This window comes from Diplotaxodon limnothrissa, linkage group LG15, assembly GCF_057381915.1.
Source record: "Diplotaxodon limnothrissa isolate DT_005_m linkage group LG15, D_limnothrissa_male_GT1.1, whole genome shotgun sequence".
Taxonomy (NCBI): domain Eukaryota; kingdom Metazoa; phylum Chordata; class Actinopteri; order Cichliformes; family Cichlidae; genus Diplotaxodon; species Diplotaxodon limnothrissa.
Window position 1 is genome coordinate 14,364,575 of NC_140610.1, and position 55,437 is coordinate 14,420,011.

Here is a 55,437-nt window from a genome sequence, read left to right on the forward strand (position 1 = left end):
GCCAAGTTATGTTCATTATGGGATGCCAATAGTAGCACATGCAAAATTCAATGTATAATTTGTTCAATAATAAATTAGCGCATTATACTAAAAGTTATGGTTTGTTCTAATATTCACTCAGCTTGCTACAGCCCCACCCGACCTATTATCTTGGCATGTTATGCTTTTATTTTTTAAAGTTCGCTGGATGTCTTCCGCTCGCGCAGTGCAGCCAGGCGCAGATCATAAATCTCCAAGGCATGTGATGATTTGTGAAACGGTAGGGTCATAGTCGTACCCCTGGGTTGGGTTGGAGGAGAACAACAACTGGTTAAAGTGGCAGTTAATCAAATCATCCATTTTTCCATCAACAGCGGATGAAATCTTAACCCATCATCCATTTTGAATTCATTATCACGCAGCGCAACAGCTCAGCAAACAGCTAATTATCAATTACTTAATATGAGGAGTAATCGAGGCTTTTTAAGGAAAAGCAACTGAAAAAAACGTAACTGGCTCCTATAACTGGCTGGAAATTACAATCAGTGGCAGCTTTACTGTAATGCGTTTTTCTTACACTTTTGGCCTATACACATTTTTAATATATTTTCCAGAATATTTATTTTCTGTGTGTTTATTTTATGTATTTCTTGTCTTTTTATAAGTTGAACACCGAGTTCACCTGATCAGACCTCCAGCTCACTGAAGTAACAGCTTGAATGGCTTTCAGCAGCCATTCTGCATGTCTTGTTCTTTGTCTCCACCTACAGACAATATCTTTGAACGACTGCATCTTAAGCTATCTTCGAAACACTTCCCATGTTTGCACTTATCAGTCATTCACACCTATGGTCAATCTAGAATGACCATGCGTAATTTGTGGACTGTGGGAGGAAGAAAAGCCACATAGGAACGAGGAGAACTCAGTTTTGACCACATTTCCTCTAAATTCTAAAAAAAAAAAAAAAAAAAAAAATCAAAGAAAGAAAGAAAAAAGAAAAGATGACAAAATATATTGCATTTAAATTTTGACTGCTATAGTTAGGATGTAAATGTCATTTACGTGCAGTCATTACTTCATTTTTTTAACTCATGGAAATTTATTGTGATATGAAATGTAGAAATTAAAAATCTTCACATAGGAGTTAAAACTCAGTCTTTAAGGCTGATTAATAGGTCTCAAACACAGACCAGCCACTTCATTAGGTGCATCTTGCAAGTGCCAGGTTGGACTCCTTTTATTCTTCATGGCATGGATTCAACAAGGTGCTGCAAATATTCCTCTGAGATGTTGGACCATATTGATATGATAGCATCGCACAGCTGCTCTAGTTTTATCAGCCGAGTTTCCATTGGATATCCAATTCCACCACATCCCAAACGCGCTCTTTTAAATTGAGATCTGGTGACTGTGGAGGCCATGTGAGTGCAGTGAACTCATTGTCCTGTTCAAGAAACCAGTTTTAGATTATCTGAGTTTTGTGACATGGTGTGTTATCCTGCTGATCAGAAGATGAATACATAGTAGTTTTAATGGACTGGACAGGGTTAACAACAATACTGAGGTATGATGTGATGTGTAAGAGGCTCACTTAGTAGTAAGGGGGTCAAACTGTAAAAAGTATGCACTCCACCTACAGCCTGAACCATTGACACAAAGCAGGATGGATCCATGCTCTCATGTTATTTATGCCAAATTCTGACTCTGCCATCTGAATGTTGCAGCAGAAATCGAAGCTCATCAGGCTCATTTTTCTAATCTTCTGTTGTCCAATTCTGGTGAGCCTGTGCAAACCATAGGCTCAGTTTCCTGTTCTTAGCTGGCAAGAATGGCACCTAGTGCAGCCTTCTGCTGCTATAATACATCTGCTTAATGGTTTAGTGTGAGTTTACAGAGTGGTTGTTTGAGTTACAGTTGCCTTCCTTTCAACTCAAAGTAGTCTGGTCATTCTCATCTGACCTTAACAAGGCATTTTGGCCTAGAGTACTGCTGTTCAGTGGATATTTTCTCCTTTTTGATCAATTCTAAAAATGGGAGGATTGCATTAGGAAGTGCATTTGGTGTAAAATCCATGCCAAATGAAAGCACGTGAATTCATTCCATGTGGGAACCTCTTAGGAAGTAAGGGAGCAGCCAAAGGTACTTTTTTTCATCCTAGAGATGATTGAGCAGGAAAATGCCAATAGACCAGCAATATTGAAATACTCAGACCAGCCTGTCTGGTACCAACAATCATGCCACATTCAAAGTTATTTAAATCACCTTTCTTACAATTTCTGATGCTCAGTTTGAAGGTTATCTCATGTACATGCCTAAATTCATTGAGTTGTTATCATGTAATTGAACGAGGTGTACTTAATGAAGTTGTCAGGGAGTGTATGGATCCGTTTTATGTCTCTTTACACTTTATGATGAGGAAAAGTTACAAAAAAATGTAGTTTAGATTGTTGGCGTTTCACATTAATGCAAAGCATAATAATTACAATTCAATAAACAATGATAGTAATATAGTAACAAATAGATACCATTTATTTTTATTTTAGTATTATTTTATCTGTGTAACTGTCTAAAACTTATTGAGAAGTAAAGTTTATGTATTATTTACACTGAAAAGCATTACTTAGCTTTTAAGTTTGGCTTATCTTTGCATGCCTTTGCATAAGCAAAATCTGTACGATACTGTGTTTAATATGTACAGTCGCATTCCATCTGTTTGTAATGAGTCAGCCTTCTCACGGATCACATCCTCTTGCTGCTGTTACATGTGTTGCTTCCTTTCTCCTCCGGCCGCTCTCTCCCGTCTTCAGTGTACCGGTTCCATTAAAACTACACGGCGCGCGCTGATTGGCTGAGCTCAAGCGTCGGCATCAGCGGACCAATCAGGGTGGGCCACGGTGAGATTTTTCTGTGTACTTTTGTGAGCGACGCAGCGGCAGCGGACTGTGTTGTTCTAAGTGAGGAGACGAGCATAGAGAGGCTGAAATCATGAAGCCACTTTTACTCGGTGAGTGACAACAGTAGAAGCTTTTCTGCTTATACTAAAGTTAAGGTTTGTGGGTTTGTTAACTAAATGTGAATTTGGCGGCGTTTTAGTTTTTTTTTTTTGCTCATCTTGTTAGCTTAAATAGCTAAGTTAAGATTCAGAGAACAGAGCCAGGCCTTCGTTATCGGTCTACTGAATTAAATAATCAAAGTCATTTCCTTTATTTGTTAAATAAATGTAGATTATAAACTGCACACAAGTAGATGTAAAACATTTTTTCGCTGTTTTCTTAAACCAAGTGGCTGTTTCGGTGAATGAGCATGCATTGCTAGGCGTCATCCTTTTCCTCTTGTCCTCATGTTTTGTTTCAGGAGTACTGGGCTGCTCTCTGGTTCTGGCTGTCCAAGCTTTGTACTCGGCTAGTGATGATGTGATCGAGCTCACCCAATCCAACTTTAACAGAGAGGTGATCCAGAGTGACAGTCTGTGGCTGGTCGAGTTTTATGCTCCCTGGTGAGTTTGTATAACTGTGATGGACTCTTCTTGTCTTGTAGTGGTAACAAGTGTTCTAAGAACAGCCAGTGACTAGTTTAAATACCAGTTTCTCATCTTTGTATTTTATTATCCAGTCATCTGTTTTACATCTGTACTTGTGATAGGAATAGACTTGTCTGGTAAGCTGGTAGCTCCTCCTTAGGTTGAGCACCATCTCGTGCAAAAGTGCTCAACAGAGACACAAAGTGCGTAGATGCACACAGTCTACATGCTTGCGTGCACACAGGGTTGGTATAGCAAAACTCAATTCTGCAACAAGAGGCAGTCGGCGGAGATGTGACTGCACAAAATCTATGCAAATCAAGTGTTAAATATTCACTCCCTATTAATACCAGAGCATTTGGTTCAGTGACTAATAAGGGTGCCACATAGCTGTTTGTGCGTTGTATTTAGCAGGTCATTACTGAAGGACTGTAGAATAAATCTCACACTGGCAAAATGATGTTGTTTTTTTTAACATTAAAATGAGTTTGTGTATAAAAACATGGATTTAGATTTCACTTTCTCTGTTGCTTTCTGCCAGGTGTGGCCACTGTCGAAATCTAGCTCCTGATTGGAAGAAGGCAGCTACTGCCCTCAAGGTAAATACAAATTGCCGTGATCATCTATCTGATGCCCTGTAGACTTTCTGATTGACAGCCTGTTTTCTCAGCTGAATGCCTCCTCTGCATTAAAAACGCCTACATCTGTTGTGGAGAAATATTCAGCGGTGGGCTTTGACTTTAAATTTCACAGTAATTTCAGTGACAGCGCATTCAGTGGATGGTTATGTGTGTGTGCCTTTTATTTGATATTTAACAATAAAAAATGGTTACTTAATAAGGGATATTTTCCTGTAAGAAAGAGGTGCTATCTACCTAACTTTTCTGTTGTTGAAAACTAGGAAGAAATGAGACGTTATCCAACCTGGGATGACAGGATCCAGATTAAAAATGACTTGTTTATTTCGTGAAATGTCTTCTCCTTTTTCCACACAGTATTGTTGATATGGGCAACTCCTGTAATGAAATCCCAGTTTAACGGCAATTGCTCATTGGCATGCAAACTAAAGTTTTGTTTTAAGCCAAATAAAAATAAGTTGACCTGAATATAAACTCAGAAGCTGCATAATCCAAATTGTGTGTTGTGACTTTTCCTCAGGGTATTGTCAAAGTTGGTGCCGTGGATGCTGACCAGCACAAGTCACTGGGTGGCCAGTATGGTGTCAGAGGGTTCCCCACCATCAAGATCTTTGGTGCTAATAAGAACAAACCAGAGGAGTACCAAGGTACAGAACTCTGCTGCTACAACTTTCCTATGTGTAAATTGAAAGTATTTTTCATAGTAAAATCTTCCAAGTCCTACTGAATAAGTTGAGTAAACTGATAAGCTGAACATAATAATTAATAGAAAAGGGGATGCTGGTTTGTTTCTTAATAATCTAACATCTTATCTTGATAAAGAAAGTTCAGGCGACCCCCCCCCCCCCCCCCCCCCCCCCCCCCAACAATTTAAGCAGAAGCATCTATTAGATGAGAATAGAGATGAGCAATAGCAAGAAAAGTCATCCTGTGTAATAGCATCCAATTTGAATTTCACTTTCCTGCTATGTGTACTTATATCTACACAAGGTCACCTTCCCGAAGTCTATGGCAGAAATGTTTTATCTCTCCAGCAGGCTCAGTCCATCATATCATTATGACTTTGTTTGCTGATCCTTGCTACGTCTGTGAACAGGGTCATCTTGAGTCTTATCAAGCATAGTTGTGACTTCACAGAGTATTTTATTGCTTTCAGGGCTTATAAGAGACCTGTACAAAACACTGTATTTAATAAGGTATTATTTTCATAGCTTTCAAGGCCTTTCTTCCTGTGATTGTGTTTGAGGCTGCGTTAACTGAAATCTGCATTTCTGACAACCACGCAGGTGGACGCAGCAGCCAGGCCATCGTGGATGGAGCCATGAACGCTCTGCGTAACCTGGTGAAAGAGAGGCTGAGCGGCAGATCTGGTGGCTCTGACTACAAACAGGTAATGAACCTTTTTTTTTTTTTTTTTTTTTGCACTTGCATGAAATCACAAAGCTTTAAGAAAACACACATGAGCTGATTTATGTAACTGATAACTGGCTTGTAGCAGAGCGGTGGTGGTGGCAGCAGCAGTGGTGGGAACAAGAAAGATGTGGTCGAGCTCACTGATGACAACTTTGACAAGTTGGTGTTGGACAGTGATGATGTGTGGCTGGTGGAGTTTTTCGCCCCCTGGTGTGGACACTGCAAGAAGTGAGTTTGGTACTCGAAACGGTTAATTCCAAGCAGTAGGAAACTGAAATCCTCTCACTGTAACAATCTAGTGCAGTTGAAAAAGTGAAATAATAGCCCAGTAGGCCTGGATAAGTCTCACTGAAAATCCTCCACTAGAATTTAATCCCACTCAAAACTGTTCAGTGAGGTCTTAGGGATTTTATTCCAATACCTTTAATACCATTTGGTATTTCTGAAGAAAATAAAGTTTCTTGCTTGATTTAAATGTCAGTATCTCAGAAGCTAAATGATAAAGTTTTTCTAAGCACCTCTCCTCCTTTGTCAACAGCCTGGAGCCTGAATGGGCAGCTGCAGCCACAGCTGTCAAGGAGCAGACCAAGGGCAAAGTTCGCCTCGGAGCTGTTGATGCTACTGTACACCAGGGCGTGTCCAGTCGCTATGGGGTGAGTAACAGCTGACTTTCAAGTCTTGAAAAGGTGCACTCTTTAGATGTGAAAAAAAACATTTGCATGTTTTCTTGGCTAATTTTAAATGCACAACTTGATTATTGTGCACAATAATCCAGTGGCCACTTTGCCTTGGATACTTCCTTACTCTCGAGTCATTTGTAATGGTCTGTGTTACACTTACATGTTTTTACTGGCGTTTGATACTGAATAATAGCCTCTGCTGCTTTTTAGCAGAATGTTAAGTTTCAAAGCTCTAAAAATGCATTTGTAGTGTGGATTTAGTCGTGTCACACTAATTAAATCAGAATGTTTTTGCCTGAGTAAAACCCAGCTTCATAGTCAAAACTGCAGACCTTGATTTCTTGTTTGATAATCATTCCTCTGTAGATCCGTGGGTTTCCCACCATCAAGATTTTCCGCAAAGGTGAGGAGCCAGAAGACTACCAAGGAGGTCGCACCCGCGGTGACATTATTGAGAAGGCTTTGGATCTGTTTTCTGACAATGCTCCTCCTCCAGAACTGCTGGAGGTCAGTATTCTCATATTTGTATGATAAAGTCATATATAATTGTTTTTAATTACAGTTTAAAATGCAAATTGAAGATAATGTTGTCATAGTCTACAAGAAAATTGCCTGATTTAATGTGTATTTTAATGTATAGTTTGTAAAAAATATATATTAATTCTAACTAGAAAGTTAGAATAAAAACCTTTTTATTGTCATGATATGAAATACGAAAATTGAAGAGTAGGCACATAGAAGCGAAGAACAAACATTCAGCCTGTTATAGAGTAAATATAAATTACTATTCATTAAACTACTAATACTACTGATATATAGGGTGTATACACGGTATGGTGATGAAAGCACTTTGCAATAAAAAGTAATGCAAATTCATGTCAGAATATTAAATTTGTGTTTACTTTAAATTCTTTGTCTCTCAGATTCTCAGTGAAGACGTCTTAAAGAAGACCTGTGAGGACAGTCAGCTGTGTATAATTGCTGTCCTGCCGCACATCCTAGACACAGGTGGGATCACACACATGAACTCAGATCTGTCTTTCTCTTCTTAGATTCTTTGACATTTTTGCCCTTAATGAAAATAAATCATTTTAACTTTTATCTACTTATTTTATGTCAATAATCATGACTCGAGCATGGCTTTAGTGGGCTCCCAATATTTATTAAAAACATATTTTTAATGCATGAAAAAAGGTTCCGCCTTGAGCTGTAAGGCTATACCTCACAACAGGTTGCAGGAGAGTTACCAGAAGCAGTAACAGTTCATTCCTGAATAGCTGATCATCACTGGTCATTATGTCTTAACAGGCGCGGCAGGTAGGAACAGCTACCTGGATGTGATGATGAAAATGGCTGAGAAGTACAAGAAGAAGATGTGGGGGTAAGCACCCAAGGCCAGACATACAGTAGTTTACAAATCACTAAATTCGAGTAGGAAGAGTTTCATATTCATTCCTTGTTTAGTGGTGACTTGAACAAAAGGACAAATTCTGGTGAACATTGAGTTTCGTACGGGTTATGTAAGGAAGAGCGTAACATCGAGTTCGCAGTGGGATGATGAATATACAAATCATAAGAATTGGGATGTATAATGACTCTTTCTTTAAAAACATATAGAAGTTAATAATTGCAATATGTGTGACGATGTTCATGCAAAGTTTTGTTCAGATTGCCACACCCTTTAAAGAAAGAGGAGATTAGGTACATACGCTACAATCACCGATATAGTAAGGGAAATGATGACGGTGATTAACGGCCGACTCTTTCTTCTCAGCTGGCTGTGGACCGAGGCAGGGGCTCAGATGGAGCTGGAATCCTCTCTTGGTATTGGTGGTTTCGGCTACCCTGCCATGGCTGCCATCAACACACGCAAGATGAAATTTGCTCTGCTCAGGGGTTCCTTCAGTGAGACTGGTATTCATGAGTTCCTCAGGTAAGGAGGTGTAATTAACAAATACATTACACAACTTGGAGTAGGCTGAGCAGCGTCACTCACATGTGCTGATCTTTTCAGGGAGCTTTCTGTGGGCCGTGGCTCAACTGCCACATTGGGAGGTGGCGTCATGCCCAAGCTTCACACTGTTGAACCATGGGACGGCAAAGATGGACAGGTGAGTGGGAATCACATTGACATAATGGTTGGAATGTGTAGCACTGCATGTAGACTAGCATAGGGTAGTCAAACAACCTTAACTGGTAGGTGAATCAGAAAACGGGTACTGAAGCTGAACACAGACAAGGGCCAGAATGACAGGATTGGATTATCCCCTGAACCCAAGGTTTATGGGCTGTCCCAGTGGGACAAACTATTAGTCCAGGGCAAGCAATTTGTAGTTAAACTGAATCTGTACGTCTGCTTAGTGTAACAGAATAAATGCCTACCAGCTTTGTACCGCCTCTGCACTGAAACTTTGTACTCCATCTGCATTATTATGCAATATTGCAGTGCTCTTAAATCCAGATAACCTTCTTGTCTCTTTAAATAATCTTTGAAGAGGTTCAGTCCATCTCAGTCTTTGCTGACAGCTCGTCTTTATTTTACGCTCTGTCATCCTCAAGCTTCCCGTGGAGGAGGACTACGACCTCAGTGATGTAGAACTCGATGACTTCAAGGACGAGTTATGAGTCCAAATGGGGCAGGACTGATCCAGACTATCTGCGTTTGGTCTGGTCTGGTCTGGTCCTGTGCGCTCCACCTCCCCTCTCCTGTGGACGAATGGGAGGCCCGGTCGCCCAGTTACTGAAATACTCCTGAAAAGACACATGAGAGACACCTGCGGTTTCTCACATCATCTTGTTAGTCACAAGGAGGACAGGAAGGAGGGGAGAGTGTGTCGTGTCCTCTGAGTGAACTCTTTCTCACATACCTGCTGAACGCTAGATGCCGCATATTTAAAACAGCTGCCGCCCACTGAGGAGAGGAGGGTGGAGCTTCCGAATGTCACATTTTTGTCATTGTTTCACTTTTTAAAACATTGCCTTTCCTGCCCTCGTCAAGCACCTACTTTGAGATGTGGACTTGTCAAATTAACACTTAAACGTCCCACCTGATGTGACTAAATTTGTCTCTTTTTAAACCAGTGACTGAGGATGTTGGTGAGTTTGCATCATGTGTGTCCAGGACAAATGGGGATACCAAGGGGGGACTTCTTGTGTAGATTTTTCTTACACAACTTTATTTCAATTGTGTGAAAACAAAAGGACATTTTTGTTACAAAAATAAAAAGAAATTAAAAATAATCACTGCCTCATTATTAACATGAACTGTAAACTCATTTCACTGAGCACATGCAATACCAAAGGCATAGAGAGAGCTTGTTAAATACAGCAGCTTGTGCCAGTTCAAGCTACTGTTATCTTGAATCAGAATACTTTATTAATCCCAAAGGAAATTAATAAAGAACAACAATAAGCCACATTTTAACAATTAAATTGAATAGAATTAAGTGATTTAATTAGTTTCCTCTTAGTATAACATGAGAGTATAACATGAAAGTCATAATACTTGAAAGCATATAATCCTGTAAGCATAAATAAAAGATATGGCACTTACAGCAAACGGGTATTCAAAACGAGACGTTTTGAAATGCACAAAAAAAAAATGCCCTGACTGAAAATCCACTTCATTGTCCACAGAGGGGAAAAAAGCCACATTGACCAGAGAAGTGTACATTAATGTAAACATTAAGACATGGAGTGTTAAATTGAAAGGAGGAGGGGCTGTGATGAAGATTGATCCTCTGTCAGAACAAGCGGCACAAAGCTGGAGGGATGTAGGTGTGCATGAGCTGCAGGGTGTGATCACTTTCACTGTGTCCTCAGAACTGACGAGAGGCTCCCTGATCCGACTGCAGCAGTCTGACAATGGACGGGTCGCTCTTGGCACCTTTAATGAACTCCTCCAAAGACAATCTGCCTGTGGGGGGGAAAAGAAAATGTCAGTTATGAGCAGTAAAACATGAAAATGTTTTACATGCAGCAACTACCCACAAAAATCAGCTACTGATGTTTCTTTTGAGATGGTGACAAATAACACTGCATTAAGTAGTTTAAAATAACCTAAAGGACCTGAGCCAGAATCATGGTATTCATAGCCGTCATGTTTCTTGTCCAGCAGGTGACGCTGCTGTATGTATATAACTCTATGCGAGTGCAGTTCTGCATGAGAGATGTGAAACCTTAACCATGTTTTACCCGAACATTCATCACTCTCATAGTATACATATGACAGAAATTAGGTAAAAACATATCAGGTGTACTTTAATTTTGTTTAAAAGATTTTTTATTATTCTAAGATGAAACAGCAGAAAATTACACTTTTTTGAGTCTAACACCTACTTTTTCTTACATAATAGCATTAGATAAGAGGTTCACTCGCTCTGTAACTTACTGGGTCTGGTTTGACCAATCACACCAGTGCTACTACTGCCAGTATTCTGACTAACAGGAAGGCAGTGGGTGCCCCAACCTAAGCAAAGATCAGGTAAGGTTTCCCCAAGCTCCTTAGTGGTCTTGATTTCTGATTAGCCGGTTAGCTTAATAGGGCTTAAAGATTCATTTTAAATGTGTTAGGTTACCTTCAGGTGGCACTGACACCACCCAAAAAAAATGTAAAATTTGGACTTTACAAGTGGCCTGTGTTTGAGAGATTGTGTGATGCCGGGAACATCCGTTCTTTTTAGAGCTCCAGATGTGTTATGCTTTCAGCAGAATTTTATTACGTTGTTTTGGTCCTTGGAAAACTGAGTAAAGTAGTTCAATACAGTTTCCAGCTTTCATGGGTATGTGGAAAAAACATCCTTGAGCATCGCGGATGCAGCCTACAATTTACCCTCTACCCTCCTCTGCAGCTGTGGTTTCAGGCGTGGCATATGGCATCACATGATGTCTTAAAACGTCTGTCTGAGACACAGCTTGACCTTCACAATGTCAAAACAAAACACTCCTGCCCAGCACCATAGCTCCAGATATCTTGAGCTGTGACGTGTCAGATTCAGTAAGGAAAGTGCATTTTTTGATGTATCATTCAAGTCACTCTAAGTGTCAATCCATTTATGGTAAGCCTGTGGATCACCAGGCTGGGAGCCAATCATAGCTACTTCGTGTGATATGACATGAATCAAAGTGCCAAAAGTGTTCTGCAAGTCATGGTTTTCATGTAAACAGCTGTTACATAAGTAATCTTTCACAACAGACAACTGTACAGAAGTCTTGCGTCACATGCGGCCTAATTTCTTTATATTTTGCTAGGAAAATACTACACTAATACTGAAGCATGCAAACATAAAGGTAAATATATACATATGGTGCGTGCAATATATATAAATATTAATATCAATATAAAGAGCAAAAACCCTTTATATTATACCCTAAAAAAAGTTTGAAGAGTCAGAAAGTCAGTATTTGGTTTGACCACCCACACTGAACTCTATTCAAACCACATTTCTTTTTATTTATTCCTAAAATAGGAAAATGGTACAGGGATTTATTGAAACATATTTGGTATGGTCGCCTTTGTGCTTCAACACTCTTTGAACTCTCCTAGGGAAGCTTTCTTTTCATTTCTTTAAGTAGACTTCAGGAAAAGTTCTGCATCCTCCAAAAGGTCATTCAAAACTCTTCTTTGGATGCTCACTCCATTTTGTTCCATTTTCTATCAAGATAATCCGATACTGCTTCAATAATGTTGAGGTCTGGGGAATGCCGGTCCCAAGCCCAGATAAATGGGGGAGGGTTGTGTTAGGATGGGGAGGTGTAAAGTTTTTCAAATCAAACATGCTTGTGGAAATATCGAAAAATTGACATATTGTATGGAAATCTCATTCTCATCAAGAATGAGATTTTCATATCAGATTGGTTGGTGCTCAGGTTAACTACTACAGATGCTGTTAGCCAAAAGGGTGACGGTGGAAACTATGTTACTGTTGGCCAAAGACAAAAGAAGAGAGGAGGCCAATACTACGCTAGGTTAGTAGTGTGGAGGTAAGAGTAGACTTTCAATGTAATGAATACGCATGCTGGCTTAGATGATTTGTCCTATTTCCTCACATTTTTTTAAGTACACACTGCACACCATGTAGAGATATGCCTGGATTTCTCTTTAGGAGCTCTTTAGGAGTAAATGTTATTTGTTCAAAAATACTACTGCATGCCTGTCAAACTTTGTTATGTTTGTCATTTTAACTGGATTCTAAGAAATCAAATGATATTGTATGTTTTTGCACCAGGCTGTTAAGTGCCTAAAAATCCAGTTCAAAATAGACCCTTGGCTAAGTTGTATTTTATGTGTAAACACAAGACTAGTCCATCGTCTTAGGTGGGTGCCCTTTTTAATACTTGATTCATATGTCAGTGCTTAGTGGCTTAACAAGATAACAAAACCCCCGAAAAGGTGTCGGGTTCAAGGACAGGACTGAAAACGAGTGAAAAAGCAGTTACTGTCCAAATAAAAAGTCTAGAAAACTTTAAAGTGCTTAAGACTACTAATAATTACAAAACAAAAAGTCTGACTCCTTGGAGACAAAACATAAAGAAATGAGGGGTGGCTCAAGACTTTTGCACAGTACTATATGTTTTTCTTTTTCTTTGTGGCCATATCCAACCAAGCCGATAGTGAAAACAAAAGTAAAGCACGAGTTAAAACAGAACTAATGACTAAAACTAAAACCAGAAGTCCACAATCGTGGTTTCACTAAAGCCACCTAACCTGCTTACGCATGCACTCTTGAAAAGTTAATATAAACATCAGATTTAGTTTTATAGTAGCTATCAGTGTAATGTTTATCGATACTCTTCACAGCATCTCTTCGCCATTAATAAAGTTTCAACAACACTTGTCACAACTTTACAATAACTATCCAAACAGTATTTATCAGGTGGTTTACGCACCAAATATACAATCACTGGCCACTTTGTTAGCTACAACTCTTCAGCTGCTTGTTAATGCAAATATCTAATCAGCGAGTCACATGGCAGCAATTCAAGATGATCTGCTGAAGTAGAAGATGAGAATCAGAAGGGGAAAGAAAGGTGATTTAACTGACTTTGAATGTGGCATGGCATGTTGGTGCCAGACAGGCTGGTCTGAGTATTTCAGAAACTGCTGATCTACTGGGATTTTCCCACAGAACCATCTCTAGGGTTTGCAGAGAATGGTCCAAAAAAGAAAATATCCAGTGAGCGGCAGTTCTCTGGGCCAAAATGCCTTGTTGATTTTAGAGTTCAGAGGAGACTGGCCAGAGTGCTTTACACTGATATGAAGGCAACAGTAACTTGGTTTATAATAATAGTTATAATAAATCCAGGTATGCAGAAGAGTATCTGAATGCACAACATGTCGAATTAGATGCAGATGCACTAGAGCAGCAGAGGATCGCTGCTGTCAGCTAAAAACAGCAAAGCGAGGCTTCAATTTGCACACAGCCTCATCAATATTAGACTAAAGAAAAATGTTGCCTGGTCTGATTAGTTGATTTTGATTTCGAAATTCAGGTTTTTACCGTCAGCATTTGGCATGCACAACATTAAAGCATTGATCCATCCTGCCTTGTATCAACAGTTCAGGCTGCTGGTGGTGTAATGGTGTGGGGGTTATTTCCTTTTGGGTCTCGTAATACCAACATTTAAATGCCACAGCCTACCAGAGTATTATTACTGACTATGTCTGTCCCTTAATGAGCACAGTGTGCACCATTCCTCAAAGCTCAAATCATCTTAAACTGGTTTCATGAGCATGACAATGAGTTCACTGTACTCAAATAGCCTCCAGAGATGCGGTGGAACAGGAGACTCGGATCATGGATGTGCAGCCAATACATCTGCAGCATCTGTGTGATGCTGTCACGTCGATATGGAGCAATATTCCTCTCTGAGGAATGTTTCGGCACCTTGTTGAATCTGCACAACAAAGAATTAGGGGTAGCTCTGAAAGCAAAAGCGGGCCAAACTCAGTGGCTGTGAATTTTACTAACAAGCAATTTAAAGTGTTGACTTTATTCTTCCCAATGTCAAACTGTCCATCTATAACAGGACCAGTTTTAGTTGGACCAGATGCATGACTAGCATACTGATTAAGCATTAATAAAAAGTCGATTTATTTATTTACTGTGAAAAGAACAATTTGGTTCACAATGATGTATGCAGCACATGGAAATAAGACACCAGCCTTACCATCATTGTCAATATCCATCTGTCGAAAGATCTTATCTGTCCTTTTCTCTGGTGTTGATTCATCCTCGGGCATCTTCATCACTGATGACACCATCTTGTAAATTGCCTATAAAAAAAGACAATAATGACTCCTGTGATGTGTGTATTGATTTTGCTGGCTACGTGCGTGAAGCTTTTAGGGCGCACTGATGAAAAATAACCGTTGCCACTGACATCATTTTGCTTATATTGTCTGAAAGCTCTGACCTGTTTTCTGTTAGCTAGCAGATAATGATGTTGGTCTGACAACAAAAGATCCTGCCGTTTCACCCGCAGTAGGTCTTTCTGAACTCACTTATCTGCTTGTATAATATTAAAATTTGATTAAGTAAAGGAGAGAAATATGTCATTCTGGAAAACAGAATGCTTTCTGCCAGCTGCAACAGCATGGCTTCTGTTATTTTTCCACATCATTCTTTTTTCATTTGTATTTATTACTCCCTGTATGCGATACCTTTATTTAGTGTACAAACAGTATTTCTTAAATTTAAATAATTATTTTAATGGGTGTGGTCCTAGCGCTCATTAGTACCCAGTGCATGGTCTCTATTTTATTTATTTTTTTCACATTTATTTGTTTCCACAAGCACGAAGGACTAAGCCAATATCCAGACTGCTCAGCCCACCTTATTGGAAGAGTAAATATAACCACAGTGATAAGGAAAACAGAAAGGGCAGCCTGCAGATGACTGTTGAACCTAAAAACAGCCATTACCAGGAGGCTAAAGTGCATATAACAGCAAAAATTAGAGCTAAACTTATTTATTAACAGTCATAAAAAGAATGATTGAATAATATAAATATTTTTAGTTATTACTGATATAAGAAAAAACAGCATGTTCCAGATGCTTTTATTTGGCTTATACAATGTATTTTATATCTTTTTTTAAATTGTTTGACAGAAGGAAATGATATCGTTTCATTGTCTTATATATAGTAAAAGTGTTAAAAATGTAAAAAGTGATCGTTTATTGTAAACTAATTTACTCTCTTGACTTATTTTCCAATTCTCGTTGTTATTTGTCTAGATTTTGTTTATTAAAATGTGATAAGCTCACACACACACACATATAAAACCTCTGCTCTGTAGTATCAATCACACAGCACATAGTATGTCCTCACCTGAACTATCTCCAGCATCTCTGCCCGGCTGATATAGCCATTCCCATCCAGGTCATACATGCTAAAGGCCCAGCGTAGCTTCTGCTCCAGCCCGCCACGAGACGTCACACTCAGTGCTATGATGAACTCCCTGAAGTCGATTGTGGCATCGCCGTTGGTGTCAAAAGTGCGGAAGACGTGCTCGGCAAACTTTGAGGCGTCTCCGTAGGGAAAGAAGTTGGCGTAGATCTTCTTGAACTCGTCCACAGTCAGGTGGCCGGTGGGACAGTCCTTCAGGAAGCCGCGATACCACTCCTGCAGCTCATGGTCGGTGAATTCTGTGTTTTCTCTCAGGTCGTTCAGGACCTCAGGCCGCAGCTTGCTGTTCTGTTTCCCCATGACAAAGCACCTTTGCAGGCAGGGCGATAGCAGGGCTGGTGTTTCCTATCCTCCACTCCCTGTGCTTTTACTTTCCAGCTTCCTCTGCTCCTACAGGGGACCAATAACCCTCATTAATATCCCTGTGTGAATATCATAAATGATTCATGGGGTCAATAATTCCACTCAGTTTGCAGCAGCGTTTCATCAGAAAACATGTTCTGAGGATGTTTTTCAGGCAAACAAGCTGAGGGGGAAAAAGTCTGGATAATTCAAACAGGGTCCATACACAAGAAAAAAAAAGAGATAAGATTACAACGCAGATGTTAACAAAACACTATGTGTGTGCACACATGTGTATGGAGCAAGGGGGTGGTCTGGTCTCCGTGGATACAGTATTAATTGTCAGGCATGGTGATAATTTATCGACCTTTCACTGCATGGTAGAGGGACAAGTGTCCTGGGGCATTGTAATTCTCAATAAAGCCACTTTCTAAAAGGTCAGGCTGATACTGACTGTTGTCACTGAGAAGGCCAAACATTCATTTTGACAATAATCCTCACCTTCATGGGAAAATTAATCTCCTAACTGATTTTAAGAAGGTGGAATTGACACAATGATTAAAGAGCAAATTCAGAGAGCAAGTAAATGAGCATCCAAGTCAGTCCATAGACAAGTCCACTGGTTTTAAACTACAACAGCAAAGATGCCACTGCAGAACGAGCGATCATTGAAACCACATTAAGACACACCCTGTTTCAAGGCATTAATCATCCAGTGTTAAGGTAAAAAAACTTTAAAGTTAAACTTTTCTCTTTGTCTTTTCTTGACTTTGCTGTTCTTAACTGTTGTCTATGTTCTTGCAGTGATTTTATTTTAATGTCCTGTATTTACTGCTTTCATTTTCCTTAAATCTGTCAGTGTTTAAATGCAGCGTACCTGTTAACCTAACACATAAACACGAGCGCTTGCTATAAATACGTACAGAAAAGACAAAGCCAGCGAAGCATTTGACCACCTGGTTCTATTCACGTTTGCTTTCTGTGGTTTGCTTCTGTTTCCATGGTTCTACTCTGCAAAATCTGTTTATTCATGTATACAGGGATATTCATGATTGGTGATATGAGGATGCATAAACACATCACATCCAAAATAAAACCTCCTGCATAAAACTCATTATGAAGCAGACGCTGACACGTGTTTGCCGGTGAGCAAAAAGGTTTTGACATTTTCAGAGAAAATGTGTAATGTAGGTGTCATCATGTATATGTCTGCATCTTTATTTTAGGTGAGGAAGGTGTTAAGAATGTGCCACACTTTTCCCCCAAAAAATAACAAGAGGAAACAGCTGTTTTGTTTTGGGGGTTTTTTTGTAGAAGGAAAATGTTCTTACTTACAAATTGTCTGTTTGATTCTATGAAATTACCTCAAGTTTTCTTTTAGCATGGTTGGTTTGTGGCTCCGTGGGATAGAACGAGAAAGCAACTTTCACATTTGTTATAACGTTTTCTGGAAAACTGAGGAAAAACTGGCCAAAACCTGAGCTAATCTTTCACATGCATCTGGTAAAGTGTGAGTGGGAGGGACAGAAAGAGAGATGTGCGGGGGTAGGGAGGAAGAAAGAATGGAAAAAGTATGACACATAGAAGAGAAACTATTTCCAGCTATACTATATGAGTTGCTTTGCTAATACCCACAGTGCAATTATATAATAATCTTTCTGAATAACACCTCCACTCCTCTGTGCTGATATAATGAATTTATGGGAGAGAAGCTTTGTACCCATGTTCTCTCTCTTTCAATTACTGGGACCCCAGCGCTCCTGTCTTTCTGGCAACAGAACGATCCATCTGGCGAAGAACAAATGAGAGCGGCTTGAATTTGGATGAGATCCTTTTGAAACAGACGCCATATTTGTTATAATTGCCAGACAGGTGTAATTTCCTGTAGGTTTATGAATCAAAGTCACAGAATGACACAGAGGTCTGTAAGTCAAACAAGGAACTATGTCACTCAGGTTTCTGGACAGATAAAAATAAATCAAAGTACAACACAATAATACATTTAATTTCTCAATCCAGCTTTCTTTTCTCATGCAAACTGCATTCCAAAATTAGGAATTTGGAAAACTTTGAATTGTCTAACGGTGAGTTCACGAGTGCATATCTGTTGACTGAAGGATACTACTGCTACTGCTACAGTTAATTTAGAACTGCAAACTTGTCTTTGGCAAAAGCCAGAGTATCTGGTGAGAACCCACTCAGCCACAGGTAGAAAGTGCAAATCCCACACAGAAAGTCCCCGGCTGGCTGGTGGACCTTCTCTCTGTGAGGCAACGGTGCTAACCACCCTGCCGCAGTGTCGGCCTGAATCAGGCAATCGTTAAAGTCACAAAGATTCATCCTTTGTGAAGGATGTCGATAAAAAATTGAATGGAAACACATCCATCCATCAGTGACCAGGCTGATCGACTAACTGTCCTGAAAGCCAAGGTGTTATTATTGCTTATACGGATTAAAGAGAGTGAAAGGCTTCTACGTCCTGTTGCAAAGAAAAATACTAACACATGACCACAAAGTAGCATTTTGTGGTGTCTCAGACACTTCAACATTTCACAGCAGCACTGAGCAACTAGAGAAAAGGTGATTATTATTTTGAGAATATATTATCATGTCTGCTGCCTCTGTTTTAACTGGACCACAGCATGAATCACACACTGCCCTACAGGCCTGACTATAGTCCTTCCGTTTTAACATACAACAGGATGCACCTCCTCAGATCTGTGTCACATGGACTTTTCCAGGACAGTTCAGTGCGCAGGCTGAGCCCGAGTAGACATAAATATGGGCGTTGCTATTTATTCCCTCAAACAAACACAAAGCCACATGAAACACAACAGCTTGTCAGATGGAAAAAGTGCTACCCTCATGCTTCAAGATCCTCTGAGGCTAAGAGAAAATACTCATAATATGCAACAGCATGTGCTCTAGCCTAGTTATTTTAGTAAGTAATAGCAACATACTTACATAAGGCTGCGGGTTGCAAAACAGTCTTACAGAGTGCAGTGACCTCTGAAATATGTTCATTAAAAACCTAAACAAACCCTTTCCACTGTAATTAGGCATTTTTAAAACATTCTTTATCAGATAACATATTTTTCTTTTCATTAAAACTGTTAACTGAATTAAAAGTATTCCTGCAAAAAGCTTCTTTTTTTTTTTACCTGCTGCAAGTTCTGGTAATTTCCTTTAATAAAGTGATTAAATAGATTTGCAGTACTGCTTATAACATTTAAAACATTCCTACTTATGCATGCAAGCTTTGGTCTGGGATTTCAAAGGCTGTTTTAATAAAGTTTTTTTCTTTGTTGTGACATAGAATTACTCAGGAAATGATGTGGTTCAGGGAAAATAAAGTCCTCTCTGCCTTGACTGGTGGGGTTGCAGAGCTGGTGAGCTGAACACAGTCTTGTGACCGTTGCTTGATACACTACAGCCCCTCGAGATTGCCAGTTCACATTCAGTGTTTGCGGTTCCCTTAGATTACACAGCAACAGATCCTGTCCCTGTCCCCAACCCCCATAGCCTTCCTTGTTCCGTATGATCCACTTTTTTCCAGTGGGTTCTCCGCCTAATGAGACTGTTTCACACAAGCTCCAGTGCAGCATGCATCCCCCCTCCCCAAGGCTACAGCGGGGGTTCCTGTAAACCCGTTTCACTGCTGTTTGCCATTCTTAGACCCACTTTATTTCCTGAGTAGGGCTATGTCACAACAAAGAAAAAAAAACATTCTTTCCAACATGCTCATTATTTCACGAAGAACAGGAAGGAAACTACAATGACAGTCAGATACAGAGATGCAGCATGCATATGTTTAAATATATCTGTCCTTAGGTGTTTACAGAGAGCGTGGGAATCAAAAGACAACTTCTGCTTAAAGTCATATCTAAATGTACATAAGTAATTACTTTTTCTTAAAAAGGATACAATCGAGTATTTGTTTTAATTTATTTTCAGACAAAGCCTCTAAACTGTGAACATCCACTAGTATTCTTAGTGGATATTGTTAGGTTTTCCATTTGTCAATTAGTACAAATACAACAGACATCCCCACTCCTCCTGTTTTTATATTGCAAGCGGGCTCACACTGAACCTTTTCCCTTCATTAACTCTTGATAAACACGACTGACAGAATGTTTTTAATGCTCTCTGCATCGTGCCTCTTTTAAAGGGAATGTAATCCAAACAACCTGATATGGCTCAGTGCACAGAGAGAAAGCGTGCCCGTTTTAGCCTGCTCTGCAGTGGATGAGCAGAGCAGCGCTGTAGCCTCGAGTACGCGAACCACTGGTAACTGGGACTCCATCAGGTGGTTGAGGAGTTGGTGTGAGGTATTTATAAGCTAAGGAGAAAATGAGCTCTCCCATTATTCTCGCATTCAGCGGTGCTTCGTGGCAGTCTCTCTGAACTCATGTCAGAGAAAATCATTGCAGTGGATCAGGATGAGGTCCCCTGACACACCAGTAGTCAAGGCAACAGTATAGTAGTGCTACAGCTTATGAGGGAAAGGCAGTGTAACAGTCAATCTGGGGCACACGCAGGGCAGAAGATATATTGAGACTCGAGTGTGTGTGTGTGTGTGTGTGTGTGTGTGTGTGTGCGCAGTCAATCTGGGGCACACGCAGGGCAGAAGATATATTGAGACTCAAGTGTGTGTGTGTGTGTGTGTGTGTGTGTGTGTGTGTGTGTGTGTGTGTGTGTGTGCGCGCATTTAATATTTCCTTACTTTAAATCTGAAACATTAGTATCATATTCATCACTTGACATTACCATGCACTGGACCTAATCTAGATATTCTGCACGCTCAAGCTTACAACAGCAAAATTATTATGTGTATTTTTATTACTTTAACACTTGGTGAGTGGGTGTATTTAATTTTGGATGCGTACTCTTCACGTGATAGCTATGGTCTTTTTATCTGAAAAAAAAAATGTGTGAAATTAACTAGAAAAACAGCAACAATAGTGTGAAATAGTAGATGAAAGGAGTAGGCTTTTAATATTTAGCAAGACAGTGTTTTAGATGGCAATCCCATAGCAAGAAAAGGAGCTGGCAGATCTTTATTTTTTTCTAAGATGTCACACAGTGAGTATTTGAACTTATAATATTAACATTTTACCAGTTTCTGTAGCATTTTTAGGCAAGCTGTGATTTAAAAACTTGATTTGATACTTAGTTCATGTCACTTATACATGAAACCTTAAAAAAAAAAAGATCAAACCAAGATGAATTAAATCCCCTCCCACACATTCAGCCACACTCTTTAGTTATAATATCTGCTGATCCTAATCACAAATATTTTTTGGACAAGCACATCTTTTTATGAAGCACAAAACATTGTCTGTTAGGTTTGATTTAGTTTATGTGCTTTCGCATACATTTAATACATGTGCTTCAATATTACTCAATGTGCCTTGTCTAAGGCTATTTTTCTTTAGCTAGATGCATATAGTCGATCACTTTAATGATCTGTTACTGTATATTTTTTACATGTTTGTATTGTATATGTTTTTGTAATGTAGTTATGTGGTGCATGTGTTTTTGACTTTTGCTGCCATGATTCCAGGTCTCTCTTGGAAATTAGATTTTTAATCTCAATGATATTTTTCACCTGGATAAATAAAGGACTAATAAATTAAATAAAACAGTGCATTACATTTGATCAGGTTTTGTTTTGCAGCATGTAGTCTGCATTAAGACTTGTGAGCCACTAAGCTGCATTTTTGATAATATTTTTACTACTGGAATACTTTCCAGGGCAGATGAGATGTGTTTTAACTGGGTGTAGTCCTGTCTTGGGGAAATTGCCACAGCAGTCCAGGGTAGAGTAGCCACTGAAGCACAGTGGACTTCACAGTAACGAGAAATGTTTCTAAAAAATTAATATAAACTTACCTTTTTCCTGAAGGTATCTATGGGTCCTCCGGCTGAAAGAGTAAATGTTTGAAGCCCACGTTTCCCACTGTAAGGCGTCACCAGCAGCCGAACTTAACCGTTAACTTGCAGTAGTTTAACTTCACACCTCCTCCCACCGACTCCAACGCGAGAGAAAATATTCGAGTCACCCAAACACTTTTCAGACAAAAGAAAAGATATGAAAAAGCGTGTAATTATTCTTCCAAGATAGTTTTATCATTATTATTATTTCTATTCAGTATGTCCTGCTTCCAGCTCCCGGTGTAGCGGCTTTATCATTTAGTGGAAGATGTGGCACCCAGCTTGGTTTTTATCCGAATGTTCCATATTGCTCCTTGGGGGGGGTTCCTTCGTCCGGGAGAGGGATTGAACCTTCTCCATCAATTGAAGAATTACTAACAATAGCAGTTTAATCGAGGGGACACTGAGTAAAAGCCAGAATGACCGTGACATGTATTTTAAAAAACATTTTAATGGCATTTCCTGTTTTGTAGTGTTTAAGTAATACTTTAAATCCCTCCCCCCGATACACTGAATGGATCCCTCCACACTCGCAGCTTCACTGTAAGGAACTGTCGCAGCAGAGTTCAGTGGAAAATTATCAACGGAGACTATTATTAGCTCAATATCTAAAATAAACGCTTCACATCTGGGGGAAAATGTGGAGACTTGGACAGAAATAGACTAAATAAACACTTCTACGATAACAAACGTGATTTAAAAGTTATTCTGGAATAGGCTAGGGCATCCTGTAGGCGACAGTTTTCCAGGCTTACTTGTAAATACTGTGGGCAATGTATTTTAAGTTACATTATACAACAGTATACAACATGTTATTCCTTGTAATTGAAACAGCATCATTATATCAAGTGTATATATATACAAGTCCCTGTAATATTGCTGTACAAATTGCTTTGTAGAATTAAGTATTAATGACGTAGACATAAGCTCCTTTCAATGCTTTCCCGTATAAGTCTTCTCTTTCAGCCTCGGCACAGATGCACACTGGTCCATCGGCATCAATAGCAGTAACTTCTCTTGCCCTGGTTAAAGTGACACTGAAGGCGGGATGGTGTATATGTCAGCAATTCAGTGAGAAGATAAATAATTAACTGAGTGCGTTTGCCTCTGTGTGTGTGTCTTCCTGAAGCCTGACACCTGTTTCTATAAGCACATGGAGTGTTTATCTTGACCTTAGAGTGGGTACAATACAGGAGGGGGGGATTGGAGGCAGTGATATAGCAGTCTGAGGTTGCTTTTGTTGCTGCTGCCAATGTGCAACTCAATACTGAAACAAAGCTGTGGATGGTGGACTGTGCGGATGGAAAGGAAAACAGTATTCTTTAAATAACATACCATATTACTTCAGGCTTCTGCAGGTCAAACAATTTCAGAAGTAAAACATAATTTTTATTTAATTACAGGGTGACCATGCTTATATTACCTGGCTATTACATAAATATAGACCTCAAGTAATGTGTAGTAGGAAGTAGTAGGAAGAAGAAAGCATACAAGTGTCTGGTTAAAACAAACAAGTGGACCCTGATAGTCTCATAATCGAATAACCTTTTTCACTGGGATTTATTCTTGGTGTAACAAGGTTTTAAAACTGAATATTTTCAGTAATGACAGTTCAAATAGATAGATGAGGAAATAGCATAAGCTGTGTGTGTCAGATAAGACACAGAGTTGTGTGCATTTTGCTGTCAGTTTTAAATATAGTACATATTTTTTTAAGGTGACTACAGAAGAGCTGGGTGTAGTCATGCAGAGAGGGAAGCGTTCTCCTTTTCTGCAGAAATGTAATGATCCACTAGAGGTCACCAACAGTTTTGGAATCTGCCGCTACTCCAGCTTGGGTAAGTATTCCTGCCTTGAAGCTGAAATTAGGCTGATGGGCAACTTTTAAAGGAGGAGACCGGGCTGTTTATTTGCTGTAGGAGTGTTTCTATGCACAGTCCTCTTTGCTGTTTATTTATTTATTATTATTGTTTGTTTGTTTGTTTCATTTGTCTTGTTCATGCATTGCTTCAGCTGTCTTATTTCCTTTGTGTTTGTCTGCATTGCTTCACTAATGCCTCATTAGGTTTACCTATAGCTGATTGCTTTCATCTGTTTTTAGCTACACCTTTAATTACTTGTCAACACAAATGTTAAATCAAACAATCATATGGCTGTAACCTAATGAATTTAGCCATGCAGACATGGTGAAGACGATCTGCTAAAGTCCAAACTGAGCTTCAGAATAGGAAGAAATTGATTTAAGTGACTCTGAATGTTGGATGGTTTCTGGTGCCTGATGGATGACTATTTCAGAAACTGTTGATCTACTGGGATTTTTCCACACAACCATCTCTAGGATTTACAGAGAATGGTCCAAAAGAGAAAAATATCCAGTGATCAACAGTTCTCTTGATGAAAATTTCTTATTGATGTCAGAGATGGGAGGAGAATGGCCAGACTGCTTCAAGTTGACAGGAAGGCAACTGTGACTCAAACAACTGCTCGTCACATCCAAGGTATGCAGAAGAGCATCTATGAATGCACAACACACTGAATCTTGAAGCAGATTGGTTACAGCAGTAGAGGCCAACACAAGGCGTCTCTCCTGTCTACTAAGAACAGGAAAGTGAGGATATAATTTGCACTTGGGTTCACCAAAACTGGTCTAATGAGCTTCTATTAGGGCAACTTTGAGATGTGGTGGAAAAGGTGATTTGCATCATGGTTGTGCAGCAACTCTGTGATGGTATTATGTTAATATAGACGAAAATCTCAGAGGAATGTTTGGTTTCTTCACTAATGCAAATATTAGCTCATCTTTCAGAGGCTATCCAGGTTGCCTTAGTCTCCAGAGTGATTAGCAGGTTTATATGCAAAAACACAAAATAGAGACAGAGCAATAGAAATGAAATATACTACTATTACTTCATCTTACTGGGTCATCATTAATCTGTGAGTGAACCATCAGAGTTTCATGCTATTATGAAAGTTTTGGGTTATTTGAAGTTCAAGTCCTCACTTGTTCCCAAAATGAACACATTGCTTCATGAATCTTTTGACCCTCTGTTCTTCCTCTTTCTCTGGAAATTTTACGTTCTGGATGAATTGTCACAAGCGTCAGCCCACTGCTAAAATATCGATCTGTCTGTCCTTACATTAACTAGAGTGAGGGACATTGCTCCACTCTATAGACCTCTGTCAATATTTAAGGAACACGAGCCACTGATATCAAGGTTTATAATATGGGGTTATTCCATGAAAAACCAGTGAGGGGTCCCCTCGCAGAATCAGCTGATTTTATTTTTTTTATTTTTATTTTTTTACAAACAACTCTGTCATATCTGGAATTTTTAAAGAAACTACGAGCCTCAGACTAGGAGCTGTTTTTAAAGTGTTTTATTGCAACTTTTACTAAAGAAATGGTTCTTAAACACACACACACACTCGCTCATTCCACAAGACAAGTCTTAACATCAGGGTGTAGACACTTTCAAAGGTTGGATACATGGAACTGGTTTATTCTGGCACTTGATCAGATTGGTATCTAGGAGTTTGGAGACCTGGTCTTATCATAAAACATGGAGGGAGCTCCTCAAGGCTCTCAAAAGTGAAGCCAGTGTTGAAGCTCCTTGAACCAGAATTCTAGCTAATGCCCAGGAGGGTGCACCTTTGTTTGCCACAAGTCAGTTTGTAAAGAAGACACGGTAAACATGATATTAAGGAATTTAAGGGTTAAATCATTTATAATCAACGCAAGTTGCTGGTTGTTTTGCAAAATATGATCCCATTTAGATCAAAATAGATGATAAGGCTATGCTTTAGGGCACCACTGCCTTATGTTTGGTAATTTGCTGTATCAATAGTTTTCTTAGGCACTTCCAGAACTCACCTGACTGCTTAAAAAAAAAATTATTTGTCTGTTTTGTTTTTTTACAGTTTGACATGGTTAAATTTTTTGGGTCGAGTATTGTTGTTCAACCAGTAAAATGCATTTGGAACTGCAGCTCTTCAATTAATGGGTGTGATCACATGCTTTTATTTTTAGCTGAAGCCAAAATCTGACATAAATTCTGTTTATACTTTGAGCATTTTAATTATTGCATATCATCACCTTGGTTTGCAGGAAAATACAGCAAATAAAGTTCTGCTTTTCATCTTTTGAGTTTGATTGTATTATTCCCTTTTTGTGGAGAACCTGTGCCATTTTCCCTTTTTATGGCAAGTCTCAGAGTATGTGGATGAAATGCAGAAAATGTTTTTAGTAATGACATTTAAAACATTTTAAAAGATACTGATTTGATTGAAAAAAAAAAAGAGAAACATATGCAGGCTTATTGGACATTTTGCAAGTGGAAAAACGATTCTGCACAAAGTACGTGATACACTGATAAGCTGCTTGTGTTCTTTGCACTACCTCACTTTCATTTGTACTGATAATGGCAGTGCTGAGTAGGCCTTTCTAGAAATGTCTGGGTGCAATAAATGTGTGCGAGCTGACTAAAATACCCCGTTAATGCAGTGTTAAATGTGTTTTTAACTTGAATATGTAATATTACAGATTTTGCAATTGAACTCAAACAAGCAAACCACTTTCAGAAGAGAAGTACATGACATTTGTAGAAAAGAACACACGGGAGATCGTGAGATTTCCTGACAGATTTTTTTTTCTTTCTTTCTTTTTTAAAGATTCAATATAAACAACGCATTAATGATTTCTCAGTGGCAAATCCAAAAACTTAAAATGCATTACCTTTTGTGCTGGTTCTTGTGCCCCATTGTTGCCCCAGTTTCAGACTGGTTATGAAACATTGTTACCTTTGCTGTTGAACATATCACAGCTATTCATCTCTACAGTAAAGGGTTTTTTTTACAGAAACTTCTACAATTGTACAACATTCTGCAGTTCCACTAGTTCACATTTTAATATTGTAGTGTACATCCCCACAGACACAGCTGCCGTGGAAGCAGAAGAGCATCGTATCAAGAAGTCTTGATGCATGCTCAATCATTCAAGTAAGTAAATCCCAAAAAGGGGAACATTTGCCCAAACACCCTGGAGAGGATAAAGGAAAGAAGGGCAAAGAAAAGCCACTTCTTTGCACCACCTTTATTTCTAGATTTTTTTCACACACATTTGCCCCAGCTCTCCTCAATAGTTAACCTTATTTGCTCTCAGTAACAACCTTTCCTCTTCACAGACAACCACCACCCTTCTTAATGAGGAGCAGCTGTGAAGGACCTGAAACCTAAAGGCTACCTACAGATTTTTAAAAACACAATAAATATTCAGTAAATAATTAAACTCTTCTGTGCAAATCTATGCTCAAGGTGCAATGCTGAATAAAGTGCTAGATGAGTATCGGAACAGCTAAGACGCATTTTCTCTAAACACAGCCATGGCTTTCAAACTCTAAAACATGCTGTGGCAAAAATTGGTCGACTCCCAAGGATCGGTTATGCTGTTAAGTGCCAGGAGGATTGCCATGATTTATACATCGGTGAAACCAAACAACCTCTGGCTAAGCGAATGCCACAACACAGAAGAGCCAACTCTTCAGGCCAGGACTATGCAGTCTATTTACACCTACAGGCCAGTGGCTACTCTTTCAGTGGTGCTGAAAGGTACTGTTTCTAAGTTTGGGAAAACCTGCAGTCAGCTGAGACTGAAGAAGTCACTTAGATGAGTGACAAAACGCTATGTCAACATGATTGAGCATGCATCAAGATATCCTATACATAATCTTTCTTCAGAAAACTCCTATACAAAGCATTGTGCATTACCTGTACTTTAATTCACACCTATGACACTGATATACCAATAGAATAATCTATGGTTTGTGTTTGCTCCTTTGAAAGGGGCCAAAATGAAAAGCTAGTAGTAAGGTTATACTTGCAGCTATAAACTGTTCTGTCAGAAACAGCATTAACCTGACAGCAACTGGTATCAACTCTCTTCAGTAATACTGTTAAATATCAACCATTTATATGCTAGTTAAATAACATAATTTTTATAAACATAACTCAGACAGTCAAAAAGCTTCATGGTGCAACTGAACAATGTAACATAGAGCGGAGCAAATATATCACTAGGGCCAAAACTGGACGATATTTATTTAGCCAGTGTTTGTTTATTTGCTCATGTATCGGTGTTGGTATTTATAATAGTTGATAAATGAAAATTTTGGTCTTCATGCAAATAATGCAAAAATTCTTGCACATGGGAATCTTTTATATCTTTTATCTTTTTGTATATGTGATACATTTTGTCCTACTGGAATGGTTCTATCAGTGGGGTTAGGTTGATCTAAACTGCTATCTGCTACTGACAAAGCTGACGAGCAATATAACTTTAACTGATTATGCTGGTTTATGACACAGCAATATTCTGAGCATGACTTCATTGTCTGGACTTTTAACCAATGTTTAAACCATAAGATTGACAAATAGGTCAGTAAACAGCAGAAGAGTTCAGCGCAAACTGTATTACACAATTGACAGTGTTGCAGGGTATTTTTTTTTTCAATACAATATTTTTTTATTCATAAGTAATATTAACATTAATGGTACTAATAATAATAACAATGACATGTAATGACATATAAAGGGCTGCATGTTAGACACAGGCGATGGTTAGCTCTGTCTGCTCACAGAAAAAGCTCCTGGTTGGGGTCTTTCTCTGTGAGTGTGCATGTTCTCCCTATGCCTGCATGGATTTCCTCTTGGTACTCTGGTACCCACAAACAAGAGATATGCTTGTTTAGTTAACTGATGACTGAAGAACAAAGAGACCTTCTGCCATTTTGGGCTATTTTGCTGAAAATGACAGGAAACTGCAGCATCACATAAGAGTACGCTCTAAAAAAAAAAAAAAAGCCCAAAAAATATTTTGTGATTTTTTTCCTTTTCTACTGAAAGTGTGTTTTTTTTTCATATATGTTGATATAAAAAAAAAATAGAAAACTGAATAAATAAATAGCACAATACAAAAAACACAGTTTTACAATAATGTAAAACACAGCCTTACAGATAAAGGAACACCAGGAGATTTCTATATAAGTAGACTGAGCAGGAGAATAAAGCTATAATCAAAGTCTAGGCTGATTTAAACCCTAAAAAAAAGTTCCATGATTAAAAATCTACCAGTAATTTAAAAAAATATTTTTCCAGTAACTGTTATTTTTTTCAAAGGATTTGCACTTTTTGCATCTGGATTTCTTTTCAAATAAAACAGCACAAAGCGCAGGCAGCTTATAGGTACTTATAGACAGATAAACATGGCAAACTAGGAAACAGGGCAGGACTACAAAGAATCCAGAAGAATCCATAACTGCACAGATTACATGATGATACCAAGTGTGGCCACATCGTTTCCTCTTAACTATTACACCCCCACAAAGATACTGATAGATGAATTTTCCCCCAAAATGTATTACTGTGGAAGAAGACCTGATATTTTCTGAATACACTGATGGAGTGATCATTACAACATTCAAAGCTTATGTTGAAAACTACTAAGTACCTCAATCCATACTGTTTATTGGGAAAATTGATTCACTAACAGGATCCTAGACTACATTGTAACATCTTAAAAGAAAGAAAGAAATACATAACAAGGTTTAACAGTACTTGCAAAATATCTCCAGTGGTATCGACCTTTATGCCAAAAAATTGGTTGGGCAATAGTACTTGCGGCTAACTACATACACCTGGGTCACAGAGTTTAGATTCAGTTTTATTTATTCGTATTTTTTAATTATTATTTGGTACTCATCTGATTTTAAAGAGACCAAAATCGGTTTATTCATCCTCTGATGACTCTGGGGTGTTTTCCTTCTCTGAATTCTTTGTCTCGTTCTTGACCTGATTATATCTTCCATATAGTATGCAGACTCCAGAAGCTGATTAAAAAACAAAGAAATGAATGGAATGGTTAATTATAAAGTCCCTGTTACCTGCAGAACATTAAACTAAGACAAAGACACACTGGATTAAAGAAAATGGGGAATTTATAATAATGTAAACATAAGAGTATTTTGCATTAAAAACAGTGACATTAGTAAGAATGAATTTTTCTATTTGCCATATTACTGTTGTGTGCGTTGCTGGTTTTGTGCAAAAACACCAGAAACAGCTACCACTAAATATTTGAAGTATTTCAAATATTAGCCAATATGTTTTATAAGGTTATATAGTTTGAGTACTGTTACTTATATATACATTGGTAACCTTTTTAAAGTACACAGACTTACATTAAGAATCGTTTTGGTGATTCATGTTGTTTAACTGCTGAACAGCTAGAAAAAGTCCAGTCTCAAGTACTTAACAGGACTTTACACAGAAAACTTGCAACTTAGAAGATCATATAGTTTAATTCAGTTAGAATATTGTTATTACAAAAGAAAAAATAAATAAGCTTTAAATTTAAAATGGAAAAGGACAAAAGTGTTCGCTTTAAGCTCCCTTTGGACTCTGTGTTAGTTCAAACATTATCAGCATCCAACAAAAAGTACTGATCAGGATATATATTGCAACAGACCATTACACAATGTTTAGATGTAACTCTGAGATCAGTGCACAAATTAAAAAAAAGACAATTTCATGTTTTCAAGTATTTGTATAGTAATGGGAAATGTTTAATATAGTGCAATATAAATGATTGAAGTAAACACCATTTACAAAAAATAATAATAATGCTTAAGACAGCTCAAGGTTATTGCTGTTTATTTATTGCATGTGCCTTTCATGCCACAAACAGAATAGCAGACCCTATTCAAACAACTAATCACATTTTGCAGGAACCTTTGAAACTTTGTAGCTCAAAGTTCAGTGTCCCAACCCAAATCAAGGTCTGCAAATGTTTTTGCTGTTGTCATTTTTGGGCTGTGGAGCAGAAAAACAAGCATCTAACTTCATTACGCTGTAAGTATTATTATTTTTGTTGGTTGGTTGGTTGGTTTTTGACTGTAAAAAGTAAATGTAAAGCAACATTGCCATTTTAAACAATGTGTATAGTGCAAATATGTACAGGAGTGCATTTATTATGTTATATAATCTAAGATTTTTTGCTAACTTAAGTGTTTTTATGGCAGTTTTTACCAATCACTGTAGCCTAAAAATGAAGCAAGTAACACTAGACAATTAATGCTACCTTTTTAATCTTCAATTTTTTCAATTTTAATGTGTGCAATCTCTCTGTCTATGAATCAACTGGAGTATTTTAGAGTGTAGAATTGCTCATTAAATCTATGCCTTTATACGCATTCACAATCACTAACTGGAAAGTGTAAGAAATAATATGAATTGTTGGTGGTGGGTTATTAGCACACTATTAAGAATGTAACAGCGTGAAAAATAAAAACAACGCGAAAACTAATTAGTAGCTATTAGATGATCTCTTAAGACTAACCCTTAATATCCAATCAGTGAATGACAAACCACATTAATAAAAGAAGATTTTTTTTAACACAATACATCCGTTTTCCATGTCTCGTCTTTTAGCTCTAAGTGTGTTTTAAACCCTTTTGCCTTTGTCCCTCCACACACAAGAGGGTCGGGTGGACTTTGAGCATTCAAAGAATTGTCTGTGCCTCCCAGTCTCCCAACAGGGCCCACCTGAGAGTATAAAAGTCTCAAGCTGAAGTACAAAAAAATCAGTCTCATTTCGGAGTGCTCGTTGACCCAAAAGGAGGGGGCTTCAACGAACCAATCATGGGGGACTCAAAGCTCTGCCTTTTGCTGCTCCTCAGTACATCTGCCTTGACTTGTGAGTAGTTCCTAAATTCTTTCAGTTTAAAAGAGTATTTTTTACAGCGTTAAAAAGGTTGCAATAGATATCAGTGTACTGTAGTCTTTGCAGAATTGTTGAATGAAGGTTAAAAAAAACATGCAACAAGTACAAAAATTGGGAAAACACAAAACATCTGATGGTACTCACCTATGTGTAAATCCTTGCTAGGTTATTATTAGGCTTGGTAGATGGGTTTAAGTTGTAGTGCACTGCGTTTTAGTTGTATTACAGGTGCTAAAGCAAATGATTAATCTTTGTTTTCCAGTTGCACAAGATCGGGATCAACCAACCTGTCTCTGTAAGTTCATTTTGATGTTGACATCAAGTTTGCACAGTAGCAGTAGTTTCCAAAAGATAACTAATAAATGATTTCTCATTACTCTAATCTCATCTCTCCTAGTGGCTCAAAGGTACAAGAGCCTACACAAGTATGAATACCAATATGAAGCTGAATCTCTGAATGCTATCAACGGAGCCTCACATCTCAAGAATGGACACAAGGCTTCCTGCAAGGTATGAGAAACACCTCACGATGATGCTAAATCATCAGTTTTCCCCTTTCCAATCCATGTATTTCAGAAAAAGAAATTTCCCTCCTCTCACAGGTTGAAATTGAAGTGCCTCAGACTTGTAGTTTCATTGTGCGCACTACTGGCTGCAGGCTGAGTGAAGTCGTTGACACGGACACACAGGGTAACCCTGTGTTTGCCAACAGCCCCAGCTCTGATGCCTTTGCTGCTGAAATGGAAAAGTATGTAATTTCTCCATGATAATTTAAACCATTGAAAAAAAAAGTGGTATATTTGGAGACTGTGCACTGTTTTTTAAAGGTATCCCCTGAGGGTCGTGATTGAGGGTTTGTATGATGTGAAACTGTACCCTGAGGATGGTGAAACAACAACTGTCCTGAACTTTAAGAGGGGTATCATCTCTGCACTGGCTGTTCCTGTGCTGGAAGAAGACAAGAACAAGAATATGGTACAACACTTTAACAACATTAAACCACATTTTATATTTATTAAAAATGGTTTCGTAATCATATATTATACATCTTTATTTAGTTCCTCTAATCTTTACCATATTCGCTGCAGCCTACAATTCACGGCAACTGCAAGACCCACTACACAGTCAATGCTAGAGAAGACATTGCAACTGATGTCAGCCTAAACAGGGATCTGTCCAGATGTGACAAATTTGTCCCAATGAGAGATCACACCAGCCCCTTGGCTCTTATCACCGGCATGGTAAGGCACCCAAAGACAAGCTGTGAGCTGAAAACTTTAAACACTATGACAAATCAAAAGAGAAACTCTACCTTTGTTCGTTGTACTGTGGTATTAATGTGTCTTAACACACTGGTGGTTAAATTTGAGCTATAATGGAAAGAAAAGCCGAATTGAGTATCTTTTAAAAAAAAAAAATTGTAATGCCTTTACTTTTGCAAAAGATTACACAAAAATGTGCCAACACAAATATCCACAATGCTAACATCCTCATCTATAACTTTTAAGCACTACCCTCTTGCTCAGCTGATCAGAAGCTCCCAAACCTGCAATTACAGGTTTGACAATGAGAAAAAACACATGACCTTTGGGTCCTGCACCGAGAACCACATCCTCATTCCCTTCTCATATAAGTAAGTCAAACCTTGTACTAGACTCTATTGAATGCTCTGCTATGTAAGTACACACAGGGATATGCATTTGTTTTGTTTTTATCCCTGTTTTCTATATTTAAGGAGAGAATATGGAGTTGCCAATGTCGGAAAGCAAGAGCTCACCGTGGTTAAAGTTTCTCCTCACAATGACAGAATCTTTGCTCACGGTAAGCCTTTTCTGTTTAATTTGCTTTGTTTTGATTTGTTATAACCACAATGTAGTGCAGACTCATGATAATCTTTTTGTTTGTCTGCTAAGGTGTCATTGTCAAGGATCTCCACATGGAGGCTGTTGAGGACAAGAGTTTTGTACAGGATAAAGATGCAGTTCTGAATCTCCTGAGAGAACTGGACACTCTGTCTGAGAACGAGGGTGAGAAGAGAGCTCCCCTGTTCCACAAGCTTGTCTCAACGGTCCGTGGAATGAAAACAGAAACCTTGAGCGCGGCACTCCCTGAGGCTCTTGCGGTATCCCGAGTCCTCACCTACCAGGTACTGGCTCAATGTGGAACGCCTGAATGCAGCAGTGCCATCATGAAGATCCTCAGGACCTTTGACACCAACGCTCTTGAGGTTGATGCGACTGTCTTTGCTTTGGGACTCGTGTCCAATCCTTCTGCACTCTTGATCCACGATATGCTCGAGATGGCCAAATACAAACCCAGCAAGCCTGTCATGTATGCTCTGAGCAATGTTGTAAAGAGGTAAGCAAATTAAATCAGACTTTATTCAAGGGAAGATTTATCAATAATATTTTACTAGTTCTTTCTTTGTGAAATACTTTTAGAGGCTAAATATTGTGTTTTTTCTTTTAACAGGTTTTACAAGTCTGAAGGAAGGCAAATTCCTGAGATTCACTCTGTTGCGGAGTTCATGGCTTCCCAGTTGGGTGATTGCTCTGGAGACAAAGACAAAACTTTTATGACACTCAGGGTAGGTATTCTGCCCATAACTTCAAACTAAAATACTGTTACTGTAGAAATAAAGTTAGAGAATTACTTTTATGATAATTATGATTGTTTGAAGCAAAAATATATCAATACATATTGAATCTTGATGATACAATGTTTTTATTAGCTAGGTGGTTGCTAGGCAACAATGATTACAATGTAACATCTGATATTGAACCTTTAGGGTTCTCAGCTATACCTGTCTGCCTATTTGTTTTCTCAACTCCTGATTGTGTTGGAGTAGTTCGCGACTACAGAAGCAAGCAAACACACACAGACACAGATTTCATGTATTATAGCAAAATAAACAGAAATCAATGATATACATTTAAAGGGTAGATCCTTTGGAGCAACACGCTAAAATTGCCCATTACAAAACAAGATATCATAATCTCACCTGTAGAGCATGTTGAAGCATGCATGAATTTTTATTCTTCTTCATGTGTTGATTATTTGCTTTACTTTTTATCTTAGGTTATTGGAAACATGGCTCCAGCTGTGGTACCTGCTAGTCCAGCACTCAGGACTGCTGTGATCAACTGTGTGAACAAACCAACAGCTTCTCTGGCCGTGCAACAAGCTGCAATTCAAGTGTACAGGCTGACCCCTCTCCCTGAGGAGGTAACCTATTTTTAAAAAAGTTTATTTTAGAAATTCTTGAAAAAGTAGTTCTCAAATAGTTACCTAATCACTTGCAGAAATTGTTTATTTGAAGAATTTCAGTCAAGATTTACCGTGCAACAAAGCACAGATAGAGCACTAGTGAAGAGTTGCAACTCAGTGTAGCATCTGATATCACTGATAACAAAAATGTATTATAAAAATTATCACATAGCAGGAGTATTAAATGAAATTTTTATGAAATTCGACAAAGTTCTGTGCGAACTTACAACATACATGTTTCCCTTGGATAACATTATTAGACAACACTACATACAATTTCATTGCTATGCAGATGACACCCAGCTTTATTTATGGATAAAGCCAGATGACACATGACTTGTAATGTTTTCTCCTGAATTTACCTTTTGACCAGGATATGTCCTTCAGTGTGAATATTAGACAAATATCTCAGACCTCTTTCTGCTTTCATCTGTGCAATATCTCTGTAATTAAAAATATCCTTACTCAGAATGAGTTGGGATACATACACTGTGAGCACTTCTTCACAATTCTACTCATCTCTTTTGTCTTTCTACATCATGGGCATGAATGTCATGTTAATTTTATGAGTTTAATGATTCCTTTAAATGCCAATAAACTACCAAAAGTATATTTGAGGTGCATCTTTCTAAGGGACATTTAATCAAATATTTATTGGGGTGTATTTATACTTGTATGCATATGTTTGATCCTGTGTAGATAATAGAAAATCTGAAATAAATTCAAATTTGTGTCCCCAAATCTTGTTTTTTAAAGACTTGAAAGATGTATGTTGTACATTCATTCCACCCTGGAAAAAGAACATTTCAAAGAAAGCATTACAAGTCCCAAATTACTGTGACATTCATGCCAATAACGAGTACATGTAAACTTTTAACCAACACTCTACCAATGCAGCATGTCATTAAATTTGGTGTCCTTTCAAGTCAGACCCATATAATTTTTTTATTTTTTTATTTTTTTACACTAATTTTTTTTATGTACTTTGGGCACAGGGCAGAGAGGAGTTTATGCAGGTTCTTCTGGACAGCACTAGTCCCATGCAAAAACGTATTGCTGCATATCTGGTACTTATGAAAAATCCTCAGCTAAGTGAACTTGCCCGGGTGCAGAATGCCTTGCCCAATATACAGGACCAACAAGTCAAGAGCTTTGTCATCTCCCACATTACCAACATTTTGTCCTCATCTGGGTCAGAGACTCAAGCGTAAGTGAGAATTATTGGTAATTAGAAAGTTGTTATTCTAATTCGGTGACAATAACTCGACTATTTTTTTCTACAGGCTGAGACATAAGCTTCAGGATGCCATTCAGGGTAATGAGATTGGGCCCATTATGGACCCCACAAAGTTCTCTCGCAACTATAAGTTTGGATCTTTGGAGGGCAATATGATCTTTGAGGGTACAAGCTACCTGCCTAAGGAGGTCATGCTTGAAATGACTCTCAAGGCATTTGGCTATGACATTGACATGGTGGAGGTAATGATTTTGGGCCATTTACTGCAAATTGAGACACTGTTTTGAAATGTTCGGTTTAACAGAATAAATCTGTCACCTTTGAAGATCGGTATGGAGGGGACAGGATTTGAGCCAACTGTTGAAGCTTTGTTTGGAGAAAATGGATTCTTCCCTGACACTGCCATGCAGACTATGTATTTTGTGTCTGACAACATGCCACAAAGGATCCGCGAGGTCATGCAGAACGTGATCCCTGCTTTCAAGGCGGACCGGATAAATAGACAGGTATTTCAGTTGGACACCTTTCACCACAACCTAGAAAACCCTGTAGCTAGCCTGGCCCCAGCAGTCAGTGCAGGTGAGGGTAGCTTAGCCACCATTCGCCCTCCCCCAGCCGACTGTCCCGAGCAGCCATAGAAAACAGGCTGGCTAGGGGACCACGAGGAGGAAACTTGATCCTAAACAGAAACCTACACACACGTTGAGGAACAAACTGTGGATATTGGTGAATCTGTTTTGAGAAGTGTGATGTTAGAGACACCTGCAGCAATAGTCAGTTATCTTCCTGGGGCCAGAGCAGGCGACATTGAAGGAACCCTGAAACTGCTCTCTAAAGACAAACGTAGACTCAGTAAAATTATAATTTATTGACTCCCAGTTCCATAAATTTGACATCTGGTGTGTAACGTTGCTAACACATGTTGGACTCTAGCTTTCTCTGTTTCCCTCCCCAATCAGATTAGGAGTGACATGTTTAGCTACATGTTGTCCTTAAATTGCCCTCTATCTGAGTGGTGTCCATAAAACAACGTGCGTTTTATAGACAATTAAGAAACTTTCTGGTGAATACCTGGTCTTGTTAGAAGGGATAGCATCCATCCCGCTTCAGACAAAGCAACTCTGATTTCTAGAAATCTGGCTAAATGTATTAAATCCCCAAAAACATGACTATGCAGAATTTAGACCAGGAAGTAGAATTGCAGTGTACACCAGTCTTGGTCAAGTTACTTGAAAAAAGTAATCAGTAACAAATTACTCATTACTTCCCCCAAAAAGTAATCCCGTTACTTTACTGGTTACTTATTTTCAAAAGTAATTAATTACTTAGTTACTTTTTTAAAACACGATTTACAACCTGAATAGGTGATAAAGCGATAGATCTTTCAGCCCAATTCTACTTTTTCTGCATAATCCATCATATAAAATGTAATCAAATGGAAAAGTCTCTTTTTAAAACTTGTTTTATTAGTTTTAATCTTTTAAAAATTGTAATTATATGCAACATTCTCTGACTGGAAGAAATTTGTTTAACATTTAAAACTATTTTCTGCACATTCCAGCACATAAAATAAAATAAAATATTTTTTTGTGTTTACACTCACTCTTTCAAATAGATGCAAGTAAAACACAACAGAAAATAAATAAAATCAAAGACTCAGCGGTCCTGTTGCTCTATTTTCACCTGTAAAGCAGGAGTGGGGTAGGCGGAGGTTTACCCTGGTGCAGGTGTGCCGCTGCAGGCAGTTGAAGAATCCGCGAGTTTCTCTGTGAATTTCCCATTACGTCGTAGCGCACTCAGTGCTTGCTTGGAAGTTTAGGGGGTTTTTTCGCAGTAAAAAGAAGTTTTCTTCCCAGGCACAACAGACACTAATGTTTTTGTCACTTTTTGTGGAATCAAACTCAAAATAAGGTCAGTACTTCCACGCTTTAAACGCTGCATGCTCATACTCTCTCCCACACTCGATATATTATCCATTGTTGATCTGCACACAGCTGTTATCACGAACGTCGCACTCGCTTATATCACTGTAATGAGATATTCTCGCAAAAAAAAAAAATCACGGTTTTAGTAACGCTGTAACGCAGTAACGCAGTGTGCTTATGGGAAAGTAACAGTAATCTAATTACTTTTTGCAATAGTAATCCCTTACTTTACTCGTTACTTGAAAAAAGTAATCGGATTACAGTAACGCGTTAACGCCCATCTCTGGTCTACACACATATCTGCATCTTCTCTCCTCCTGTTCTCTCCACCCCATCCCTATACCCCTTGATACTGTTGAGCACAGTGTTGTATTAAAAAGATTACAGCATTCTGTAGGAATTAAAGGTACTGTGCCACAGTGGTTTGAATCATATCTATTAGATTCCAATTTGTTTATGTAAATGGGGAGTCTTCTCACACGCTGAGGTAAATTACGGAATTCTACAGGGTTCCATGCTAGGACCAATTCTGTTTACATTACATTGCTCCTCTTAGGTGTAGCATACATTTTCATTACTATGCAGATGATACCCAGCTCTTTCTATCCATTCCCTACTTCTAAACTGATGTAAAACTTAAAAACCTTAGAAAAATGGTCTCTAATAAGATAACTGCATGAATGGCATTGACCTCCAGTGACACTGAGGACTCTTATGGTAATTTCTAACAAGGATATGTCCTTCAGTCTGTATATTAAATAAATATGTAGGACTTCTTTCTTACATTAGTGCAAGATCATTAAAAAAAATAGGAAAATCCTGCCCCAGAGTGATGCTGAAACACTAGTTTATACACTTATTTCTTCTTTCCTGGGCCTGGTTTCTTCCGGTTACAAGGGAAGATTTCCTTCCCGCTTTAGCCAAGTGCATGCTCAAAGGGGTTGTTCGATTACTGGAGTTTCTCTATATTAGGGTCTCCACCTTATAATACCTTACAATACACCTTGAGACCACTGCTGCTGTGATTAGGCATTATATAAAAATTGAACTGAATTGAATTGAAGAGCAATCTGTTTTACGTTAGTCAGACTTTAAATTAATTATGAACTCTTTCAGTGGGTAACTTTTTAAATTGTTTGCCTATATTTTGGCCTCCTAGAACCTGATGAAGGAGATCGGACAAAATCTCAACAAACTGGTGAGAGAGCTGAAGACCATGCAGTCTCCAGAGGCAATGGTTTATCTGAGACTTTTGGGAAATGAGCTGGGATATCTGAAGACCAATGAAATGGAGGAGATAGCCTACTCTGCTGCTACGATGGTCAACAACATGTTAAAGATGTTCCCAACTGATGTAAGATAAAGTTAAAGGACATTCACAGTGAGCAATCAATTGCTAATGATTTAAAGATTCTATTATACGTGTGTTTTTATTTTCCACAGTTAATTAGAGCACTAATGGTGAACTCTGACAACACAATCTTTGCCCACTACATCTTCATGGACAATGAGTTCTTCCTGCCTACTGTCACCGGTGTGCCTCTGAGGATTGCACTCTCTGGTACTTTTACACCCGGTATCAAGGGTGGACTGAGGATTGCTCGTGACATGGTAATCCTCCATAAATATATTTAAATGCCACCTGTCATTTTTTTTCACCACATCATCACAGGTGTTAACCTTTCTCCTGTTTCCACACAGAGTGAAGTGACCTTCATGCCCTCTGCTGGTATTGAGTTTGCAACTCAGATTGGCTCTCACATCCCTGAATATGTCAACTCTGGATTAGAAATGCACACCAACATTTTCCATGAGAGTGGCCTGAATGCCAAGATCACCTTTGGTCGTGATAATATTAAGCTGACCATCCCTGCTCCAACAAGTCCAACAAAGCTCATCAAAATTACGTAAGCGAGAGCTAGACCTTTTATATATTATGTAACTTTTCTCCAATATGAATGCAGAGAAAACAGCTGATTAAATCTTATCTTGAATTATAAACTGGCCAATGTTTGTCAAAGTAAAATAAACAAAGCTTTGTTTATATGTATCTTTGATTAAATTCATTTAGGACAGAATTATATTTTTCCTTTGCTACAATTCCTACTTAGAAACAACCTTGTGGCTGTGACGGGATCAGAGGTGAAGACCATCCCTCCTATGGTGAGGGACAAGGTTGATGTTAGTGAGTGTAGTCCTGCCTTTGTGGGAATGAAATACTGCACTGCTCTGCAATACATTGACGCTTCCTCTCAGGAGACAGTGCCCTACTTCCCCCTCACTGGAGACAGCAAGTTTGTAAAATATTCTTAACCAACAGAAAATAACTGTGTCTTAAATGTAATTATTTCATAAATAAATACTGTCCATTTAACCTAACAGATATGTTGTGGAGCTGCACCCAACTGGTGAAGTTTCCGAGTACACAGCCACTATTGCCTATGAACTCCTCAGCGAGGGAGACAATGACCGGCAGAAAGTTGATTCCTTGAAGTTTATTCTAAAAGCTGACGGTAATGTACAATATTTGATTTTTTTTTTCCTTTTGATTTGTTTACAGTTAAATCATAATTTTTTGGACAAAGACAACATTTTTATAAATTTGTCTTCTTACACCACCACAGTGGATTTTAAATTTGAATGCTTTAATTCAAAGGGTTTTAACAAGTTTTGCATTAACTGCTTAGAAATTGCAGAGGTTGTCATACATAATCCTCCATTTTCAACAGCTCAAAGTTGATTGGACAAACTACCATAACTGTAATCATCCACTTGCACTGTGAAGACCTGTACAATCAGTGGCAACCCTGCAAACCTGTCCCATAACATTGCCTCCAATAGGTTTTACATATTATGTGGCATGCTTTGGAGCTTTTTCTTTCCTTCCCATACTTTTCTCTTTCCATCATTCTGTTGTCCAACAAATTATGGATGTAACTGTAACTTTAGTCATTCAATTGGTCAACAACAGGTGCAGAGCCTACAGAAGCCACAGCAGTCATGAAATATAACAGAAGGAGGCATGTCATCAGTGCCGACATCCAGATCCCCGACTACGATGTGGAGGCTGGAGTTAGGCTGGGTGTTGTGGATGGAAACACAAAGGGCAGAGGAACTCACGCCATCTTTCTCAATTTTTTAAACAAAAATGTTCTTCAGCTCTCCCTGGTTGGTCGTGCCAAGTAAGAAAGCAACTACAGATCACACACACATATTTTTTTTTAATCTCACTGCTATCATTAACAGCAAGATGTATATGTTCTTTCAGTCTGAAGGCTATGAAGGAAGGTATGCTCCAAGTCCAACTTGTGGTCCCATCAATCAGTGCTGATGCTACTGTCACAGCTACAATGAAACGTGATGAAGAAGTGGAACTGGAGCTTGAGAGTGAAATCAAGGTCATGGATGCCAACTCTCAACAGAAAATCAATATCAAATATGGTAAATTGCTTTTTCAGTTACAGTGTTCTAAATGTCCCATCACAAGTTATTTAACAGTTGCATATTGTTGCTTTTTTGTATCAAGGTATGAAAAATGACATCCTCCTATCTGTAGAAATATCTGTCACTTCATCATAGTTAATAATTGCAGCCTAAAAAATTGTTTTACTGACCATTTAAAGGCAACTATGATCAAGACAGAGTGACCCATTTCTAATAGCTATATGCAGGTTATGATATGATCTTTAAAATAAACAATCTGAATTTGATTTTTCTCATAAAGTTGTTCTGGATTTTATTCAGTGCTCTCTTCTTTATCATTTTAGATGCCACAAAAATTGAGGTTGAGGTCAAGTCGGATGTGAACGCCAAGACCACCATGTTGCCTAAAGGCGACTTGATTAAAAATTATGGCAATGATCTTCTTGACATGCAAGTGGCACAAACTGACATGAAAGTTCGTCATATCTTCAAGAAGTTTGTGGAGGTACATACATATTTGCTCAATTATACAAGTGTTTTTCTTAAAAAAAACATGAACTCAAAAACATAGTACTTTATTAATCCTAGAGGAAATTTTGTAACAGTGCATATAATAATGGTTATCTGTTTTTAGGCAGCAAACAATTACATGGAAAAGTATGGTGCTGATTTCCCTTACATTCAGAACTTCAGATTGCCTGAAATGCCAGAGATTTCCCTACCAGAGACACTATTCCTGAATACGTAAGTGTGTTAAACCTCATGGTATATATTAAAACTGTCTAATTTTTCTCCCTAAACAACCAGATATTTACTTTTATCTTTTTAATAGTGAGGCAACGGCCATCTATTACATAAACAATAATCGCTTCACAATTGCTATCCCTGTGCCACTTGGAGGAAAGTCAACAGAAGACCTTAACTTCCCACCAGCTTTGACCACACCAGGCCTGTCTCTACAGCAGTATGGACTGGAAATCCCCTCTATGGAGATTTCCATCCCAGAGTTTGTTGTTCCTGAGAGCATCACGCTATCTATTCCCTTGTTTGGTAGAGCTGAGGTTTCAACAGTGATGAAAAGCAACTTATATGACACAGAGGCCTCTGTGGCTTTCGGCGTAGACCAAGATGAATCACAAAGCTACTCAGCCAAGTTTGTCATCAAAGGAACCTCCCCAATTGACATTCTTTCAATAAAGCTTGAAGGTACTTCACACTGAAGATCACTGATAAATTTAAAGTTGCTAATGTGTAGTTCAAATGAAGTGCTGTTTTTTGTGTTGGAATAGTTTTCAAGAGATTCTTGATGTATATATGGATATTGTATACAAGCAAATGGATCTTTTCTGGTAAAGTAGTCACCATAGGGATTCTGAAGTTATTAGTCAGCAATTAAGCATTTTTTTTGTTTTTTGTCCTTGTGTGTGTTTTTTTAATCTAGGCTCTGGAAAAGTCGCCACTACCGATTCCATCAAAGCCCAATTTGAAAGTTCTTTGGCCCACAAATTCGTTGAAGCCAGGATTAGCATTGTTGAAGATGCAATCATCTCTGATGCAATTAATTTGAAAACAAACACCAAGATAGAAGCCAGAAGTCCACTTGGTTTCAGTGTTGTCACAGAGCACACTGGTATGGCTGGAATAAACCATGAGGAAATGTCTGTTGACAACAAATTTCAGGTGGCATTTGAAGCTGGACCCATTTATGGCAAGACTCTCTCAATCCAGTCCTTAACCATCTTCCCATTCAGGCCAGAAGTAAAGTTTGATTCTAATTTTCAGGTAGATTCCACACTTGTTAAGGCCCTGAATGTAATTACAGGAACCTATATCAATGGGGAAGTCTCAGTTGCGTCTAAAACCAGTGCCTTTGATGTCATCACTCACAATGCTGAGCTTTCTATCAGAGATAGCAGAGTGAAACTGATATGTGCTGCAAATGCCCTTGCTCTTGGCATGAAGATGCAAAATCAGATAGAAGCCTCTGCTGGTGCTGGTGAAGTCATCTTGAGGATGGAAACAAACACAGACTACTCTGAAAATCATGTTTACTCTTTGCTGACCGCCTCTCTTGATGTCAATGGTCTGGCTATAAATAGTGATGCCAATGTGAAGCTTCTTGAAAATGAGGCTACTCATAAGGTCATTCTGAGAATGAATAAAGATGGTTTCACCACAAAAGGAACAACTACTCTCCATAGCCCGCTGTCCATGGAAAACACCTTTGATGCCGAGGTTGATGCTACAAGAGCTACTCTAGCCATTACCAACAGGGCTGCGATGTATGAAATCAAGGTTGACAACACCAACAATTTTACCTTAACTCTCTCCGGCCTTAACTTCAACTCAAAGGCTGAAGCCTCTGCAAGGGATTATGCCTCTTACACTCATGATATCACCTTCGACCTGAACCCCCACAGTGTTTCTTCAAATGTTAACAACAATCTAAATCTCCTGAGTGCTAACTTTATTAATCAGGCACAGCTGCAGGTAGGGCTTGGCAAGATGGATCTGAGTGGAGTTTTGAAAGCCAACAATGGTGAAGAAGAACTCAAGCACACCTATCAGATCAGTTATGGTGACATGAGTGCTAATGCAAAGTGCAGCACGACTGGAAAATTCCTTGGAACTCACATGAACCACAACACTGAAGTTGAAGTTGTCGGCCTTGTTGCCATGATTACCAATGATGTCCGCTTTCACTCACAACCGGTGCGCTTAAGCCACACTGTGCGTTGCAATATTGCTCCTTTTGATTTCAACTTGGATGCCATATTGAATGCTGAAGGAGATATGGCCATTTATGGAAGAGAGAGTGCCCAGATCTACAATAAGTTTCTCTTTAGAGCTCAGCCCATGGCTCTTGCCAGCTCAAATGAAGGCAGGGCATCCGTAACCCATCAACTGAATAATGGGTTTTCCCTTGAGACCACATTTGACAACAAGATGATTACTACTTTGTCACTCCAAGAGCAAAGGACTAGTTTTAAATTCAAGTCTAAAATGAATGAGCACACCTTTGATCAGAACATAGATGTTTATAACACTGCTGAGACAACTGGAATTGAGGTTTCTAGTACAATCCTTACAAACATTATTAACACAGCTTCCACAGACAACCAGGAGTTCACTGTCTCTGGCTTACTCAAATATGACAAGAACACAGATAGTCACATAATTCAGATTCCAAATCTGTTTGCCCTCCTGGAACACATCAAGGGATTTCTTTTGAATGTTGTAGATGAACTGCAGCACTACATCAACAATGATAATATAAGGGCTAAAGTTGAGGCTCTCCCGCAACATATAAGTGACCTACTTACTGAATTGAATATAGAAGGCAAGATAATTCAACTGAAAGAGCTTTTCAGTCATTTAATTCAGAAATATACTATCTCCATGAATGATGTGGAAACATTTTTGAGGAACCTAAATGTTACTATTAAGAAACTACTAGCTAATCTCTCTGTTTACATCCAGAACTTTGTTGATGCGGTGAATGAAACTATTTTTAGTGGCAATTTCCCTGAAACCACCATTCAAGCAATCCAGGAATGGCTGAATAACCTTAATGAGGAATATGATATCGAGCCCATTATTGAATATGCAACTGAAACCATAGGAGAAATCATTCAAGTCTTTGACTTGGAAAGACTAAAGGGCAGCAGCTTTGCATTCCTACATGATATTGCTGGCAAGGATGAAATCAAAGCCAAACTACAGTCAATCCTCAGAGGTATAAAAGAAACATTGGAGATTTTTGTTGCTGAGCTAAAGAGCTTCACGTCATCCTTAAAAGCTCATATCGAGTTATTAACGAGCTACATTCCCACGGAAATTGTCAGCCACATAACAGATTTTATTCAGAAAATTATTCAGGACTTTGATATTGTAAATAAGCTTAACACAATAACTTCCAAATTAAGTGAACTGATTGCAAAGCTTGAAGCTGAAAAAAATTTTCAAGCAATCTTAGATAAAGCTGTGGAGGTCGTGAAAAACATCAAGATTGACGAAACCATCACTAATCTCGCTACTGTCATAACAAACTTTTATCGTTTTTTAATGGATTGCCATGAGTTTAGTATCCACTACTGGAAAAGAAATGAAGTAAAAGAAATAATTCAGGAAATTAACATGTTTATTGAAATGATTGTGGAAGAGCTTCAATCGTTTGATTATAAAAACTTCCAGGAGTTTGTTAATCTGTCTGCACAGATCATGAATGAGATTATTAGAAAACATGAAATTCTTCTTGGGGCAATAAGAGATTTTGTCAATACGGTGTTATTGTCTGTTCGAGACCTTTCAGAACACTTAAGAGAAATCAAAGTAGCTGAAGTTTTTAAAACTCTAATGGATATCTTCGATGAAGTTGTGTTTAATACTCTTAAGAGAGTTGCCCAACTTGTCAAAGACAAAATTACAAGCCTTGATATTCCAACTCAGCTTGACATCCCCGAGTTCACTATCTTTGGGTTACACATTGTTAAAGCCACCACAATCTCCACTGATGACATCAAGCAGAGAATTATTGAACTTATTGATTTAATTGTAAATTTTAAGATTAGCATGTTTGACATGGATGCTTTCTTTGGAGATTTGACGATGAACTACTTTCCTTCCATCCCTGAGGTAACCCTCCCAGAGATCACTCTTTCTCAGATCTCATTCCCCAAAATTCCACAAGTCCCTACAGAAAAACTTGCCAAGTTTCTTCAAGTCCCTGAAATAAGCTTTCCAACCATTCCAACTGAAATTGTAGTCCCATCTTTTGGTAAACTCTTTGGTGAACTCAAACTCCAGACTCCCATCTACACAATGGAGACATCTGCTGAGTTTAAGAACGCAACTGAGAATGCAATGACGCCTCAATTCAAGGGATTTTTCACTTCCATTGGAAACTCTCCAAATTTTGAAATTCTCAATTACAAACTAGATTCCACTGCTCGCATTGCAATCCCAAAAATGAGACGCGTTGTCTTTGGAGAGACAGTAAAGTTCAGGCACAATTTTCTTGGAGTTGAACATCAGGCATCTGTGACTCTCTATGGCCTATCAGCTCAGGCCCAAGCAAAGACTGGAATTAAGGTCACTACTAGACCTTACACTTCTACCTTTGTAAACACAGCCTTTATTGCTAGGGAAGGGGGAATGACTGCTTCTCTTGATACAACATACACACATTTAGTGGACATTCAATATGACAAGAATGTCATTCTCAGTAATGAGGTAGCTCTAAAACAGAAATCACTTGTTCGCCAAGATGGCTACACACTTACTCTAACAGCTGACAATACAGGAACGTTTAATGGTGATGACAGCCACAACAGCAAGTTAGAGTTGTCATTTTCTCCCAGCATTGTCACCATATCTTTCAGTGGTGACACAGACTGTTCCATGTTAAAGATGAAACAACATATTAGTGCTGAAGTTAGCACATTTTCCTACTTCAAGTTTAATGTTCGCAATGAAGCAGAAGCACCAATTATTAAGAACAGTCTTCTTGTTGCATCTGGATATGCAAACCTTCATGACATGAAGGTTGAGTTGAAAGCAAACAAAGACACAGAACTCTATGGTGCAGTCACTGGTAGACTTTCCAATGCAATAAGCGTTATAGCTCACCCTGGTGAGTTTTTCTTTGACTTTCAAAACAAAGGAAATGTTAAGGTCAACAGTTTTGAATTTTCGACTGCTAAAATAGAACTACAGAATGATTACTTGGCCCACATCAGTCCTGACAGTCAAAAGATGAATACAGTCATTCTGACTCGTTTTAACCAGTACAAAATCTTGTACAACTTCACTCTTGAAAATAATGTAAATGAAGTTGGAATCTTCGCTGCCATGGAAAGTGAGACCAGTCTTGACTTTCTGAAATACCCCATCAGTATTCCTGAGATTGATCTGCCTTTTGTTGACTTTCATACTCCTGCCATCAATGATCTGAACTTGTATGATCAGGCTGGATTGGACAACATTTTGACTACCACTGACCAGTCTCTGGATGTGAATACTAAGATTGTTTACCAGAAAAGCAAGGCAGCCCCGCTTGCTGATATGATGGGCTTGATCCAAATTCCCTATGTGGGCAATCTAATAACAGAACTCTCTGTCAAGTCTGCCATTATTAATCTGATTGCTAATGCCAGAATGTATACAGAAGATGATCTTGTGTTCCGTCTTGAAGCTACCACAACCTCTATGTTTGAGGACCTTCAAGTCAAACTTGCTGGCACTACTAGTCTTACCACCAAGAGGGGATTCAAGATGGCTAACTCCCTGTCCCTAGAAAACACTCGTATTGCAGGAACTCATGACAGCACCATCACTCTGAGCGCTGATACTTATGATACTGAAGTCTCTGTGGCAACAGTTGCAAATATTGCCCTGCCAATACTAGACATGCAAGCAAACCAAAAACTGGATGCAGACACAAAAACCAAAGCAAATGCTATTTCCACCTTGAGGATAAGTGGTAATTTGAATATTCCTGTGATCAAAACTGTTGGAAAGGCTGAGGCAGACCACAGTCTGAAGCTTGAAGGAACCTCTGATTATATTTCCATGGAGTCCTCTACTAGAGCAAACATGGATGGCACAGTCTATGAAGACTACTTTCTTTATGGAATGCTAGATAACGAAGCTAATGTGTTCCTGAATAAAGACGCCCTGCGCTCAACTTCTAAAGTTATTAGTGATACCAAGTTTAACCATGGTACAACCAAAGTCATTGATATGGATGTAAATGAGAATCTTTCCATTGAAGCCTCCATGAGCCATTTGTATGCAGTGCTGACGTATACTGGCAACAATGAGGCAAACCTGTTCAACTTCAATACCAAAGGGATTCATATTGCCCAAGCCAAAATGGATTTTGCACCAGCCTCCTTGACTGTTGATATTAACATTGACGTGTCTCAGCCAACCAACATGGGTGACTTTGCTCTCTCTGAGAAGACTGTTGTTGAAGTAACAGCTACCAAGCAGCACATCTTTACTAATTCTACGCTTGTCAGCCCACTGTACACTACAAGCATGGCAGCTGAAGTAGAAAGCCGTGCTCCTGTCATCAAAGCAGTTGCCAAGTCCTCTGCAACCTCTGCTTTTGTGATCTTGGAATACAACATGGATGGTGAGTTGATTAAAATTCCCTAAAAACTTCTGTCTTTATCTTTTTTTAAGCACTGTTGAGCACTAAATTTGATGCAATTTCTTTATATAGCTTCTTCTACTGTAAACTTTGAGAATGAAGCTTTCAACATGATTAGCCAAATCACACTGACACATGCTGACCTGACTGTGAATGCCAACCATGCCATTATGCAAGCTATGAGGTAATAATCAATATGTTTGTTTTAAAATGTGTTATTTTAGGAAAATGCACAAAGCTATAATTCATGCTTTACTGTATATTTTCATATGTAAATTGCATATTTTTATATCTTTTGCATGTAACAACAGATGAGGAGCAATTGTGATTTCAATATTTCCTTTTGTTCCAGTGTTCAACAACATGCACTGAACGTGAACTTCACCAGTCATACTTTCACTGATGTGAACCTTCAATATGCTACACACAGCAATGGTATCAGTGCCTCAGTATCTTCTCCAGCCACTGGCCTTCTGGGCCTTCAGTTCAGTCGTGCGGTCCCATCCCAGATGAGTGCAAAAGTCTATGGCCGTTACCCTGTAAGTATTGTTAGCAAGATCATTTTAATACAATGGACACTAAGGAAGAAAGGCACTAGATCAAATGGCTAGACAGAGAGATGTGCGCAGATCACATGTGTGTGAATGAGAAGGAGACAAGTGGAAGGGTTAAGAAAAACAAGGTGTAGATGGGTAATAGATAGACCGTAGATGTCAAGATTTTTAGGGGCAACGCAGGTTGTGTGGTTTACATACAAAGTTAGAGACAGGATTGAGATGGTACAGAGGAGGGATAGTCGATATATTGAACAAAAGTTGTTAAAGATGCAGTTGCCAGAGACTAGGCCCTCAGAAGAGGTTTATAAATGTATTAAAGGAAGACATGGAGAGGGCTGGTGACACAGAAGAGGATCCCAAGGATAGTATGGTATGAAGGCAGATGAGCCACTGTGGCGAACCCTAAAAGGAGCAGCTGAAGAAGGAGAAGAAAAAGAAGAATGTCAGTACAACGATAAATTAAGATTTTGGTTACTAAATGTTACTTTCTTTTGTTTTGTTTTGTTTTTTCTTTTTTCTAGTCTGCCCCAGAGGTTGATGTTGACATCTTGGTCATCAGATCTACTCCCAAGGATAACGACAAGATGAATCTACAGATTGTTTACAACATGGAGACACCCACAGCAATACTCTCTCAGATCAAGATGAGACTTCCTTCCATAATTTCAACATTCAAAGACTTTACTGACAAGTATCAGTTCACAGGGTACATGGAGATGTTAAAGGACTCTGTCATTAACCACATCAATGAAGTCTATAATGCTGCAACCAATTATGATGTTCAAATGAGCCAGCTGTCAATTTTCTTCAGGAACATAATTGTACAATACCAGAAAACTGTCCAGGTCTTCCTAAATGCTGTCATTAAGGTTTTAAGGGAGACCAGGTTCAAAGTGCCTGGGTCAGATGAGACGACCACTCTCCCTGAGGTCTTAAAGAAGCTATCTAGCAGCATTGCTGCTATGCTAGAAGTAACCATTCAGATTATCTATGAAAAAATGGAGGCCACCTATAACTTTTTTGTTGAAAGGTTGAGCAATGTGAAAATGCAGATGCCGGTTGGTGATGCAGTCAATGGAGGGCAGATCATAGATCAAGTCAAAAAAGTTTCCAAGAAAATCTTTGAGGAAATGGTGAATTTTGTAAAAAACACGGAGAGTCTTGACACAATGCTAGTGAAAATAGGTGAGACCCTGGAGGCTATTGTTGAGAAATTGCAGGAATTTGTAGACTCTCTCAAGTCAGATTATTTAGATGAAATGTTTGGCAATATCAATCATCTCTATCGTAACTTTGTCACGGTCCTAAAGAACATAGTTGACCAGATCTCTGCTATGGAGTTCAACATGGTGTGCGAGTACATTATAAATGTGTTCATGTATGTAGTATATGAGTTCAATAATATGGTTCAGGGGGTTCTGCAGCAAGCTTCTGAGGAAGTTCAAGCCCACGTGACAGTCAGAGATGGAAAGCTTGAGATTGACCTTCCATTTCACTTTCAACAGTAAAGCATCAAAGAGTGAAGCCTAAGTACATAGGAAACACTACCATCCATTCAGAGCACATTCTTGGAAAGAATACGGATAAATAGCTTTTCAATATTTATAACAATAAGTTCAGCAGATACACCGGCTACACCATTAATGAAGATGGATTATTTTGTAGAAACACATGTAGAACATGTAAAATGTTGTTCAAACTCACCTTCCAGCATAGACTGAGAAGCATTAATAAAATCCATTAATGCAGTCTGTAAATGTTGGATTTATTGCTTTGTGATTTTTTTTATTTACATCCAAACTTAATTAATTAGGAAAACTGTCAAACTACACAAAAATAATTGTCTATGTTAAACTGTATCTTACAAGAGTGATCATCAGAACTGTCCGATAATGTCACTGTAGTTTGAATAAATATTCATATCTTTTAATTTCTTCAGATGCAACATTAGCTTCAGATATGGAGATCAGGACAAAGCTTTACATGAATTTCTAAAGCTGAGGTGTTAATTCATTTAAAAAATGGGCACATTGGAAACTGGGACTGTTGTAGAGGGCTGCAGGAAAAAGATTAACTCAGTTCTGCTCAATATTAATTTTATCTCTTCATAAACTGGTAAGAGTAGATTGACAGTTAAGCAATGAGAATATGAAATGAAAGGTAAGAATAAGAACATTTTATCAGTGTTTAATCAGCATTTCCAATAACAACTAGGAACAAAATGTGCAAGCTATAGCAAAATTTCAAAGACTTTAATTTTATCTATTGCTATTTTACTTGTAGTTTAACTACTTCATCTTCAGTTTTTCCAGAAAGTTTTTCTTTCTCCATGTTCTCAATGTTCTGGACTTGAATAATCCAGTGGAAATTTTATTTATATAGCACTAGTTCACAACCACAGTCACCTCAGTGCACTTTTTAGTGTAAAGTAAGGACCCTACAACAGGGGTCCCCAATCCCAGTCCACGAGGGCCAGTGTCCCTGCAGGTTTTAGATGTGTCCTTGATCCATCGCAGCTGATTTAAATGGATAAATTACCATCTCAACATGTCTTGTTCTCCAGAGGCCTGGTAATGAACTAATCATGTGATTCAGGTGTGTTGACCCAGGGTGAGATCTAAAACCTGCAGGGACACCGGCCCTCGTGGACTGGGATTGGGGACCCCTGCCCTACAATATTAGAAAGAAACCCCAAATAATTACATAACCCCCTTTGAGCAAGTACAGTGGCGAAAGTGTGGATGAATACTCCCTTTTAACACAAGAACCCTTCAGCAGAAACCGGCCAGGGTTATAACATCTGGAGTAAGTCTCTGGTTAGATACGATGTTCCTGAGATTTGTTTGGCGAATAACCTCAGTTTTATCTTTTATCTGAAGGGCGACCGTGGCTCAGGGGGTTGGGAAGCGTATCTGTAACCGGAAGGTCGCCGGTTCGATCCCTGGGCTCTCTGTCCTGGTCGTTGTGTCCTTGGGCAAGACACTTTACCCTACTTGCCTACTGGTGCTGGCCAGAGGGGCCGATGGCGCGAAATGGCAGCCTCGCTTCTGTCAGTCTGCCCCAGGGCAGCTGTGGCTACAACCGTAGCTTGCCTCCACCAGTGTGTGAATGAATAGTGGCATTGTAAAGCGCTTTGGGTGCCTTGAAAAGCGCTATATAAATCCAATCCATTATTATTATCTTAAATTAGAAGCAGGAGGTGAGACGTAATCCAGGTCTTTATGTGATTAGACTTTAAACTCTGAGGATGCAACAACTAAAACAGTTGTTTTTTTACTTTTCCAATCATGGTGGAGAAGACAAAGAATAAGGTTTTCAAATGAATTCAAACTATTTCTAGGTCTTTAATTACCTGATAGCCTCTAGTGAAGAATTTCTGCCACTCCTCTTCATCGTGCGCTTTGAGTATTCTCAGATTTGGAAATGTAAAAAAAACACAGTGGAAAGTTGATTATCACTGAGAGGGGGTCTGTTTCTGGATTTGTTAAACTTCATTATTTCATGCATTTATTACTTCTGGGCTCAACACCTCTAATCCGGGTTTTTCTAAATGTTTTTTTAAAAGCCCTCAATTGATCAAGAATACTGTAGTGAGAGTAAAAAGAGACTAGAAAGGGACTAGACGGAGAGACCATATTTATCCCATATCAGCTTCTTGTCACTGGCTACCTGTTAAATCCAGAATTTGATTTAAACTTCTTGGCGATAGTCAGAAATAAAAGCTCCCTTTTAACAGGAAGAAACATGCAGCAGAGCCAACTTCAGGGAGTGTTCAATGCAGCCACTATATGTGATTTCTTGTCTGAAAATACCGGCTAACTGTTTGCTAAGCAGTAGTGAAAATGTGAAAATGGAATGTAAAGTGCAAACAGAGAACTCTCTGGATGTAAAGTTGCACATTGAGACATGTTGATAACTCTAATGGCAACCAATTTCACCTCGCAATGCCCTGCAACCATTGAGGCAATACAGGAAACCTAGAAACTTGTAGTTGCTAACAGGTTTCTAGATGCACCCTTATTATTTATGCACCCTTCAACTATGTTATAAGTTTCAATGTTGCAGACTATGTCCACCAAAGAGCCGCAACTTCCCAGTTGGCAGCAGATGTTTAAAACACCTCAAAGACAATTACCAGCTGATCCAAGCAGGTCCAGGAGAGAGTGTCAGTATATCAGTCAATATACCAATTTTTAAATTGCTAAATATCTGTGTTTGGTATCAGTTTTCAAAATCCTATATGAAGCATATATAACACATGGTCCTATAATTATCTTAATATTTCAGCTTTTTGGTTTTCATGCTAATAATGCAGAAATGCTTGCACATGGGAATATTTTATATCTTTTTTTCTATATTCCGTAGTATGTGATAGATTTTGTCCTACCGCAGGGGTGGGCACCTCCAGACCTCAAGGGCCGGTGTTCTGCAGGTTTTAGATCTCACCCTGGGTCAACACACCTGTATCACATGATTAGTTCATTACCAAGCCTCTGGAGAACTTCAGGACACATTGAGGAGGTAATTTAACCATTTGAATCAGCTGTGATGGATCAAGGACACATCTAAAACCTGCAGGACACCGGCCCTCGAGGCCTGGAGTTGCCCACCCCTGTGGTTACCGATTATATATACTGCAATATTCCATTACTCAAAGTTTAGATTCAGCTACAGATGAGGACAGAATTATCCACCCCTCCCCCCATTCTTTTTGCTGGATAACAATCTGCAGTCAATTGTTCTAGTTTTTAACAAATCTCGCACACGTCTCCAGAGCAGTCCGAGCCCTTTCTTCTTTGGCGAATATCTAAGCTACTCCAGATTTGATGGTATTCTGACATGAACTTTGATCTTCTGTTCACCCCACAGATTCTTATTAAATGTGCCTTCTGCACCACAAACAGGACTGTAGACCCTATTCGAACATCACATTTTGGAACCTTTAAATCCCTGCTTTAAAGATGGACATACAGTGGCCCAGGGAGGCCAAACGGACTGCAACTTAAGAAAACACCAGCAATAAGAAAAACGCTGCAAAAGCACACAAAACAAAAACAGAAATAGGAAAAACGACAACGGAATTAGGAAAAAAGAAAACAGAAACAGGACAAAACTGATTTCCAAAAGCACAAGGGAAGTGTTTCTGGGGAGACAATAACCCGACGGACCAGTTGCAGGAACCAAAATATGCTAAGAATTGCGCTGGGAGACACTTAAAAGAAGTGGAGGATCTATCGGTTTTGTGAGGAAAGAAAAGATGAGAGGTAAGTGTGTTAGCCTAACTATTAGCCTAAAAATACGTCATCAGTAATATATGAATCATAATAAAACACACCTACCATATTTTGGGTTCCTGCAACTGGTCCGTCGGGTTATTGTCTCCCCAGAAACACTTCCCTTGTGTTTTTTTTCCTATTTCTGCTTTCGTTTTTCCTATTTCTGTTTTATTTTTTCCTCTCTGGTACTTTTACACCCGGTATGAAGGTTGGACTGAAGATTACTCGTGACATGGTAATGCTCCATAAATATGTTTATATGTCACCTGTCATTTTTTCACCACATCATCACAGGTGTTAAATTCTGTTCCTGTTTCCATATAGATTAAAGAGACTTTCATGCCCTCTGCTGGTATTGAGTTTGTAACTCAGATGGGTTCTCACATCCCTGAATATGTCAACCCTGGATTAGAAATGCAAACGAATGTTTTCCATGACAGTGGCCTCCATGCCAAGATCACCAGAGCAGTCATGAAATTTAACAGAAGGAGGCATGTTATCACTGCTGACATCCAGATCCCTGACTACAACGTGAAGGCTGGAGTTAGGCTGGGTGTTGTGGATGGAAACACACTCTTGATTTTATAAACAAAAATGTTTGTCAGTGCGCTCTGGTTGGTCGTGCCAAGTAAGAAAGCAGATTTTCCTACCAGAGACACTATTCCTGAATACTTAAGTGCATGGTAAATATTTAAACAATCTAATTTTTATACCTCAACAACATAAACAATGCTTATTTCCCTATGCCTTTTGGAGGAAAGCCAACTTAAGAACTTAGCTCCCCACCAGCTTTGACCACTCCAGACCTGTCTTTAAACCAGTATGGACTGGAAATCTCCTCGATGAAGATTCCCATCCCAGAGATTGTTATTCCTGAGAGCTTCACTGTGTCTATTCCTCTGTTTGGTA

At 38.7% G+C, this 55,437-nt stretch overlaps 3 protein-coding genes across 4 annotated transcripts; 2 read left to right on the top strand and 1 right to left on the bottom strand.

The window, feature by feature from the left end:
- The first annotated feature begins 2,910 nt into the window (after positions 1-2,910).
- pdia6 (protein disulfide isomerase family A, member 6) lies at positions 2,911-9,429 on the top strand. 2 transcript variants are annotated; one of them, XM_085372119.1, is made up of 13 exons: positions 2,911-2,984; positions 3,335-3,476; positions 4,042-4,099; positions 4,659-4,785; positions 5,425-5,528; positions 5,634-5,779; positions 6,090-6,204; positions 6,598-6,738; positions 7,155-7,239; positions 7,540-7,612; positions 8,006-8,164; positions 8,246-8,342; positions 8,791-9,429. In XM_085372119.1, the coding sequence occupies exons 1-13, from the start codon at positions 2,966-2,968 to the stop codon at positions 8,854-8,856; spliced, it is 1,332 nt and encodes a 443-aa protein (XP_085228245.1). In that variant the 5' UTR covers positions 2,911-2,965; the 3' UTR covers positions 8,857-9,429. The 2 variants fall into 2 exon arrangements, with proteins under 2 accessions (XP_085228245.1, XP_085228246.1); XM_085372120.1 differs by having other exon boundaries at positions 5,637-5,779.
- A 256-nt stretch (positions 9,430-9,685) lies between these two features.
- Positions 9,686-22,152, bottom strand: hpcal1 (hippocalcin-like 1). Its single transcript, XM_085373450.1, has 4 exons — positions 21,874-22,152; positions 15,562-16,029; positions 14,401-14,506; positions 9,686-10,147 (listed from the first exon to the last, which is right to left on the bottom strand). Exons 2-4 carry the CDS (start codon positions 15,937-15,939, stop codon positions 10,050-10,052), a joined length of 582 nt encoding a protein of 193 aa, XP_085229576.1. The 5' UTR covers positions 15,940-16,029; positions 21,874-22,152; the 3' UTR covers positions 9,686-10,049.
- An 8,565-nt stretch (positions 22,153-30,717) lies between these two features.
- apobb.1 (apolipoprotein Bb, tandem duplicate 1) lies at positions 30,718-50,995 on the top strand. Its single transcript, XM_085373255.1, has 29 exons — positions 30,718-30,816; positions 31,492-31,660; positions 31,950-31,982; positions 32,085-32,197; positions 32,290-32,435; positions 32,515-32,662; positions 32,776-32,928; positions 33,196-33,320; positions 33,423-33,508; positions 33,601-34,045; positions 34,160-34,274; positions 34,766-34,912; positions 35,950-36,161; positions 36,238-36,433; positions 36,518-36,697; positions 39,276-39,470; positions 39,560-39,727; positions 39,818-40,023; positions 40,228-40,410; positions 40,499-40,629; positions 41,088-41,298; positions 41,385-41,557; positions 41,884-42,044; positions 42,174-42,283; positions 42,372-42,745; positions 42,981-48,677; positions 48,768-48,879; positions 49,048-49,234; positions 49,774-50,995. The coding sequence occupies exons 2-29, from the start codon at positions 31,606-31,608 to the stop codon at positions 50,758-50,760; spliced, it is 11,049 nt and encodes a 3,682-aa protein (XP_085229381.1). The 5' UTR covers positions 30,718-30,816; positions 31,492-31,605; the 3' UTR covers positions 50,761-50,995.
- Positions 50,996-55,437: the final 4,442 nt, after the last annotated feature.

Coding starts and splice junctions, on each gene's coding strand:
- apobb.1 (XM_085373255.1), top strand. CDS start 31,606: ATGGGGGACTCAAAGCTCTGCCTTTTGCTGCTCCTCAGTACATCTGCC. Junction 33,321..33,422: donor CTCATTCCCTTCTCATATAA/GTAAGTCAAACC, acceptor TCTATATTTAAG/GAGAGAATATGGAGTTGCCA. Junction 40,411..40,498: donor CCCCTCACTGGAGACAGCAA/GTTTGTAAAATA, acceptor TTAACCTAACAG/ATATGTTGTGGAGCTGCACC.
- hpcal1 (XM_085373450.1), bottom strand. CDS start 15,939: ATGGGGAAACAGAACAGCAAGCTGCGGCCTGAGGTCCTGAACGACCTG. Junction 14,507..15,561: donor AGATGCTGGAGATAGTTCAG/GTGAGGACATAC, acceptor CTTTTTTTATAG/GCAATTTACAAGATGGTGTC. Junction 10,148..14,400: donor GATGGATATTGACAATGATG/GTAAGGCTGGTG, acceptor TCCCCCCCACAG/GCAGATTGTCTTTGGAGGAG.
- pdia6 (XM_085372119.1), top strand. Junction 4,100..4,658: donor AGGCAGCTACTGCCCTCAAG/GTAAATACAAAT, acceptor ACTTTTCCTCAG/GGTATTGTCAAAGTTGGTGC. Junction 8,343..8,790: donor GGGACGGCAAAGATGGACAG/GTGAGTGGGAAT, acceptor GTCATCCTCAAG/CTTCCCGTGGAGGAGGACTA.